A 72,089-nucleotide genomic window follows, 5' to 3' on the forward strand; every position below is an offset into this window, starting at 1 on the left:
ATATTTGACTTGACTCACAAAATCAAGGGCTCAATTATCATATTATATAATATATAAAATTAGGTAAAAATAGATAAATCATACAAGCACTGTCGGCGCATGAACAGATAAGAAATATGAACTCAAGCAACAACTTTGAAATTATAAAATTTATTATGATAATGTTAATTTTGTCATTACAATCTAATATATAAATTTAATCACTCTTATTAAAATCATACCAAACATTAAATATAATATCATACATCTTATATATCCTTAACTTATCCTTATATTATATATCACACGTTTATCCTATCATGTGTACCAAACTATGCCTAAATACGTTAAATTTAAGATTTCAAATTTATTTGTTTGTTTGAATTTACAAAATTCAAGTAAGTTTTAAATTTTAAATAGTCAAGAATTTTTTTAAAAAAAAAATCAATAGTATAACTTGTGACGTATTTCAAATACATCGATCCAAAATTAGGATCATTTGAATTACATTCTTTAAATCTATTTTTCCAAATTAAATCATATCATTCCGTCCAAATACAACCTTGAAGTCGAAAACGACAACTTATGAACTACTTTCTAATAAAAATTATTCAGTTTAATTACATGACATTAAACTGCTAGATACAGGCCACCTTTCATGTTGAAGAAGGGAATTAATTCTTCATAGCTTTAAAATAATTAAAATTCTAGCTTGATAGACCAACACATGTATAATAATTCTTGACAAATTTGTGACTGAATGCATTCACTTATTAAATACCAGTTTATTCCTCACCGCATGCTAGAATTACATATTTTAATGCCTATTGCGTCAAATTTGGTGCAGAGGTGGAAAATAACGCAGCCTCCATTGGAATAGATCATTTTGGTGCAAAGGTTGAAGATGACCTAAAGATAGCGTCTAATCAACTTGACTAGGGTTCTTTTAGTCCGAAACTTTGATCGCAGCCGGAGAGAGTGTGTCTCATCGGACGGACGTCGAAAATATATATAAGAATCTTTGTACATGGATGTTTGATTTGTATGTTCAAATTCCTAAAAAAAGATATATGGTTATATGCATGAATGGTGTTATACATATATATCTATACACACACACACACCAATTAGCAGGTAGTGACATTGTCAAAATATTTGACGTGTGTGGTCGTCCGCAATTATCAGATTCTTGATAATTTGAATATTATGTCACACAATTGTATAGATACTATGAATGTGCCATTTTATATACAATAGAAGTTGTCAAGTTGTGTAGTTTATTTTTTAGGCTATTAGGAGCTACGAGAGAATCGTCAAAGTTTTTGCCCTAGTGTTCCATAATATTTAATTTGTCGATTGTGGGATTTCCTTGAAAAAGGGTTTGGAAAACAAATGGAGGTACAAATTACTTTATTAATTTAATTGGTTTGTAATAATATAACTTAAATGATTCTTTATATACAAGGGATATGTGAAATTAACTGTTTGAATTTAATTATATATATATATATATGAGTATTATTTTTTCAATTTTTTCCAAGAAAATTAAACTAGTAAATCGAGTCCAAATGCATCAGCTTCTTTTTCTAAAATCACTTAATTATAGTCATTTTAAAGGGTTTTATTTTTTTTAAAAAAAAATCATATTGAAGGGTTTTCAACACAGACAAATTGTTTTTTTTTTTAATACGAGAATCAACAATATATGTGAGTTACTCGGAAACTCTAGGGATGATATAAAAAAAAATGGGTTTGACACGAGTTTGGCCAAACCCGAGACCCTCCCGTCACCCACTATATAATTTTTAATTTTTTAAAAATTATGATTTTTTAATTAGTCACTACATAATAAAAAAATATTTAAAATTTAATAAATTATCAAAGTCACTTTCCAATTTTATAGCAATAATATTTAGGGAAAAAATATTATTATAAATTAAAATCTATTAATTTATATCATACTCGTAAAGAAAAAAATTTGATAATTTTATATTTCCATATAAACCTATTATAACAAAATACAGTTGTTTCAATCCTAAAATATTATGAACTAAGATTAGAGATTATAATATTTGTTATTCAATATAATAAATATATATATAAATTTTAACAATCTGGGCTGGATTTACTACAAAATGAAAACATCTAAAAAATTAGATTGAAAATAGTGAAAAAATGTAATTTTGGTCTTGTACGTTGGCCTTAATTAGTACAATTTTTGTCCTTTAAGTAATCATAATTCAATTTTAGTCTGTTAATTTTTGTTAATGTTTTGCAATTTTAGTTCATTTTTTAGAAAATGGTGATGTAGTTGATGTCATGTCAGCACTCCATAAAAAGAAGACTAAAATTACAAATTGCAAGAAATTGAAAGATACGAGACTAAGCTCGGTTTTAACAATCGATATTATCTTACAAAATCGTGAGGAGCTAAATATATAAAATTATTATAGCAATTTTCGCTGAAAATAATTAGTACCTGTATTTAGGGTTTACTACTTTGTTCTAACGCATTTTGCGTCCGAGTGGGTCTCATGTGAGATCGTCTCGCGGATCCTAATCTATGAGATGGGTCAACTCTATNAAAAAAAAAAAAAAAAAAAAAAAAAAAAAAAAAAAAAGCGTAATGAATACTTAGAAAATGACGTGTATTTCCACTACTTTGTGAATTCTTATCCAAAAATATGTGTACCCATTTTATTTATATAATAAAATTAGCATTTCAAAATTATTTTTCATCACTATTTAAAATAATAGAGTTTAATACGGTATCTTATTCTAAGTAATACAACCTATTTCCAAATTTAAAATGTTATGAGTGCAATAATTGTTTTTACTTGGTAGACCAATCGAAACATGGTGTTTGAAATATATAGTTGAAAAATAAGAGTTACGCCATTATCACAAAATATAAATTTTGATAAAACTATAAGCAATCGATCTTACAATTGGTATCAAAGTAAAGATCACGTGTTCAATTCTCAATGATCGCAATGAGTACGATTATTGTGATAGACCTTTGGGGTGTAATAATTTCATTTGTTTAGTAGAACAATTGAAACAATGTGTTTGAGCTATTGTATATTTGGAAATATTAAAGTTGTATCATTATTACAAGTTATAGTTTTTGATAAAGCGATAAACGCTAGATCTTAAAAAAACACATATTATTAAAAGGAAAAATAGCTAAATTTATTATCTATGTTTTTTTTTTGGGTTTGGCCCTCTAACATGTTGATTCACACATAATGCAACTAAAATCTTGAAAATAAGAACAAATTACACATATCATTTCATTTCCAAAAGATATTATCAGAAACATTTCTTAAAAATAATTTCTCTAAACATAAGTATTTATAATAAATCATAATTAAAGACATACATGATAATTTTAACATTAAAAAAGCAAATGATCCTATAATCCAATCAATTAAATAATCTGACCATGTACTTATTGATTTGTAATAAATCACAAAATTAGGATTAATGTACATTCTAAATTTTAAATTAAAAATAAAAGTTGGCACACGTGGACAACCAGAAAAGACGGTTCTGCCGTTTTATCATAAATTATATTTTAATTAATCAACCGAGTTTTTAATAAGCTCGTCTTAAAAATAAGTTAATTAAGTAATTATTAAACTTTGACATCCTAAGTACCCATAATTTAGAAGTATTTAATAAATAAAGTTTGTATAAAATAAGCGCGACTTCAATTTTTTCTTGGGATTAGAGGAATGACAGCCGTCTTACAGAATGTAAAAAGTTGGCCACTGATGCTTTCAGAATTTTTTACCAACATTTTATTTTCATATTGGCAGAAAAATATCAAGATTCATAATGAAGATAAATAACACATTTGACTAATTATTTTTCTAAAGTATTGTTAAAAGTATTTTAATCTATCAAGATTTGTGTATGAGTTTTTAATTTATTTACAATTGCGATTTTGATCATATATAACAGTCTATTTGTTATTTTTGTCATGTATATTATTTAATTTCAATCTTAGTTCGCAATATTTTTTTTTGAAATCATTTTCTGATGTAGCGTTGGCATTCATGTGTACAGTATACTTTATATCTATATTTTAGATGAAAATTAACTAAAATTAAAAGATAAATAAATAAGACTCAAGTTTAACAATATAAATTATCAAATTTGTCTAAAAGAAAATATAAATTTTATTTTCTTATACTTATGGTAGTGCACAATGCACCTACTTGAGTGCTACTTAGTCGAGTTGTTAGGTCTATGAGTTCCAAGATATGTGTATTTATCTGCTGATATTGTCTCATATTTTTTAGAGATCAGTTTTATCATTTTCTTACTATGGACTATGTTCCTGAAAAGACAGTATTATCCGTTAAGATCGGACATCACTTTTTTACGGTTCACCTAGCCAACGAAATGAAGCGGCACAATGTCAACAGCTTGACACATGAAAACTTCCAAGAGACACTCTTCCAAGTACTACTCTCATTTATATACGCTTCACTTGACGACTATCTTGCAAACTTGCAATCAAATTTGGTTAAAATTATTGCAGTTTGATTTTCGAAATTGTATTTTAAAAAATTGATGTGAGAATTTTTTTTATTGTTATTATTTTTTAATGTGGTCATATAGGAATATGTTGGTCAGTTACGTGGTATCACATGTAATATTTTTAGATTTTAACAAGTATAGAGTATTGAGGTAGAATGTAAAATATAATTGGAAAAATTACATTTTTTGTTCTGTATGTTTGTTTTTTTCATAATTTTAATTATCGATGTTGTCAAATTTTAATCTTAATTTGTTAATTTTGTTTTTTTTTCTCCTTATAATTTCATTTAATTTAATTTTTTGACACGAAACTGATGTGGATCAGGTAGCACCAATGTAATATTAGACAAGAAAATCATCCTGATATGCATCGAAGAATCCAGGGAAAATCCTTGTCTATGTTATCCTCAACTTAGATTTGTGGCAAAATCTCATAGTATCCTTCTCAATCTTATCTCATAAAAACAATCAACTTTTCTGGATTTTTTCTTGTTCCCTTGGATTAATAAAAAATTTCTTCTGTATGTTGGGAAAATGTTTTATGAGTGATAACTCTGTCATTTTCAGAAAAGGAAAACAAGAAAATGATGGGAATTTGCGAAAATTCAATGCATGACAAAATAATATCATACACTTCCCAAGGACATTGATTCATCTATTATCGAAAAAAGTTAAAAACAAATTCAATAATTGAATGCTTTTAGTCGCACCTTTCTATCAATCCACATACCCAAATGTTTTTGGCCATTAGGCAACTCCCACGGATATTATTCAATGGTACAATCAAACACAAAAACTCAGGTCAGATGGTCTCACATGTTAATTTTGTGAAACATGTATTTTATATGGATCTTCCACGAAAAAATATTATTTTCTATGTCAAATATATTAATTTTTATTGTAAATATAGACATGAGTGATCCATCTCACGAATAAAAATATATGAAACCATCTAATGAAAAACTTATTTATAATCAAAATAACAATTTTTATTTTTATGTAATCAGTTTTCGATATCAATCATTAAGCAATGAATCTCATATATTATTGATATGGCGTTGATTTGATTACGACAAGAAATTCATGCATGCAATGAATATAAGTTTTTATAATAAAAAAATATTAAAATTATCAAAATACAATGAATATAAAACTAAAATTCAATTTCGACGATGTAAAATATCAAAATTACTTTGAGTTCCATGTACATATTTATGGATATTTTTATTTTATATCAAAATTACTTAGAGTTTCATGTACATATTTATGGATATTTTTATTTTGTAATAAACAATTCTTGATATGCACAATCTGTCTTGATATGAACAATCTCGTGAATCAGCCATTCAGCATAATCTTTTCTGATTTGTCATACTTTTGGATGGTGATCGATCATGGTTATGAGTATGTCTCTGATCCTAACACATTTTATGAATTATATTTGATACCTTTAGCTTTATTTTAACTACTAAATATTTATATAAAATATTTATTTAAAGTTTTTGTGTCTATATAAAAATACTTTTTACATTTATGCGTTTTTTTCCCTTCAAGGAATTGTATTATTTTTGAAATTTATTAGCAAGTTTTTCTCAATTTAAACTTATGTGATGAATTTTTATCCAGATTCGGAAAAGAGATTCATTAATTTCTTAACTAATTATTTTCTTGCACAAATGAAATATTTATATTTTTCGTTATATTTGATGTATAGATAATTAGTTTAGGCAGTTCAACATAGTGGTAATTATATTTGAAAAACAATTCTATTACTATTTTGATAAAAAAAATTGTAATTTTGATCTTTTATATATTCTATCTTTATAATTTTGTATTCAAATTTCATGTCAAATTTTAGTTTTATTTCACAAATTTTTTTGTCATTTTGATGTGACATTTACGTAGCACTAACATAGTGTTCCCTTAATTAAAATACAAAATATTAATATAAAATATATGAGGTATGATATGCTGGTTGCCTCTTGTTGAACCTTGCATAGTTGTCACAAGATATTCATCTTATTAATATCACATCAGTCGATTTCGAAAAATATATTGTATTGAATTCTTGTAAAATAGTCACAAAAACATATTTTGAAATATCACATCAGTCGATCTAAAAAAATTATATTACATTAAATTCTTGCAAAATATTCATATATATATAGAATATCAATCTAAAAGGCATCATATGAGATCGACCCCATGGGGGCATTTTGTACTTGTATTAAATTAAAATTTTGTCGTGTTTGTGCTAGGTTGCAACTTTATGTACTCATAAGTTGTCCCTGCCTACTATTTTCCCCTTTAAGTCTTTTCCTTTAGATATATATATACGTGTGTGTTTGACTAATATGAACACCATTTCCATGCATGAATCTAGCTAGTGAGAAAGGAGATGAATTGCTCCCGACAAACTCTTTATTTCTTACCTTTTTATTTTTGGAATGATTTGGCACTGACAAAGTATCCAGTAATTGTACTCGAGTGGCTCCATATATATATATATATATATATATTTGATATGCTGAAGCACCTACCGTGTACACCTATGTGAGCATTGATGAGGTGTCGTTCACCAATTGGATACACAATTTTTCTATATTTCATCACATCCAATGGGTGAGTGACACCTCATCGGTGCTCACATAAGTGTACACGGTAGGTGTGCAGCATATCAAAACTGTCTATATATATATTTATATATATAATATTTCAAAACAAAATGAAAATATAAATGAAGACATGACAAATACTACTTTCAAACATTGGAAATAAATACTCATGGAGACTTTGGAAATAATATATTTCATAAATAACTTGGTTCGATAATGGGCCCTGAAATGCCACACGTGTATCGTAATTAAAATGGAGGAAAGATATATATTTTGTATAAATAAAAAAATAAAATTTTATTTTGATCATGTTATCAATTAATGAAAAGCTAATCCCAAGGTTTAAGAATGAATTCCCTATCCTCCTTCCATGTTTTAAGTAAAACAATCAAAATTTTCTCGAATAATTAAGGTCGGAAATGCTTATTCGATCCATTTTCATTTTTTTCTCTCGTGGAGTATATCAATCTTGGCGTAGAATGATTTTGAGTAGTCTCTTCGATGATGCGACAGAGATATAGCTCTAATGCGAACTTACGTGTGTATCAAATATAATTAATATATCAAAATAGCAACAGTAATACATCATCATAAAAGTAATTATTTTGTAAATTTATGATGAAATGTTTCAAGAAACATATGAATATATATGTGTGTGTGTGTGTGTGTTTAATACTATATATAAAACAGATCAACAAATAATTTCAGAAAAAAATGAGCTATCATCATCAATATCATAAAAAATGTCACGCTCCGGACTCGGGCCCGCGCCTGCGTGACTGCACAATGGACCCTTATAACAACTATTTCGTATTCGTCATCGCTTTACGAAAATGATTAACCCAGATTGGTATAGAAGTCCATTGTACGTAAGCCCATTATCAACTCAATTTAAATCTTTAATTTTTAAGATGTTGGAGAAGTGTATCACAAAAAATAGTAAAAATAATCGTGAAGATAAATTCTTAACTGATGGTTGAGCACCATGTATGAGAATACATAATATGTTATCATAAAATAATCAAAATCGTCGTATGAATCAGTCTGTTTTGAGTTTTAACTATTTATATATATTAAATTTGATTTTAGTATAATAAGTTTTTTTTCTTTTTTTAGTCCGTTTATTTTTAAATACAGCGTCCGAACATTGCTAAAGTGTGAGATGTTGCATAAAAACTCTTGAAAAAATGATTGAAAGAGCAAATACAAAACAACTTCTTGTACTAAATCAAAATTCGAATACTTAAATGACAAAAATTTAAGTAAGACGATTTTTATAATAACAAATATTGTATGAATAACTAAGGATCAAAGGGTTGTATTTGAAATTAGATTTGTTTCACCACTCATAATAACGAAAACTTCGACAACAATAATCATTAACCATACAATAGGTTGCGCAACAAGTGATTAAACTATATTACATATTTATAACATGATATTGTAAACAATATAATATAAGTTGGTGATGATGACGCTCGTTAGCACTAATTCCCAATAAAAACTGTTCGATATTCTTGGCATTATTAAAGTTAAACTGCTACATACAGGCCACCTTTCATATTCGAAGAAAGGAAATTAATTAATTTTTCGTAGATTTTAATTAAACGTCTGTATATATATGGGAAAATTATAATTTTAATTATGTTATCGATTAATTTATAGTGTAGTTCACTAATTTGTTTTTATTATTTTGGTTCTTATTCATCGGAGTGCTGACATCACTTAAAAATAATTAAAATCACTGACGTTATAACATACATCACTAATGTTCCCAAAGCCATATGTAGCAGCCCTCATGTGGTAAAAAGTATAAACTTGAAAATTATTACAAGTTAATAGATTGAGACCATAAATTGACCGATAATGTGATAAAAATGAAAGACGTGCAAGTTAGAGAAGCAATATATATATATAGACACACACACACACATATATCTCTTGTGAGACATGCAAGTTAGAGAAGCAATATATATATAGCAGTTCTCTTTTATTAGTGAGATTGGTCATGAACCCTGCTCGTATTTAAAATAAAAATTAATACTTTTTCACGAGTGACTCAAATAAAATATTTGTCTCATAAAACTTACTAGTGAAACCGTCTAAGAAGAGTTTTTTGTCGTATATACATATACACATACACACGCATATTATAGTAAAGAATCTGGGAAATTTTGTGACAAAATTACTTATCTCAACAACCAGTTTAATTTATTCCTCACACCATGCCAGAATTGAAGTATTCTAATGCCTACTCCAACTGCTCAAACTGCCATATGTTCTCTGTGCTGCATCGTCACCAAATTATAAATATTCACGACATTATCATGATAAGATTAAACTGTGGAGATAATCATCTATCTTGAACTAAATGATTCTTCGAGAATCATTTTTAGTAATTCTTGCAAAAGATGAGTTGTCCAATATTAAAGAAAATTTTTGGGTTCGTTTCTATCTATTACTATCATACGGTACACTATATTAAGGTATACCATAAGTTGACTTCAGTAGGTGTTTTTAGTCGGAGACATCGACCATGGCCGGCCGGCCGGAAGTCGAATTCATGAATGAATATATGCCGACGGGAATCTTGTATATATGTATATAGGTGTGTGTATACACAAATTAGCATGCAGCTGACATTGTCAAAATATTTGACGTTTGTGGTCATTGATCATCACAATGATCAGATTCTTGATCATTTGAATATTATGCAAGATTGCAAAGTGGTATAGATACCATGAATGCTCCATTATTGAGGATAATATACAATAGAATTTGCCAAGTTGTGTTTCTTTTTTTGGCTATATTACGAGCTATATGTGAAATTTGTCAAAGTTTTTGCCCTCAAATTGTTCCATGTATACCGTCGATTTTGGACATTTATTATGATAAAAAAAAAAAAAAGGATTTGAAAAACTAGCTCGCTAGCTAGTAGACAAATTACTAAATCATAATATAATTTGGTTTCTAATAATTTAATTTGATTATTTAACATATATGAGGATTATATGAAATTAATTGTTTGGATATTAATCTATTATAATATGTAAATGAGAGTACATCTTTTTCATGGTGCATTCTCAAGAACGTTAGGAGAAATCGTTCGGACAATTAAAAGTTAATTATTTTTTAAAAAAAATTAAAAATTGAATACAAATATGTCTACGTTAAAATAATTAATAAGTTTAATTGCTTAACTTAGAGAAAACATATGGATTTCCACCCCATTGATGCAAAAACCACTTAATTGAAGTTTTTAATTAAATCTAGCTAGATCGTAGACTTTACAAGGGGTTAGTCTTTCTAAAAGCATTTTAATACTTATAGAAGGCAAAAATTTGTGTGAGACGGTCTCACGAGTTGTATTTTGTGAGACGGTCTCACGAGTTGTATTTTGTGAGACGGGTTTCTTATTTGGATCATCCATGAAAAAATATTACTTTTTATGCTAAGAGTATTATTTTTTAGAGTAGGTCTCTTATGAGACACTCTCACGAATCTTTATCTGTGAGACGGGTTAATCCTACTGATATTCACAATAAAAAGTAATACTCTTAGCAACAAAAGTAATATTTTTTCTTGGATAACCCAAATAAGAGATACTCTTAGCATAAAAAAGTAATATTTTTTCATGGATGACCCAAATAAGAGATATGTCTCACAAAATACGACCCGTGAGACCGTCTCACACAAGTTTTTGCCAACTTTTTATTGTGAATATCAGTATGATTGATCTGTATCATAGATAAAGATTCGCGAGATCGTCTCACAAGAGACCTATTCTACTTAGAAAACGACATGCATTTTCACCCGATTAATGTAAATTATTATCCGATATGCGTAGTTCCTCATTTAATATATATCATTTTTTAAAAGAATTTCAAAAATATATATTATTCTTAGTTAATATAACCTATTTTAAAATTTAAAAACACCCTCGTATTATTAAAATATTAAATGTTTTTCTCATTCAATGTGCGTGATAAAAAAAACAGATTCATCATGACTCATTCGCCGTCTAAAATATCAAAGTCATACATATTATGCTCCTTCAATTAAATTTATTATTAACTAATTTTATTTAATTTTAAAAGTAAAAGACAAGAAGCCAAAAAACGAAAGAATCGAAACAAATTATGTGTTACCGTCTAATGTTTCTTTTCAGTTATTTGGATAGAATTTAATTTCGGTTTTGTAAGTTCATCATAAACATTTTTTTTTATTTTAAACAGATATCTATTTATTATTTTTAGAAAATAAAATTTTTTTTTTTGGAAAATAGTCAAATTCGTTCTCTTTAAGTTGCCTATTTTGATTTTAATATTTTAAGTAGACAAAATTCGGGAACAAAGTAATTTTAATTTTGTAAGTTGACATTTTTTGAATTTTAGTATTGTAAATTGTCAAAGTTTGGTTTTCATATAGTAAATTAGATTATTCTTTGGTCCTTTTTCCACTCGAAGCCACTAAATTTATCAAACAATTATCTTTATTTGGCATCGACCATGCTCTCTTCGCGGCTTATATGATGATAATAAAACTTATATTACACACATTAAAATCTACATAAGGAAAAAAAAATATTAATGTTATTTTTCTTTATTTTCCTTTTTTTTTAATGGATTTTTTTAAAAAAAAAATGCTTAATGGACTTTATTGTAACATATTTTCAAAAATAGATAAATTTTTTATTTTTGTTTTCTTGTGCAATTGATCAACTCTTTCAACCTATTTCTCTTTTGATTCCTCCTTCACTTTTATATTATAATGATCTTCTAAATACTTCCCACCAAACGACGTAGATTTTATGTGGGCTACGTCGGACTCTAGGGTGTCAAAAATGAATCTGACCTTATTCGACCTGAAAATATCAAGTCATGGTTGAGGGTTATCGGGTTGGACATAGGATTTGACCCAAAAAAATAATCGAGTTCGGATTGTGTTGACATGAGTTTTTTACATTTTTTATATAGAATTAAGAAATATAGGATGCATTTTTATATATTTTTTTTGAATTTTTTATATTTTTTTACTGTCAATGTCATAGATTTTTTAATGTAATATTTATTTGTAAAATATTGATTTTTTTTAGTAAATATACTTTAAATTTTCTACGAGCCGACTTTCAAGTTTATGAATTTGTTCATAAATTAGGATGCTCAAATGTTTATTTTGTAAAATATTGATTTTTCAAACAATTTTTTGAAAAGTATTTTGTGATGTTTGAAGAATTTTTTATTGTTATTGATCTCATAAATTTTCATCACGTTATATTTATTTTATGAAATATTTGAATTTTTTAATCAATTGTTTCTTTCATGGAGTACTTAATAGTTTAAATAAATTCTATTATTAAATTTAAATATTTAAAAATATGAAACATAATTATCATATATTTAGACTGTGTTTGTTATTATGTAAATGTGTTTTTTTAATTTTTATTTAATTATTTTGTTAAATTATAAAATAATAACGTTGCATAATGAAAAATCATATATATAAAAAATTTACAAAACTTTAAAACAAATAAAAAAAAAGTTGGTGGTGTGGGTCGGGTTGGTGTTGGTTTGGGTTCATAGTTTTTTTTTTAAAGATATAATTTTAGCTCCAATTTTTAAATNAAAAAAAAAAAAAAAGTTGGTCGTGTGGGTCGGGTTGGTGTTGGTTTGGGTTCATAGCTTTTTTTTAAAAAAAAAGATATAATTTTAGCTCCAATTTTTAAATTTTAAATAATTAAAATATTATATTTTGTCTACTGACACCCTCTAATCCGAACAATTAATAATCTAACCAAGTACTTATTTTGTGTAAATCACAAATTAAAATTTAAAATAAATGGCTGGCGCACGAGGACAACTAGAAAAGACGGTTCTGTCGTTTACCAATATTATTTTAATTTATCAACCGACTTTTTAATCAGGCAATCTTAAGCATCGGTTAAGTAATAAATTAATAAAATATTGCTGTCCTAAGTAGCCGTAATTAAGAATTATTTAGTACCTAAAATAAGCGTAATTAAGATTCCCATTAATTTTTCTTGGGATTAGAGGAATGACAGCCATCTTACAGAATGTAAAAAGCCGGCCACTGATACAGAACCTTGACATGTCTGCATTTAATTCACCCAGCTTGATTTTTGGTCCTTTCCCAATTTCTTTTGTATCCCTTTTCTCCCCCTTCATGTTGATAGATAATTAGAGACATCGACTTAATAAATTTTATATAGATGTGAGACTCTTTATAATATATGTTGACTTGATTCATATTTACAATAAAAAATAATATTTTTTTCATAAAAATTAATATATTTTCATAAGTCACATCGGGTCAGAGATTTATTTTATAAATCGACATGTGAAACATTCTCATAAGATTTTTTTTTTAATTTATCAAGATTCTTCATATATCAGTTTTTTTATTTACAATGATAAAAATAAATTATCTTAAATTTACCTGTAATATATAGTAATTGTCCACTAGATTTGATGGGAAGCAATCATATCATTTGCATGGTTTTGGTGCGAACGATGATGGATTATATATATTTTTCTTTCATGTAATTTTTTCTAAAGTTTTATTAAAAAAAATTATAGTTATAGATAATTATGATATCTATTCTTATATCATTTATCATTGTCATCTGATCTGTTGGGTGCAATAAATATCCCTACTTGTTAGAGCGATCGAACCGATGTGCTTAAGTTACTGTGCGCTTTAAAAGATTTGAGTTGCACCATTACCACCAGCTATAGCTTTTGGTAAAGCTACAAGCGCTCGGTCCTACAATTGGTATCAGAGCCAAGGTCACGGGTTCGATTTGATTGCAAGGAGTGCAATTATTGGGAGGGAGATTGTTGGGTGCAATAATTGCCCATGTTTGATAGAGCGATCGAACCGTGGTGCTTGAGTTGCTGTGCAGTTTAAAAGATTTGAGTTACACCATTACCACCATCTATAGTTTTTGGTGAAACGGCAAGTGTTCGGTCCTACATGATCTTACGAATCAAGCAATATAATGTCAAAAAATAGTAACGTGGATGTCTTAAATACAAGTCTTTAATTATGTGAGATAAGTAAAATAAACACAATGTTTTTCCGGAAAAACAAAAAAGAAAATAAGTTGGTAATATATTTTATTTAATTTCAAAGATAAAAATAACATTTAGAAAAATAAGTCCAACGTGACTGACGGGTGGCCATTGTTAAATAAATGGAAACTGAGGTGGACAGGACAAGAAAATCGTCCTAATATTCTGTGTGGATATATATCGAGTAATCCAAGGAAAATCTTGTCTGTGTTATCTTCAAACTTTGAGATTTGTAGCAAAATATCAAGGCATCCTTCTCAATTTCATAAAATAATCAACATTTCCAGATTTTTTTGATTGTTTCCTTAAAAGGAAAAATGTCTTAGATTTGGTAATCCTGTAATTTCAGTTGAGTGACAAATGAAATGATAGTTGAAGTTATACTGATTAAAATGAGAAATTTTCAAAAATAATTATGAAAGTTTGTCCAGAAAGTGTTTTGGTTGTTTAATAAATCAAAATTTGTTATATATATATATATATATATATATATATATATATATTTGACGTCACATTAATATTACGAGAAAAATCCCAATAAATGTGTGGGGAAAAATAAACTTTATGTGATATTGATAGGATGAATTGAACTCCTAACTATTTGTAACACTCAGTTACTCCACCAACTCGAACACCATCTTATTGGAAAGAAATGAAAAATTTTTGGAATTTTTTTAAAACTTGAATATCATCATAATTATTATAATTTTTTTTAAGTTGATATATAACAGATATAAAATTCAGTTGAACTTAGTTTATCTAAAAAAAATTAGAATTTATCATTTTTCAATCCATTAATGTAGATGCTAACTTCAAACAAATTGGAGACATATTTGAGTTAACGTGACTCTAAGGAGTGTAGCTCCACTTGTATTTGAAACTATACACAAATGCCTATGATTATTGGTAATTCAGGACAAGTTCAATAGATAACGGAGATGAAATAGTTGTTGGATAATGGTTAAGACACCCTATCTTTCAGACAATGTACATAGTTTGAGATTCCACGCAGATGCAATTTTCGTTCTATAAATTGACCTAAATTAAACTAAATATTCAGAACCAAATCGACCCCTCCCTTGATACATCTCTTAGATAAATTCAAATATTATCACTAACTATACACACTTGAACTAGATATTCAGAACCAAATCAATCTGACTCATTTTAAAATAAAGAACAGTTTTTTTTTGACATGGTTTCACGGATTTTTTTTATGAGATGAGTCGATTCGAATTATATTTAAAGTAAAAATTATATTTTTAGTATAACTTTTTTTTAAAAAAAATCAAATAAAATTTTAAAAATTATCTTATAAAATTAATAGGTGAGATCAAATTCATTTGCAGTCATAATTTTATGATATGATTGACACGCGCCATAGGGTGGAAATAAATGGACACGTAGGTACCATGCACCTAATCATAATTGGTAAACACCCCAAAAACTAAGAATATTACCCCATTAGTCCTTTATATATTAATTTCACTTGGTCAACCAAAATCATTAAATATTACCAAACACATACGTTGCCAATATTATCACTATCAGCACTAACTATAATTCTAGCACCAACCACCTCAGCAAATGCATGAACCCAAAGTCCTATATATACCCCCACTCGTCTCCCGCTTTTCCCACCACTCTCACTCGATAACACTCAGTTTCAGCGAGCATGGTTTCGCAATCTGTGCCTGTGGTATCGAAATGCACCGTTTTCCCCGACCAGAAGTCGGCTATGGGAGAGCTGAAGCTCTCTGTTTCTGATCTCCCTATGCTTTCTTGCCACTACATCCAGAAGGGGTGCTTGTTCACGAGGCCTCCGATGCCCATGTCGGAGGTGGTTGCTCTGCTCAAGTGCGGCCTCTCGCAGACGCTTTCCCAGTTTCCGCCGCTGGCGGGGCGGCTTGTGACGGATTCGGACGGGTATGTTTATATTCGTTGTGATGATGGTGGGGTTGATTTTGTGCATGCTGATGGGTCCCATTTCCGGGTCGTGGATTTGCTGGGGTCGGTGGATGGTGATTTGCCGGAAGCGCTGAAGGGGTTCTTTGCGTTTGATGGGATGGTGAGTTATCACGGCCATTTTAGGCCCATTATGGCGGTGCAGGTGACGGAATTGGCGGATGGAGTTTTCATCGGTTGTTCTGTGAATCACGCGGTTACGGACGGGACTTCGTTCTGGAATTTTTTCAATACTTTTGCGGAGTTGAGCAAGGGGGTGAAGAGGATTTCAAGGGCGCCGGATTTCAGCCGGGACTCGGTTTTGATTTCCTCCGCGGTTCTTAAACTCCCCGCTGGCGGGCCCAAAGTTACTTTCTCGGTGGATTCTCCGGTGAGGGAGAAGATTTTCAGGTTCAGCAGAGAATCGATGCTGAAGCTGAAAGCCAAGGTTAACAACCAGAAATGGGAAATTGACGCCGGAGTCGACGCGGCTGAGCTAATGGGCAAATACAGCAACGATACACTCAAATTCCCCGACGAGAAGAAAACATCATTTCCATGGCTGAGAACCGCCGTCTCAAATCAGCTGAATCAAACCGAGATTTCATCTTTTCAGTCCTTAAGCGCGCTGCTATGGCGAGGCATCACTCGAGCTCGGAAACTGCCACCCTCCAAAAAGACGACGTTTAGAATGGCGGTGAACTGCCGGCACCGCCTGGAACCGAAGCTGGACCCTCTCTACTTCGGCAACGCAATACAGAGCACCCCAACATACGCATCTGCCGGCGATGTCCTGTCCAACGATCTCCAGTGGTGCGCGGAGCAACTGAACAAGAGCGTGGCGGCACACGGTGACGCCACCGTGAGGAAGGTGGTGAAGGATTGGGAGCGGGACCCACGGTGCTTCCCATTAGGAAATTTTGACGGCGCGATGATAACGATGGGGAGCTCTCCTAGATTCCCGATGTACGATAATGATTTCGGGTGGGGCCGACCGGTGGCGGTTCGCAGCGGCCGGGCCAACAAATTCGATGGCAAGATTTCGGCTTTCCCGGGCCGGGAAGCTGGTGGGAATGTGGACTTGGAGGTGGTTCTTGCGCCCGAAACCATGGCGGGTCTTGAGTCCGATCCGGAGTTTATGCAATATGTATCGGGTTACAATTAGGGGAAATGTGGGGAGAAGGGAGTGCATCGTGAAATATTTAAAAAAAAAGATCTATAACTCAATTTATTTAAATGTCCTTGTGTTTTAAGTATAAATACATCATTAAATTTGATTACATATATACATTTATTTTAAAAAGAAAATTTCGACCATGTTTTGGTCGACCCAAACATGAATCGACCATTGTTTGGTCGACCGGTCGACCAGACCAAAGCAATTTGGTCGACCAACAATTGTTTGGTCGACCAAAGACCAAAACTGGTCGACCAACAATTTTTGATCGACCAGCTGTGGTCAAAGACCAAAGCAAAATCCTCGGAACAAGAGACTATCTAGAACCCGAACCCGGACGGGAAAGATCTCCGGAATACAGATAGAACATTACTAGAACCTCTTGCGATTTGGGAGATGGTATGTCACTGATTCATTGAGATATGTATTTATAAATATTCTCGAATCATCATGCAGAGAATCTGAGAATATGCACTGTAAATTTAAGTGATATTCCAGATCTTTAAGCAACTTAATTGATTTTCGTTTTCTTACAAACGAGTCATCTGCCATGTATCTATCTATAAAAGATCATACTATGACAGGCCTGGAATCTAACATTTCCAGAAGCGGTAAGAATTGGTGGTAAAAACTCCCAAACTGCTTCTAAATTGGAACTTTTGTGTGGTTATAAGATATCCATAATATCGATTTTCATCGTTCAAGTGTCCCAACTTTTGCTGTCATATTTCGAGATCATCAATACTAATGCTACGATATAAATGAGACGATAATGAACAAGATAGTAAGGAGCAGTTATCTCCAGATCTTGAACGCTGAATATAATTTGGCCATGAATATAAGTCTAATACACCTCAATAATCCAATTTTTACTCGACATGATGTAAGATTTTTTTTTATGTATTTTTCTTTTTATTCTTATTCTCAAATATTCGCGATGTCGAAACGCGAAAGGCACATATATATTTTAACTGTCATAGTTGCTAGGAGGTTTGGTGATATCAAAAACCTTCTTAAATGTTCTAACATTCTCTTGCGATAAATAAAATGTTGTAGAGTGCATGACGAGACGTACTTGATTCTAGGAGAACTTGCGTAATTTTTAAGTACTCATGCAAAATAAATGGAAATAATATATTTTGTAAACTATTAAACGGAAATGGTATCAANCTTCTCCGGAGGTGAATATAGTACATGTTGTGAGATAAATATTTTATTTAGGTCATTCATAAAAAATAACAAAAAATATTATTTTTTATTTTAAATATAAGTAAGATTGACCCGTCTTACGAATAAAAAACTTTTAAGACTTCTTTTCTAATACTCACATTTTCGGAATCGATAGGCAAATGTTGCACGAGAGCTTACAAATGAAAATGAAAGCATATGTTGTTGCGAACATGCATCACATCAGATGTTGTTCGGTCGAAAAATTGCGGGCGTGCGGCCATGCGTCACTTTGACACCAAATTACGTGAAAATGAATCTGACCCTTAATCAAATAACGCAGATTTCAATTTGCTCGTTAGTTACGTTATGAGCTTTTTGATCGATTCTGAAGAATTAAAACTAAGTAAAACACTGAGATTTCCCACCAAAATCCTTCAAAACAAAATCAATAATTCAATTATGTCATCAATGATTGATTTCAACGTTTTTTTTATGTACAAAGGATCGTAGATAAAGATAAGTGATTAACTAATGACTAAAGGAAATGAATTACTTCAAAATGAAAGAAGCTGGAAATTATTTACATGCAGAAGACAAAAATGGCAGGAAAGTTCTTGAAATATTCAGGGTAGTCCGAAGTTTGTAGATTATGAGTTCTGTCTTTTTCCCTTGAATCTCTTCCACTTTGTTCGATCTCTCGAACTCATCCTTCTAACGTGTATGCTACATCTTCTCTGATCGGTTATTTCTCATTGAAAAGTTCTTGAAATATTCAGAGTATTCTTGTTGTAGATTATTATTCTTATTTAGTTAGATTTAAATGATTGTGATCAAGATAAATATGACATGATTAAGTTCAATGAGGTATTGACTCTTATGAATGATCTATTTTCTCATATGATTTATAACACTTATTTATTTTCGTAATTTGTGAAATAAAGAAAAAGTGGGACACAAATGATAAAAAAGGTAATGGCATTTGTTACTCAAATTTTTTTTTAATGACCGTCTATATAAAATCTATAGTCTTTAAAATCAGAAACATAACTTCTAAATCAATAATCTTTGAAATCAGAAACACAAGTTCTTGAAGCTGAAATACAAATAAGATAACAATCAAAAAATAACATATGAATAAACATAAATAGAAATAGGATAAAATTACTTGTAATTTATATGTTCGTTGTTTTGATTTTTCACAAGACCCGTGAACTCAATTTGCCCGGTAAAATAATGATTGATAGATACACCGATGAAAAAAGTTTCCTGGACACTCGTACAATTTTTTAAGGTTACATAAATATTGATTTCAAGTTTGTAACAACAAAACTATTTGACAAGAAGTTTAGAATAGTTATTTTTAGTAATTACCCTTATCCATAATAACAAAACCGTGTGACATCAGATATTAAATCTAATTATTTTTGAATAATTATGATAAAATTTTAATTTATCTCACATTAAAGTCATTTTAATTTTTCTCTTCAAATTCAATCAAAACCAAATCTTTCAATACAAAAGAAACCTAAGATCATATCTTGAAGAGCATGTAATAATTATTAAATAACAGCTCACTTAAACCGGTTATTCACCGTCAAAACAGAACACTAATAACACTATAACAGTGTATTTTGGAACGTAAGCAATAAAGGCACTAGTTCAGAGTGCAGTGTACCATGGAAACAAAGAACGTAAAACTAAAACTTGAAGCATTTGGCAAACAATCCCAAGACATCCCAAAACTAACAAAGAAGACACAGCAGTGTACTGTAACAACAAAAAACTCAAATTCAAACTCCGAACTATGTAATGGAAAGAGCCAAATCAGAACCAACATAAGCCTTAATCGAAAAGACTAAAACCCATATCATCATCAGACTCCTCGGCAGGCTCTTCTTTCTTCTCCTCTTCTTTGGCTGCTGCAGCTGGAGCTGGAGCTGCACCACCATCCGAAGCTGCCACTGGAGTAGCTGCAACAGTAAACTTGCTTGGATCCTGCATAGTTTACATTGAATTGAGTAATCAGGCAAAGGTTGCATCATGAACCCTAACTAAAAAACAGTAACATGACTACATACAGCAAGATACTCCTTTATTTTATCTGCTTGTGGGAAGGAGTAATCAGTTTCCAGCGCAATAGCCAAAACATTCTTGTAGGCATTAATGAACATGTGGGGTGCTGCAGCAAGGGTTGGGTATGAGATGGCAAGTGACAAGGAAGTGACCATGGACACACCAATGGCGAACTTCTCGATGAGATCATCTTCAGTCAAATCAAGCACCTCAGGGCTGAAGACCGATCCATTATCATAGACAGTCGAGACAATTAGACCATATGAGAATGGCCTAATTCCAAGTTTTGCAAGCAATGCAGCTTCAGAGGAACCGACTTTGTCACCTTTCTTGATAAGTTCCACAGGGGTGATAATTTCAACAGTACCCTTGTTGATCTTAGTTGGAATGTTGAGAACCTATAATGAAATATCTTTAGAAACCATCTAAAATTACTAAATTAGGGAAATGCAATAACGTAGAAAGTGATCATAAAAAGACCTGGAAGAAGGATGTTTGTGATGGATCAAGACCAGTGTTCCCAGGTGGGACAACGACATCAATTGGAGCCACCAGACCAACACGAGCAGGAGCTCCAACCTGTGGACAATCAAGTAGGCAAACCAGTCTATGAATCCGAGCCACCAGACCAACACGAGCCAATAAAGTTCGAAGACGCAACCATCAAGAGCCTTCAAAGGCACAATTTTCATTTTCCATTCATTTGTTTCTAAAATACACTAAAAACCTCATTTGCTTTATATCTCGGATTAAAAAACCAGTAGTGATTTTCTGAGCAAAACTAAGTTCAAAATATGAATAACATGTATACACACAAAAATTAAAGAACAATAAATTGATTAATTTTATATATTGACCAAAAAATTAATATCATTTTGCTCTTGAACAGAAGAAACTAGCACTCGGATAGGTTCAATTTAGGGCACTAACATATCACCATGACAATCACCCTAGCAGAAGAAAGTGTGCACGAACATGGACATAAAAACCTTTGAAAAACCAATTCACCTTGTACTTGGCAACTTCCTCACTGACTTCCTTCAGGTCACCCTTGGTGAAGATGAGTCCCACATTTCCCTGTCCAAAAGACAAATTAGAGCAAAATTTCACTAAAAAGTAAATCACTCGAGCGTAATGCAATAACAAACTAGGCTCCAATCCTCCATCACAATTAAAGAATCAAGATATAATTGATCTATAATTAATCTTGTTAAGTGGAAAGCATATACATTAAATCCCACGATTGTATTTTGCGAATTTTTGCGCTCCACATAAATGTACAAGGACGTCAAAAAGTAAAATATAGAATAAAGCTTTAAAACTTACAAAATGCAATAATCAGCCACTGGAAATATATATATTCGGCATGAAAGGTGTAGAAATGTATATATTTATCTTACTACGTGATTTTCAAACATAATTTTGTCACACAAAAGAATTCACATTCAATTGATCCATAAGAATCCATAACCAAGAAATAAAACTGATTAAACAGACAGAATGGAAAACAAAAATAAAAAAATGATCTTTCAACTCACGACAAGGAGCGGGATAAGGTTCAGAATGGCGTTGTTTCCAGTCTTCTCAGCATGAATCCTTATGCTCCTCTTCATCATAGTATTCTTACCCATGAGCACCACAGAATCACCCCTCAAACCCTTCCTGATGTTCTGTAACTGATTTGACCCCACATTATCCGCCGCCGCAATCAACACCTGAGAGTATTCGTCAAGAAGTTTGCAGAGTTTCTGGTCGTACGAGATCTTCTTGTCGGCCTTGGAAACCTTGGGCGCCATTGATAATAAACTCTAAGAATACAAGTTAGAAAACACCTACAAATGTTAGGAAAAAGAGAAAAATTGAGGGCCAAGACGCAGCGACGGGCTATGCCAAGGCGGACCGCGTAGGCGCTGTCACTTTAACCTCGATTCACGTTTGGGTTTCGAGATGGCAACGGCGTCAGAGGAGAGAGCTTTCGTGGAGAAAGGAGAGCAAGCGGCGGATTTATATAGTCAGGGTTTATACTTTGACCTAATTTGGACGGTGGTGATGGCTTTGATAATATTTCATCAACGGTTGAATGTTTTTGATGGACGATAGTGGGCTGGGCCGTGGGTAAAGCCCATACTTTTTATTTTTGGGTTAATATATATATGTATACAAACATGAGAAATAAATTAATTAATAATTAAAATATGACCAATTGCAGTCTGTGTTTATTAAGTTTGTTTTCATAATTTTGATTTTATATTTCATCATGTATTTTTAAATTTTTTTTATAATTTTACTATTTTCATCAGAATTTTTTGTGTGACATTTTATATGTGAACTTGACTATGTCATATTGGCGTNTTTTCTCTTTAAAATATATGATAAAATTATTTCTCAAAACTCTGAATTATTTAGTATGTGCATATTTATATAAAAATAAAGGACCAAAAATTTCACCAATATTTATTTAAAACAAAATTAGTCGTCACTTGTCAATTTATCAGAATAGATTAAAAAATGATTTGAGTTGATCATCATGATGTATGGAGAGAAAATATGTTTAAATTTTAAAATAAAATTGTTACGACTCGTCAACTGTTGATGGATGTAGCTGACTTTGATNTTATATATAAAATAATATTTTTTTTATGATTTGAGTCGGATGAAATTTGTGAGATCCGTGATAATTTTTTGAAATTTACGTTGTTCTATAATAATTATTAGTTGAGAAGTGAGAATCGGAATTTATAAAATTGGATAATTTTTTGTGTGAGTTAATTTATGATGAAATAAAGAACCTTTGCATTATAAAAATAGTTGCTGAATTAGTTTTTTTTTTATTTTATTTACAAAAATGTATTCAAAACTAAAAACATCGATGCTTTTGGAGCTTGCTTTCTACAACGTGTCCCGCACTGAAGTTGATGTTTACCGGCAAAAATCCGGTGCCGATCAATGACCATGGCGGCGGCTGGCGCCTCTTCGTACCGTGATCGGACGTCGGAGTTCGTTTCTATATCGAAGACCTTGAGAAAATTTGGACGAAATGCAGCAACTCCGCCCCAATCCCAATCAAACCAAGACTCGATTGCTGCAACTCCGGATCGGTCCGAATTCAACAAGAACGCCTCGAAAATCGGTATTCGCATCCACCAAACCTCGCAGAAAATCGACCGTTTGTCTAATTGTAAGCTTCACTCTCTCGTCGAACGAATAGTTCTAGCGGTTTTGCTTGGAATTCGGTTGATCCCTTGCAATTGTTGTTTCAAAATCAGCTGGAATTGGTTTGTTTGAGGTTGTAAAATCATCGAGTTCAATGTTATATGAGCAATTTTTATGTTAAAACCTTTTCAATTATCTTATAGACTACAAGGTTCATGGTGAATTCGAGAAAATGTTTTAGCAGGTAAAACGAATTCCATGAGTTGCTAAAGTGACATCAAAATGAATATAATTGGACATTCTTCTTCATAAATTGAACACAACATGATTCCAATTCTCAGTGTGGCTATCTTTAGATTGTTTCACGAGGAATTTTTCCTTCCAAACTTCAGCATATACCACGCTGTTCTATCCAGAGGAAGTTTGGTTGTTTATCGTTTTGAATGACAATTGACAACTGATTCCGAGCATAACCACAAAGTTTTAATATCGATGCACTAATTTTTTCTTATCATTCTTGTTTTATTTTCTTTTTATTCTCATGCTTGGATTGGTCACATTTAAACTTATAATGTCTGTGTCTGGGCATAAGTAACCAGGTCACTCGATTAGTCGTATGCCAATTTTGATCTATTTTTTTCTTTCACCACGATTCCACTTTTAGATGTCGAACAACTCTAAAAGGGTAGTTTACCGGTCTCTTATGTTGGTGCTTTATCACGAAAGTTTCATCTTTTTATCTCAATTTTTGCTGCTGTTGATGGATGTTTTTTATTGAATGCATTTTGATCTTTCAGTGTTCATTGAGAAGGAAAGCAAATTCATGCTATGCTTTTTTTTCTATATCAATCTTGCTAAGTTTTTTATTCTTGCTCTCAATCCTTGTGGAGAGAGATTACTGGTAAACTTTTCAGGCCGAAAGTAAAATATGTGTCTTTCCTTTATTATTTTTTTCCAGATTTCTCTTATTGGCACTTACTGTTGATTATCTGTTGTCTCATATCATTCTCACTATATCAGAAATCCTTTTAGCAAATAACAGATACTATACCATGATGAACCATCGAACTTGTAAAACTATATTAACACCAGATCAGCGCATCTGTTAACTACATTGACCCGACATTAACTTATTTTCATGAATGTGCAGTGGCCAGAAGTCATCAATATTTGATGATCGAAGTAAGGAAAATGAAGAACTAACAACTCTGATTAAAAATGATATTACTGCACTCAATATAGCTCTTTCCGACATGCAAACTCTTCAAAACATGGAGATAACTAAAGGAAAGTATTCAGGGGACAAAATTGTTCATTTGACTGCTGTTAGTGATGATTTGAAGAGCAGGCTCATGCATGCTACAAAGCAGTTCCAAGATGTCTTGACCACTAGAACAAAGGTACATTTGGTATGGTGGATTATATTACATGTTTTTTTGGGGCATCATCCTTCTCATCACCTCGGTTTATTACTCTACAGAGCATTAAGGCTCATGAGAACCGGAAGCAGATATTTTCCACAGTTGCCTCAAGGGAGACATTAAAGCATCCCCCTAATTCTTTGACAGAACCAGCCCCTTGGTTGAGTTCAACTGGTACATCAGAAACGAATACACAATCATCAGCGTAAATTCTTTTCAGCCGTTAAAATTTAATTGTCAATATTGTCCTCATAATTAACTTGTGATAGAAAAGATCACTTTTTTACACACATCTCTAACTATTTTATATGTGCCTATTTTCTGCTCAACAGTTTTTTAATTAATTTTGATTTAAATTATAATCTGCAACACGCCATGAAAGGCCCATTATAACACAGAAACAATCATGTTACAGTTTGATGTCTCTCAATCTTCTAATTGTGAAATTTTTTTCCAACGTACAATCTGATCATCATCATCTTCTGTTTTCTTGCATTTCAGATCAATAGGAAGCGGGGTTCAAGTTGGCAGCCAACTAAGGTATGATCTGGCACTTGATACATTACAGCTTTTTACGTAATCGTTTGTGCATACTTTATTCTGTTGGTAAAGTTATTAAATTGGATGGACCGTTGTCTTATACTCTTTATGAAATTTTTATGTTGGATGTACTTTAATCACAGAGAAATCAATTCACACCTCTCCATGTGATACCTAATACTAATCTAACGAGAGAACCGATAATTTTTTTTTGAAATCCCTAGGAAAAAGAGTCTTCATCTATCATGCAATATCACCCAGGATTTGTGAACTTAAGTGAGTGAAAGTCGCCACATCTACCAGGAACAAAGAATCAAATATATTACTTATTGAAAAACAAGAAGAAACTCAAATTTACTAGGAAAACTCTTCTTGAAAAAACAGCGGCAAAACAAGCAGATTATTTTCATGCATCTTCTCAAAATAAAACAGACAAAGAATCAAATATATTACTAATTCAAAAATAAGAAGAAACTCAAATTTACTGGGAAGACCTCTTCTCGAAAAAACAGCGGTAAAACAAGCAGATTATTTTCATGGAAAATTTTTCTCAAAATAAAACAGACACAGTGAGTGGGTATAGCTTACATATCCTTCTTTGTTTGGCTCTTCATAGTTTATAAATATTCAGAATTGATGATTCAAGTCAGTTGTCCTTTTCATGTTGGAATCCTTTTTACTCCAGTAATTGAGAGGACATGTCCTTGAAACTATTTCATCACTCGTATGGTGTACCTGCAAATCATAACAGTTCTCACCCGAAAACCATTTGTAGTTGTTCCCTTCATATCATTTTAACTATTCTTTTTTTGAGAGAGAATCATATTTACTATTCTATTATTGCTTTTCTTGGAGCATCCTTGTTTGATCAATTATCTTCAATATATTGTACCGAATCGATCTAAAATGAAGATATATTTGACCAGACAACATATAAATATATGCCTTTCTATGAATTTTCTGAACAGTCCATCTTTTCCAGAAAAGCCACTCTTTGTATTTTCTTCTTCCTTGTAGCTGCAATCCATATGATTGGAGTACTTCTTGACTCTGATATCCAGTATATAGGCGAAGAATGGCAACAGATACCAACCTGTCCCATCAAATGGAAGTGTCAATGTTGCAACAGGTGGTTCCAACTTCCAAGGCAGGATAGTGTATCTCAGAGCCGAACAGTTGCTCTACAGAATGTGGAATCTACAATTTCAGAACTGGGTGGGATTTTCACTCATCTAGCCACAATGGTTGCACATCAAGGAGAGTTGGCTATAAGGTAATATTTCACCTTTTTCCGTGTATATAACAGATGATTTGCCAGTTTTTGTCAAAAAGACTATGATAATCTTATCAAGCAGATGGAAAACCACCATGATTTAGAAAATACAGCTCATTATGCGCAACTTGGGAGCTTTGATGTTTGGATTTGCTTTCTTAAAATCAAGGACATATCTCAGTCCATGTTTTGAATGTAATTTTTTTATTATAAGTTTCGACAAACAACCCAAGTGCAATTAAATGATTGACCACGCTCAATGAAGATTCAAATTTTGGGTGGATTTAAACACGCAGGATTGACGATAACATGGATGAATCACCGGCAAATATAGAAGGTGCTAGCAATACCTTGCTGAAATACTCGAACAAGGTATCATCTAACAGGTGGCTCTTGATCAAACTTTTTCTGGTAATTATTTTGTTCATGACCATTTTCATAGTTTTCGTGCTTTAATGTTTTCCCCGACAGGCGACAGCTACATTTCTGAACACATGCAATTTTTTTTGTCTTCCCTGCTCTGCGGTTCGGGGTTTAATGTTGGTCCTGTATATAATAGTGAGAAAATTGTCCATGGTTTAGAATGAATATCTCATCGGGTATTCTTTCAAGTCCTTCACAGTATAATACAAGGAAGACAATTGAAGCCAATAAATGGTGAATGGAATCTACCGTTTTTTGTTGTATTTAGTGATCTGTCTTCTGCCATGATTGAATGGAAATACAATTTATTGTCTTTTAAATCACAAGCATATTGCTTAGTATCCAATTTATCATGAAGCATAAGTTTTAGCAAAATATTTGAAATTTGTGGTCTTAAACGGTTTTATGTGTATAATATAGCTATATCCGGCAACTCAATAAGATTTGAAATTTATTATGCCATCACATCAATTACAAAGTACTTTCCATGCATTGAGAACACCCCCCTAAATAGTTAAAGTAAATCGACCAATCTCCGTCCAAAATTAATTTTTTTCAAGGGAAAAATGTAAGAAAAATTAATATATATGACATGATAGTCTCCATTTGTGAGATTTTAAAAAAGGGCACATATTGTGGATAACAAATATGTCACCATAAAGTTTATATATTCCAAATATATATTCCCGAAATTTAGTGACACGGATACGGAAATATATCCAAAAATATTTATTTTACATGATATTCATAGTATCAATGCCCGTTTTGGAAAATTTATCCTATTTGCAGAATAATAATGAAAAAATTTATATTCTGAATCTCTATCATCTTGTTTTATCCAAATATTTAGCCACTTACCAGCTTATAAGATATAAAAACTTTAAAAAAATTTAATCAAATGTCCTCAGAAAATAATTAGTTCTTTTTTTAAAAAAAGAAAAAAGAAAAAAAAAAGAGCGAGAGTAATTAATTATAATTTTTAGTCAGTTATGACACGGTTGGGCTTTAGTTGGGTCTGTGGTCAAATGTGTTTAGCCCAACAATTATTTTAACCGAAGTAACGGCCATAAAGAAGAGAAAAAATTGGATATTCCCGGATTTAATTCGAACCAGGGGATAAGATATCCGTAAACTTCCAAGTTCCAAAGCTCCTTTTTTCGAAACACTTCAAATTTCGATCAAAATTCGAAGCCACGCCCTGAATCTCTATCCCCGTAAACTGTTCAAATTCATGCGTTCAATGTACGTAGGATTTAGATAAACGGATCATTCGCTAATTCCATTTTGCTGCGATGAGTTTGTCCACAAGTTTTGGCGGGATTTTTGGTACACCATTGGCGAAATGCAGCTCCTGTAGTAGCACTCGCGTACCATCTCCCGCATTCGGGCTCTGCTGGAGCCTTGGCTCAGTTGGGTTCTCGAGGTAATTTGCTGATTAATGTTTTCCGAGTGATGTGATCAATGTTATGGAACTGAGTTGCGGTGTGTACTTATGTGTGCTTAGGACCGCGTTAAGGGGGAATTTGAGGACTATTTGCAGACTGAGTGAGACGGGGACTGAGCCCGAGAGTAATAATGATGAGGTAATTTTATGGATTTGTATGGGTATAGCTTTAGCAACTGTGCATTTGTGGGTTGTGCTTCGTATGTTTCGTGTTCTCGGATACAGTTTGTATCTTGTCCAAGTGTGGTTTGAATTTGGAAGGATATGATTTGATGGAGAGAATGATGTTAAGTAGCAGAAGGGTTCTACACAGTGGTGAATGATCCGAGCCCTTTATGGAAACCAATGGTTCTTCTTGTAGATTTAACTTTCAGTAGCACATTACGACGTTATCACGTTTTGGGGTTGCTGAATTGCAGTGCTATTTTCTAGGATGACAACCAATCTGCCGAGTCAGACATGCTTGAGACACAAGGCATGGTAAACAATAACGAATTGGAAACGATTGATGCTCAAGACAAAGCTGAGGTACTTTAGATATGTGTTTCATTGACACTTTTCGGGTCACGTGTCATACTATCTCATTTTTATTTGCTAGGTGATTTTTTCCTTGAACAAATGTTGCTTTTGTCTTTTCTATGTGTTTCATTGACACTTTCCGAGTCACATGTCATACTATCTCATTTTTATTTGCTAGGTGATTTTTTTCCCTGAACGAATGTTGCTTTTGTCTTTGTTCTGTATTTTGGTTGAGGTGAATAATGGTCCTGGTGGTTGGAAGTGTGGGGTGCTGATCATAGGAGGCAGTACTTTTGTATTTTATTGCTGCTAGATTTATAGTGAAAGATGAGATAATTAAAATGCAGTCTTGTAGTCTACTGGTAAAATTATAAATGATTCATATTTGAAATTTTGGTTTTAGATTTAAGCCTGTGTAAACTGATATATATTGAGGTAGACTCCCTCTTTCCTTTCTCTTTCATATCACCTTTAATAAGAAGGTGTTTTACTGAATCTCACCTCCTTTATTTGTTGAGATTGTGTTGTATCAGGATGCTGATGCTGTTCAATTTGCAAGTGGATCGCCTCTGCCAGGGCTGAAGGTGATAAGAATTTAGAAGTAATGATGACATTGTATTTCAAAACTTCATAGTCAGATGACTCTCTCTATAATATTAAATCTTATTCTTCCCTCTTAACACCATGAACAGCAGCAGGAATTCGACGAATCATTGAGAATTCCAAAGGAAACTATTGATATTTTGAAGGATCAAGTATTTGGCTTTGATACATTCTTTGTGACCAGCCAAGAACCATATGAAGTGAGTTCTTTGGGTGATATCTTATTTTGATCTGTTATATATAAGGTTGCCAAATGTCTAGATTCCCTTATTGACTGTGTTTGTCTAGTGGCATTTTGCGGATGCAAAGACTCATTCCTATGGTACAATATAGTAATTATGGTATAAAATGGTGACATGTATTATTATGTGTTGATGTAGGGTGGGGTATTATTCAAAGGAAACATGCGAGGGGTAGCGGCAAAAAGTTATGAGAAAATAAAAAGGAGAATGGAGGTTGGTGAATCTATGACTTTATTTTTGCTTGGTCATGTCAGTATTTTATATGTTTCGTAAGTTCTATTTGTAGGACAAATTTGGAGATCTATTTAAATTATTCCTTCTAATTAATCCTGAGGATGATAAACCCGTAGCAGTTGTGGTGCCAAGGAGGACCTTGCAACCAGATACTACTGGTAGTTCATAAGCTCTAAGCATTTCTATAAGAGCTTATATTTCAATGATGGCTTTCAATCATAGATAACTAATGTGTTTAATATTTGATTTGAGCGATGTAGCTGTTCCTGAATGGTTTGCTGCTGGTGCTTTCGGATTGGTCACTGTATTCACCCTAGTTCTACGCAATGTTCCTGCATTACAAGAAAATCTAGTGTAGGTTTTTGTTTATGTTTTTTTTATCTTATAATTATATTAAATCAATTGTTTTACAAAGCATCTGAAACATTACGTGGAAGTGTTTTAGTAGAAAACTATAGCATGCCAAAACTTTGGTTTGAAAGTGCTAAAAAATGCCACTAAGTTCTTTAATCATTTGCTTACCTCAATTTGTTGTTGGTCCCTACCATCACTCGGGGATTTCTTTTGCCTTGTTTTTCTCTTGTCATTGTGAGAGAAAGTCTCTTTCTTTCTAAATATATAAATATTATTGAATTTTAGATTTTTATTTGGCTTGCCCATTATTTTCCGAGGTTGAAGGCAGCATGATTTGCTCATCGACATTAATTTTTGCCTTATCCTCCAGATCAGCTTTTGACAATTTTGACTTGTTGGTAAATGGCCTTCCTGGAGCTCTTGTTACCGCACTTGTTCTGGGTGTGCACGAAATCAGCCATTTTCTAGTTGCGAAAGAGATCGGTATTAAGCTGGGTGTGCCATATTTTGTTCCTAGTTGGCAGGTAACGTATAAATGTATAATGTTATTGCGCACGATTTCAGACTGCCTATGCTTCTCATTTCATTTGTCTTGTTTCTCTTATAGTTGGATCTCGTTTGTGAACGTTCTAAAATATGTGAAATATTTATTTCATCTTATTCCACTTCTTTTGAATTTGGTCGCCTTCTGTTCTGCTACTTGTTAAAATGATATTTCATCTATCAATACTGAGAATTATATTCAACCAGACACAAGTGTGCTCGTGAACTTTATCTTGAGTATGTCTTATTTCAAAGAAGGATCATCAAGCTTTAATATAATACATGAGTCCATGGCATAATCATGAATTTCTGTTTTCGGTATTTATCCGTTTTCGGTATTTATCCAAACTCCATGTAAAAAAGAGTACAAAAATCTACCAAGTTTAGAATCATGTATTTCAAAAACAATAAAAGGTGATTTCTACATTATGAAGTCGTTGTACATAGGTTATCCAAACCATAAATTTAAGTTTTTGTGAATGTATAAACCAGGGGAATTACTCAACTCAAGAAATAGTTACACCATTAGCCTACGTCTGCATGTGGACAGATGAATTTGGAATGGGTAGTTTTTAATTTGACATCTAAAATCAATTTTATATATTTGTACAAAATATATTTATTTATGTAATTAGAATGAGAAATTTTGTCGGACAATTTTTGTATGCGTTTTGAAACCATTTCAAAGTATGTCAAACTACACGTAACTTCAGTTTAATGGATTCTCAAATGCCTTGCTTTCATCATATTTGTGAAAATGACCCAATAATTCTGCAAGCGATGTGAAATGTGCTTTGGAAGATAATCCTGGGCAGTTTCTCGGTTGCATGCTTGTGGGCTTATTCTCTGTTAATGCATTACTCTCTTCAATTTCTCACTGGCAGGAGTAATTAACTCCACTTAGGATTCTTGCCCATATCCCTTATTCTCGTATTCTTTTGCTGTCATCTGTGCATACTCATGCTTAAAAAATCTAACAAGTTTCTATTGACAGATAGGATCTTTTGGTTCTATAACAAGGATTCTAAATATAGTACCAAAGCGTGAGGATCTCTTGAAATTTTCAGTTGCTGGTCCTTTGGCTGGGTTTTCCTTGGGCATTGTTCTTTTGCTTTCGGGATTTCTCTTGCCGCCACCTGATGATCAACTAGGTCTTCTTGTTGACGCTTCAGTATTCCACGAATCCCTTCTAGTTGGGGCATTAGGTAACTTATTCCCTTTTTTCCCCGAGGGTGGTTGTCATCATGAAAATTCAGTCAGAATACTATTGTTATTCTCATGTTGAAATATGTTCTTCTTTTGCAAATGGGAGAGAATGACTCCAGAATGATGCTTACAATCCTTTGCAGATTATAAATTGAAATACAATTTCTTTCTGCTTATTTTTCTCTCCTTTTGGACATAGCTAAGCTATTTCTTGGAGACGTCCTCAAGGAAGGCACCCCGGTGTCAATAAATCCACTCGTACTATGGGCATGGGCCGGACTTCTGATTAATGCCATCAATAGCATCCCTGCTGGAGAACTTGATGGTGGTCGTATTTCTTTCGCCATATGGGGAAGAAAGGTACCTATCAAATAACATACATGTTGCAAAACCTTACCATCTCCAACGTCATGAACAAGAAAATTTCATTATCTATCAAAAGCTAAGATTGACTTTAACTGATCTTACCAATTTTTCGCAGGTTTCATCTCGATTTACCACTGCCTCCCTTGTACTTCTTGGACTGGGATCTCTGTCAAATGATGTCGCATTCTATTGGTTAGTTCTAATATTTTTCTTGCAACGAGGGCCTATCGCACCATTGTCCGAAGAAATCACTGATCCTGACCAATTGTATGTATCTTTTGGGATTGTAGTGTTGCTGTTAGGAGTATTGGTATGCTTGCCATATCCATTCCCTTTCTTTAGTGATGTTGTTAACAATGTTTAGCAATGCCACCAGAAATTTTTGAGCTATTTATGAGGAATTTGCTTCTGAAATTATCCGAGTGGAACTATATTTATGAATCATCATGAGAGTAGGTCTCTTGTGAGCCGGTCTCACGAATCTTTATCTGTGAGACGGGTCAACTCTACCGATATTCACAATAAAAAGTAATATTATTAGCATAAAAAGTAATTTTTTTTTCATGGATGACCCAAATAAGATATTCGACCCACGAAATTGATCCGTGATACCATCTCACAAGAGTTTTTGTGTTACCGAATGATTTCATTTCAATTAAAATCCTTTGATTTGGAATTTGTGAATTTTTCAAAAATGGAAAAAAGAATGTAGCATTTGGGATTTGGGAAGAATAAAAAAAATTCAAAACGTTTTTATTTTTGCCTATTGTTTCTTTATTCATCGTGGTTAGAAACTTTATATTTTGCACTAAAATTTAATATTTACAGACATATCCTGTGCCTAGAGAGACACCTCTTAATCATGCTTTAAATGATAAAACCGAAATTATTACAATAAATTGAGACGCTTGGTTAAGATCCACGCGTGTGATTTGAGTTATTAAACTAATTTTATTGAATATTTCACACTTTTAAATTTATTAAAATATTTTATTAGCCCATCATTGTTGTTCTTGCCCAACCTATTATTTTCCAAGAGTCAGAATTACTGCAACGACAATAATTACACTAAGCTAAGCTAAGCTAAAGATCATGTGTATAATAATATAATAGAGCATATCCAATCTGTTCGGATTTCTGCTAATATCAATCTCAAATTTTTCTTTAGGAAGGATATCTTGTCTATTATTATTATTATTATTATTATTATTATTATTATTATTGAAGTAATTGGCTTATTTTATTTTGGACAAACATTTTCTGAGGTATTTACGAAGCTCAAATACTCTGAAAAATTGTGTAAATATTACTTAATTTCTGCATATATTAATGGCCACGTTGAAATTTTAGACAATATCAATAAATTTAGTTAGTTGTGCGTGTGATATATACACGTGTATGTTTAATTATTATTATTTTTTATGTTCCTTTCAGTTTATAAGATTTGCTGGCAATGTATCCTATTTCTAGTAATTTTTTAATTAAAATTTATTGAATTTGTCAACTTTTAATCATGTTTAATTGATTTGAGGCTGATATTGTTTACTTGTAGGGGCACAAAATATCGTGACAATTCCCTAATTCGGAACGAAAGATCCAGTTCAAATGGTAGTCAATTTAAGTGTACATGTAGTGTTCTTTTTCTTGATTGTAAAAGAGTGTTTTAATCAAATTATTTTTGGCAAAAACTTGTATGAAACGGTCTCATGAGTCGTATTTTGTGAGACAAATCTCTTATTTGGGTCGTCCATGAAAAAATATTACTTTTTATACTAAAAGTATTACTTTTTATTGTGAATATCGGTAAGGTTGACCGGTCTCACAGATTAGGATCCGTGAGACGGTCTCACATGAGACTCATTCATTATTTTAATCTTATGGTGAAATTTATTATAACTATTTAAATTGTTTTTATAATATTTTTATTTGATTGACAAAAAAAAATTTTCAGATTTTTGTTCCTCTCGTAGTTATTTATTTTCTCTGAAATTTTTTTTAATTACATTCTAAATTTAATGATTAAAATATACATTTTTATTAAATATTAGCAACTGAGAACATAGGTTGTGCGTAATGTTTTAGGTAATTTATAAAAAAAAATAAACAAAACATAAATTTAGTTATTATAATTTATAACATAGGTACTTTACGAATAATTAAAAATAAAATATGACACTTATTAAAAAAAAACATAAATTTTTGGATTTTTTTTGGGTTAAGGGTGCATGAGTGAGTAATACTGAGATTGATGATCTCCTAAAAGTTCTCATACGTCAAGTTGCTGATGTTACGCTGCTTGATCTGCTTGGTTAGGTGGGTCGTAAAATAATGAGTAAAGTTAGATATTAAGGGGTAATAAAGTCTCTGCTAGAAATATGATCAATGATAGGGAAATAGTAAAATTGATAACTAAGAAATAGGAGATAACATCACCATATAGACACACATCTTTCCAAATTCATGAGCTTAATAGCTCGATTAATCACACTCAAATAGATACACTCTACGTTGTTACAAATATAAAAAAAATAAAATTACATCTTAGATCATAATTATAATTTTTAGCTTAATGATAATGTTTGATGCTAACAACTTTGGTTACTTAAATACAGAAATTTTGGTCCTTATCCAATCAAGTTAGTCTCTTTCTTACACATTCAGGGCATGCATTAATTTTATTATTTATTTTTAAATATAATATTATTTAAATAATAATAAAATTTTTATTTTATTATTTTAATAATGAGATACTAAACATAAAAATTAAAAATAATAATTATTCCTTTTTTAAATATTTATTTATAGTGTGATTCACTAAATACAACATCCATCTCTAACACATTTACTTCAAATCTTACACAAAAAAGAATATTATCGAAATATTCCTTTTATTTATATTATTTATAAATCATTAAATCAAATTATCCGGATCTCCAACCACAAAATATATTTTGGTGTAAATTTTTACTCTAAAATAGTGTGATTCTTTACCAAATACAACATTAATCTTCAATNAACAAAAAAAATTTTAAAAAAATAATAATTAGTAATTGGCGCAGAGGTGGAGAAAATAGGGCAGCCTCCATTGAGCCAATCTTTGCACCAAAATAGTGTTAAAAACATCATTTTGGTGTAAAAGTTGGGTATGTCCTAATGCGTCGGGGGTGATGCTATTTTATATATTTTTCTTTTAATCATTTTTTCGTCACGACCCACTAACCCGACACGATTCAACCCGAAAAAAGTCATGTTTGGGTTTGGGGTTTTCGGGTTCGTGTTCGGGTTCGGGTTCGGGTTCGAGTCAGATCGGGTTGGACCCGATAGCTGATCCGAAAAAAATGATCGGGTTGATTTGGGGTTGACTCGAGTTGACCCGAAAATTTTAAAAATTTTTTTAAAAAAATATAATTAATAAATATTGCCTACATTTTTATATGTTGTATGTCTGAAAAAATATTTATTGTATATTTATATCATAAATTTTCATAATTTAATATTTATTTTGAATTTTTTTTATTTTCTAAACAATTGTTTATTTGATTTAGTAAATAAATTTTATTTTTCTATAATTAGACTTTCAAATTTAAATCATATGCACGAGAGAGATTTTGTTATTATGTGTTTAAATTAATTTTTTTAATTTTATTTAATTTTCTTTAAAAAAAATAAAAAAAATTCGAAATCGGGTTAATCGGGTTGAGAGGGTTGATCTGGTTGATTCGGGTTCAGGTTCGGGTTGAGTGTTTTCGGGTTGGCTCGGGTTCGGTTGGGTTCAAGTTGGGCAATTTTTGAATAGTACTATTGCTCAATCCGACCCAACCCATCCAAATTGACACCCTTAACCAAATGTATGTTTTCTATTCTGTCCATTATTAAATAAACTCATTGTTTTATCAACTAAAAAATATAATATAATAAACTCAAGGCATAAAAATAATATTTAGAAAAATCCTACTAAGATATATATACTTACATTTAATACGTAAATTTATATTAAAATTTGATATGCATTTGGGCAATGAATGCATAGATACAAGTAATTATCTATATTTTTTAAGTTTTAAATTTTCACGTCACTAAAAAAAAAAAGGAATATTTTTATATAATTGTAAACGATTTTACACAAATATTATTTAACATAAAAATTTAATTTATATACATGCATTACGTGTAAAAAGGGAAATTTTTGTATAGTCATTTGAATGGTGATTAACATATTTAACCTAATTTGCCACCTTCAAGCAGGATTTATTTTTCTAATAAGAAAAAAATCGTAAAATATCTGGAAATTCAGATTTAAATTGTATGATGACAATTTTATTAAAAATGGTGATTAACATATTTAACTTAATTTGCCACCTTTTAGCAGGATTTATTTTTCTAATAAGAAAAATAATTGTAAAATATCTGGAAAATTAGATTTAAATTATATGATGACAATTTTATTAAATATGATGATAATATATTAATATTAATAATAGTCATTATTTAAGAATGGGACAGTTAGTTAGTTGTGCGTTGGCGAAATTTAAAAGAACCATCCACTATAATCGCTACTATAAATACGAGCCCATGGACCATCCCAACGCGCGTTTCTTTCATTAATTGTGCTGCGTTGCGTTCGTTCCAAAGCACGCTTCTAGTTTTAATTCTGCTCCGGTGCATTAACTTCAGTCGCAATTACGCAAACTTCGGAGCAAGAAAATGCAAGCTTCTGCGTTTTCACTCCGTCCGTCGACGGGATGCCGGAGAGTTTCTTCATCGCTGATGATCAGAACCTCCGGTAGACGCTCGAGTTCATGTGGTGTGTTGGGGCTTCAAGCGCTGCAATGCTGTGCTATGCAATCTTCGACGTCTATAGGTCTGTGTTTCTCCTTTTTTAACATGTTTAAGTTTAGAATGGATTTACTAATAAATAGATGCAAGAGACTGGGACATTATATATAACTTGATGGAGGAAGCTGAAGTGGATTAATCCTGATTTAGTTGAGTTCTATTCATGCATTTTTGTTGAATTATTGTTTATCGAGATATTACTTTTAGTATAAATATGAAGTATATGATGTTGATCCTTATCATAAGCTTCATGTTTTTTTTGTTGTTTATGAAAATTAAGTATCGGTTTAAATCGTTTGATTGTTCGTTGTCTTCTCTATCTCTGTATTGGCTTGGGAAAAAAAATTTATTTTTAGCTGTTTTCAGGTATGGATCGGCAGAGATTTCTTGAAGCATCTGAAAAAGGGAACTTGATTCCTTTGTACAAGTGTATATTATCCGATCACTTGACTCCGGTTCTTGCTTACCGATGCTTGGTTAAGGAAGATGATCGGGAAACTCCAAGCTTTATTTTTGAATCCGTAGATCCTGGTTTTCGTGCATCAAGTGTGGTAAGAAAGAATAAGTTTCATGGCTATTATCGATTTATATTGCACCGGTAAGGCTCATATTGCTAAACAAATCAAGCCAACAAATTTGAATTCAAAGGTACATCAGTTTTTACAAATAATTAACACATATTTTGTATTACTAAAAAATAGTCGGTTTAATTATGTAACTTATAATGATGTTTTATTTTTGTTTTATTCCCTAAACTTCACTTATACATATCCATTCATTCTTCATTTTAAAATCACACCAAAACACAAAATCCTCTCATCTACAATCACAATCATAAAGTGTAGAAGTGAGATAAATAATTTAGTGTGAGATTTCTTAAGTAATGTTTATCTTTGGAAGGAATAAGATTAGTACTGGAGAGAAAGTGAGTGTTAAAGTAAAAATGTTGTGAGTGAAATATTTTGTATTCTCAATTTTTTTGTCTTATTTGTTATTAATAAAAAAGTGATTTCTTTGAGAGGTTTAGAATGGACGTATCCCAATCTTGGGGTGAACTAATATAAATATTAATGTCCATCTTATTCATTGTTGATATTATTTATAATGTTCTGCTGCAATGTTACCTCGTTTATTTCCCTGATATCCCAACAACCGGTATCAGAGCGATGTTTTCAAATCCTATAGGAAGTCCTCGTATACTATGTGTTTGGAGTTTAGTCTGAACTTCTACATCAGAAAGACTTTCTAGACAGTATTGGAGAAGTGAACTTTGCAAACGTAAGATGAAAGATCTTCTATTCGTCATCAAGATGTACCTACTGGTGTTTAGCGAGTCTAAACCAGACGATAAATTAGATGCCGAATGGAACTTTGAGCACGAGCAAGTCTGTGGATATATCCGACAATTTGTCGATGATAACGTGTATAATCACATCTATAATGAGACACATGCTCATACGTTTTGGACGAAGTTGGAGGCACTATATGCATTCAAAAGTGGCAACAACAAATTGTTCTATTTGAGCAAGCTTGTCTAGGCTCGATACAAAGAAGGAACTCTGATCGTAGATCATTTGAACGAGATTCAAGGATTCGTGGAGCATTTATCAAGTATGGGCATAAATCTTGATGACGAGATGATAGTTCTGATTGTGCTAGCTTCATTACTGGAGTCTTGGGAGATTCTGAAGGTATCACTCACGAACAAAGCACCTGGAGGAATTGCGAGTATAGACTTTATCAAGAGCAACATCTTGAATGAAGAGATGAGGCGGAGATCTCAAGGAGCCTTGACCTCACATTCAGATGTTTTGGTTGCTGAGTCAGGGGGAGAAGCAAGATCAAGAAAAATACAAATCAGAAGCCAAGAAGAAGCAAATCCTCGGGGAGATATGCCAACATAAAGTGTTATCACTCTGAAGAAAACGAACATATTAAAAAATATTACCGGCAACCGAAAAACAAACATGAAGCCGACGATGAGCAAACAACGTCATTGACTAATGTTCACGAGCTAGAGTAGGAGTACGCAAATTTGGCAATTCAAATAACTAGTTGGGTGATCGATAGAGGAGCAACAGTCTATGTCACATCTCGAAGAGAATGCTTTACATCCTACACACAAGAGGACTTTGGTCTGATCAGGATGAGGAATAAGGACTTAAGGCGTGGGAAAGGGAGATGTGAGTTTGACTACTGTGGATCGCTTTACACTGATCTTGAAAAACGTCAGGCATGTGCTAGATATGTGCATGAGTCTGATATCAGTCGAAATACTCGATGTAGAAGGTTTCTGCACAAGCTTCCGAAATGGGGTATGTAAGATTTCAAGAGGATCACTTGTCGTGGGAAATGGATTAAAGGTGCCAAAGTTGTATGTAGTTCAGGAAAATCATTAAGAATGTGTGAACTACGCAGGAGAAGAAAACTCAGCAGAGTTGTGGCACCGACGTCTTGGCCACATAAGTGAAAAGAATCTTACGTGCCTTGTGAGCAAGCAAGTTCTACCCGGTATAAAGCAGGTTAATATAAAACAATGCACAAACTGCTTAGCCGAAAACAGAACAGAATATCATCCAAACGTACACCTCCTAGCAGAGCCGATAAAATTCTAGATCTGGTGCACTCAAATCTATATGGTCCGATGCCATTGTCACTCGGAGAAGCGAGGTACTGAGTAACTTTTATCGATTATCATTCTCAGAAAATTTGTGTGTGAACACTCAAAACCAAGGACCAAGTAGCGGAAACATTCAACAATTTTCCAAACTTGGTTGAACGGAAAACCAACATAAAACTCAAATGTATTCGAACAGATAATGGAGGAGAATGCGTTGGATTTTTTGATGAGATATGCAAAAGGAACGGAATCAAACATCAAACGACACACCAAAGACACCACAACTCAACGGATTAGCTGAGAGAATGAATAGAACTTTGGCAGAAAGAGTCAGAAGCATGCTATCACGTGCAAAACTGACTAAGGAATTTTGGGGTGAGGTCGTGGTTGCTGCTATAAATATATTGAATCGGTCACCTTGTGTTCCTCTGAATTACGATGTCCCGGAGCAGGTGTGGCAAGGTAAAGAAGTTTCCTATAATTATTTGGGAGTATTTTGGTGTGTTACTTATATTCATATACCAAAATATGAAAGACAGAAGTTATTTGTCAAAACAAGAAAGTGTATATTTATTGGCTATGGCGAGGATCAACTCGGTTACAAGTTTTATAACAAATCTCAAAAAGCCTATAAGAAGTCGTGATGCCATATTTCAGGAGAATGAATTCTTGGAAACTGCGGGAAAGGAAAATTCTGGATCTGAACAAAATCTAGAATGGTGGGCTTCAACGATAAATCCACAACCCGTTGAAGGTGAAGAATTACAGAATGATAATGAGGATGATGATGAGATCTGTGTTCACAGTGAACCACCGGGAGAAAGTTCTCGTGGTACCATGACTACACGTTTTGGAAGAAAAGTGTGACTCTCAACCAGATATTTTGCTCAAATGAATATATCCTGCTAACTGACGAGGGAGAACCAGAGAGCTTCGAGGAAGCTCAGTGAACACAAGGATAAGTGGATGAAGGCTATGCAAGATGAAATGCAATCATTACATGAGAATGAGACATTTGAGCTGGTGAAGTTGACGAAAGGCAAGAAAGCTTTGAAGAATAAGTCAGTGTTAAGGTAAAAGCACTAAAAACATAGTAGTCAACCAAGATTCAAAACTAGAATTGTCGTCAAATTTTTTGAGCAGAAACATGGGGTCGACTTTGATGAAATATTTTCATATGTGGTGAAGATGACATCCATCCGGATAGTGCTAGGGTTAGTAGCTGAGCTTGATCTGGAGGTCAAACAAATGGATGTCAAGACCGCATTCTTTCATGTGGATTTGGAGGAATCTACATGAAGCAACCAGAGGGGTTTGCAGAGAAGGGGAAAGAGGACCTCATATGCATATTAAAGAAGAGTTTGTACGGTCTCAAGCAAGAACCAAAACAGTTGTTTAAGAAGTTTAAATTAGTGATAACTCAATAATGATTCAAGAAAAACCACTGTAGACCATTGTGTGTTTGTAAAAAATACATCTGATGATGATTTGATGGTGCTTCTGCTCTATGTAGATGACATGTTGATTGACAAAGATGCTTTTGAAATCAAAGGCCTAAAGAATCAACTAAGCAAGACATTTTCTATGAAAGACTTAGGGTCAGCAAAAGAGTAATTGGCATGGAAATCCATCGAGACAGGTATGCCAAGAAGACCTGATTGTCACATGAAAAGTATATTGAGAAGGTATTTCAGAGGTTCAACGAGAACCAGGCCAAAGCGGTTGGATGTCCTCTTTCCAACCACTTCAAGTTGAACTCAAAGCAGAGTCCTTTCAAAATTGGGAAATGAATATTGGGTTGCAGTAAAATGGATATTCAGATATCTGCGGGGAACATCTAAACATAGATTGAGTTTTGCAGGATCTAGACTTTAGCTTGTAGGCTACACAGACACAGATATGGTAGGAGATGTTGACTCCTGAAAATCCAAATTAGAATACATGATTACATTTGCAGGGGGAGCTGTGTCATGGCAATCAGAGTGTAAAAATGTGTAGAATTGTCAACCATTGAAGCGGTGTCCATTGCAGCAACTGAGGCATGCAAGGAGTTGTTATGGATGAAATTTGGAGGAATTACGTTTTGTGCAAGATCAATACAAGTTGTTATGTGACAGTCAGAATGCAATTCATGTTGGAAAAAATCCTTCAATGCATTCAAGATCTAAGCATATTGATGTTCGCTATCATTCGATACAAAATGTATAGGAGAAGAAGTTGTTAAAGCTTGATAAGATTCACACGGATGAAAACAGATATGATATGATGACCAAGACATTGCTGAAATTGAAGTTGAAATGTTGTAAATCTGCTGCAGGTCTGATTGAATTCACAAAATGTGCTTGAGGGGAGAATTGTTAAACAAATCAAGCAAAAAAATTTGAATTCAAAGCACATCATTTTTTAAAAATAATTAACACATTTTTTGTGCAAGTAAAAAATGGTTGGCTTAATTATGTAAGCAATGTTGTTTTATTTTTGTTTTCTTCCTTAAACTTCAACTATAAACACTCATCTATTATTCATTTCAAAATCACACCAAAACACAAAATCCTGTCATCTACAATCGTAAGTGTAGAAATGAGATAAATGATTTAGTGTGAGACTCGGAATGAATATGATTAGTAGAGAGAAAGTAAGTCTTAAAATCAGAGTATTATGAGTGAAATATTTTATATTCTCAATTCTCATGTCTTTGAGAATTTTAAAACGGATGTAGCCCAATCTTGGGGTGAACTACTATAAATATTGATGTTCATCTTATTCATTGTTAATATTACTTAGGATGTTCCGTTGCCATGTTACCTTGTTAACCCAACACATATTGCACTTATGTTGGAATGTCCATGCATTTACTCAAATAATTTTATGTAGTGCCTTTTGTTTTAGGGCCGATACAGTGTCGTCGGGGCACAGCCAGTAATGGAAGTTGTAGCCAAAGAAAATAAGGTAACCATTTTGGATCATGATGCTGGAAGAGTAATTGAGAAAATTGTGGAGGATCCTATGGTGATTCCAAGAAACATTTCAGAGTGTTGGAGACCACAGCTGATTCAAGACCTTCCAGCTGCATTTTGCGGTGAGATTGATGTTGATTTCGAATTTTTTCCTGACCATATTTTTTAGTCGGGATGCTATTTGAATATGAGGCATTTAAACTTCTGAGATTTTGAAAAATTAATTCACAATCTTGGATAAAGTTTGATTTTGGAGCTTTCCTCAAAGATTTAATATCTAAACTTGGACTATGCTTTTATTTCTTTTTAATCAAATTGTTTAGTTGAAAAGGAATGTGCATAATTGAACTCCTGCCCTGCTGATTCTAACTGGTTTGTTGCACTATCTGAATTTGCTAATCTAGAAGTCAGATTTTCCTTCCTTTGGTTTTGTATTTTCTTTTTATTAATGTATATGTAGATAATTAATGCCCTTAGCACAATTTTCTCTCTGTCTGAAACAGGTGGCTGGGTAGGTTTTTTCTCATATGATACGGTTCGTTATGTGGAGAAGAAGAAGCTGCCATTCTCTCAGGCACCACCAGATGATAGAAACTTACCCGACATGCATCTTGGATTATATGATGATGTAATTGTTTTTGATCATGTAGAAAAGGTACAAATTGACCTGCTGAAAATGGGTAGTCCTTAAGCCTGAACTTGTAGAATTTTGTACGATAATGATGACCAGAAATTCTTCATCTCTTAGAAAGCATATGTGATTCATTGGGTGAGGATAGATCAATACTCTTCTGCTAAAGGGGCTTATGACGATGGAATCAAACATTTGGACATGTTAGTTTCCAGAATAAAAGACACCGATATGTGAGTTTGTTCTTGTAACCCCTTTGCTTCTAGAAAATTTCAGCAATGTCACTTAGATCTCTAATGTGTATCTTTTTTTCGTTTGTTAGTCCGAGGCTAACTTCAGGCTGTGTTGAATACTGCACTCATGATCTTGGAGTATCCTTAGACAGGAGAAACATGTCAAATGAGGATTACATGAAGGCCGTGTTACAGGCAAAGGAACATATTTTGGCAGGGGATATTTTCCAGATTGTCTTGAGTCAACGTTTCGAAAGAAGAACATTTGCTGACCCATTTGAAGTGTACAGAGCTCTAAGAGTAGTGAATCCAAGTCCATACATGACTTACTTGCAGGTTTTAATCCTCTATTTTACTGGAAAAACTATATATCATACATTTGTTAGTTGGTGTGGATGGTCAAACAAATTCTTCTTCCCCTGTTATGACAGGCTAGAGGTTGCATTTTAGTTGCTTCAAGTCCTGAAATCCTTGCCCGTGTAACGAAGGTAAAGACAGTTTCTATTTTTCTAGTCGATCCGTGTGAGATTTTTCACATTCCCTCATTTGCACGCTTGTGTGAGAAAATCTTCTGCCTCTTGTGGACTAGAACCAAAGAGATTTACGTACGGCTTGATTGACAGGGAAAGATTGTCAACCGACCCCTAGCAGGGACAGCTAGGAGAGGGAAGACAGTTCACCAGGATGAGATATTGGAGATGAAGCTGCTCGCAGATGAGAAGCAATGTGCAGAACATGTTATGTTGGTCGATTTGGGCAGAAACGATGTTGGAAAGGTTATTTCAAAATTCCTTTTACACTCTTGCAGCAAAATATATATAGCTTGCAAAAGACCTGATGCTAAAAGTTATGAGTGTACACTTACACACACACAGATAGAATCAGATTTACGGGAATCAGATTTATGGGATTTTTTTGGTGCTGATGTATGTCTTAGTATCTGGTTAAATCAATTTAATCATCTATATTTTCATGAATTCTTGGTATAGGTCTCAAAACCTGGTTCTGTGAAAGTGGAAAAGCTTATGACAATCGAGCGGTATTCCCACGTGATGCACATTAGCTCTACGGTGAGAACATACATGCAGTCGGCACCTGATAAAGATCGACTAGGAAAGATCATTTTTTTTCTCATAGTTATTGATGTGGACAAGATTAAATTCTCTTCAAAATTTATGAAGTTTCCTGGATGAACAATATGGCACTGTGATTTCATTTGCAGGTGACTGGGGAGTTGCTTCATGATCTAACAGGATGGGATGCATTGCGTGCCGCGTTGCCTGTTGGAACAGTTAGTGGAGCCCCAAAGGTTACTACTCCATATTTTATCTTCTTTGTTCTAGTATGGCAAATTTCAAAATTTGCATCAATTTCATATATGAAAGGATATTCTGATTTTTCTGTCTACTTGTCCACTAGGAAGTGCAAACGAGTCGAGCACAGTTTACCTAGACTAGCAATACTTACTCGTGCTACACTTGAATTTGATCAATGAGACGGTTAAACTTGGACGAAATTCATATATCCGTTTACTGAGATTCTCTAGTTCAGAAAGCTGATATTATTCTTAAAAAGTTGGAAATAGCTAAACTGCTACTGTTGTTTCTATAATATCAATAGCAAGTTCAGTAAAAGCAATGGATAACTATATAAAAAAAGGTAAAAATTGAACAAGCATAACTCAAAATCAAGCACCTCAAAGAGATCTCGAGCTCGAGTTTGAGTATGAGCAGCTAGCTCAGCTCCCATGCACTTCTAGTCTAGCGTTTCCCGTCTCCTAAGAGTCTTCTATAAAATTTCTACTGACAACAATACACCAATACATTTATGTTGCTTGCTGCATCATCAGGTAAAGGCTATGGAGTTGATAGATCAACTAGAAACAACAAGACGCGGACCATACAGTGGCGGTTTCGGAGGGGTTTCATTTATAGGCGATATGGACATCGCATTGACTCTGAGAACAATCGTGTTTCCAACTGGTTTACGCTACGACACAATGTATTCCTACGTGGATGGCAAAAAACGTCAAGACTGGATCGCTCATCTCCAAGCAGGAGCAGGAATCGTGGCCGACAGTCTTCCTGATGATGAGCAAATGGAGTGCGAAAACAAAGCCGCTGGTCTTGCTCGAGCCATCGATTTAGCCGAGTCCGCGTTTGTACACAAAGGCAAGGCACAACCAGCCAAAATGAATGGTTCTTCGCAAATTCAATCTTCCAAAGATGTGTTGTTGCAACAGAATGGATTCTGGGGTGCTTGAAAGATGGTGGGATGGAATTAAATTATTTTAACCTGGACTTGGAGTTTGGATTTAGGAAATATGTGAACTTTCTTTAACTATTTTTTAAAATTCTTTTGCTAGTAGTAGTAAAGTTATTCGTCAAACCCTGTTGGATCTTTCAAACAATTCTCCATAATTTTTTGTATATTTAAATTTTTAACTTGTACATTGTACCAAAAATTCAAATAAAATTCACATTGTATGATTCATGTTTGTATATTCCTGAATAGTCCGATTTTGTAACATTAATTAGTTTTTTACGAAAACAAATTATTCATTTAGAAAAATAATGTTTTTCATATACTTTATTCAACATAAGCACAATATCAAATCCATTTTAAAAATTCACATATTATCCTTACAAATCACATATTCAACATAATTATTAGGGATGGTAATGGGCCGGGACGGGGGTGGGTTTGTCATCCCCATCCCTGAATTCCATTCTCACCCCCATACCTGCCACAATCTCCGCTTTTTCGGGTTCGAGAAATCCCCAAACCCGAAAATTCGGGGATCAACTTCCTATCCCCGTCGCCATCCCTGTTTCAAAAATATTAATATGGCAAGACGATGACGTATTCAGATATTTTCTCAAACTAAAACTTATTATTATCTATTATTATTAGAAATAATATTAATATTAATATTAATATCAATATCAATATCAATATCAATATTAATAATAATAATATTATTAATATTTTAAAAAATAATAATATTATTATATTATTAATACTAATAATAATATTATTTTATTATTGATATTAATTTCGGGACGGGTTCGAGGATTTCGGGGATGGGGATAGTAATCCCATACCCGTCCCGAACTACATCGGGGATTTAAAAAAATCTCCGAACTCGAACCCAAACCCGAAAAAATCGGAGATCCCAATCCCAGTTTCGGGTTTTCCCCGTGGGGCCTCAAACCCGTGAGAAAAGTTGTCATCCCAAATAATTACATTATATTTATCCAAATAATAATTAAAAACTATAACAAATTTTTGCGAATCAACTTAATCTATTAATGATAATGACCATTATTCATATACGTAATAATAATTATTTTATACAACACTGGTATAATAATAATAACAATTAAAGTAGATATCTTATGAGTCTGTTTCATGGGTTTTTTCTGTAAGTCGGGTCAACTGATTCATATATAAAGTAAAAGGTAATATTTTTCATGAATCAGATTGGTTAAAGATTTGTCTCACAAAATTAACTCAGGAGGAACATCAATTTTTTTTTTCAAAATTACCCTTATATGATTCTATAGATATATAAATTTTATTTTTTTATATATTAATAATTATAAGCGTTTCTCAACTAACTATTATAGATAAGAGAAATAACTTTTCAATTTATTTTATATTATTTTAGATATAAAAAATCATAGTTGAAATATATAAAAATTACAACGAAACTAATTATTCAAAAAAATGAAAAATACCATTTGTATGTATATATAAAATATAAATCTTGACTTATGGATATATGATAATAAAAGCTAATAAAGAATATCATCTAACCATTAATTATTTTTTCAAAATAAATTAATAACCATGATTATACTTTTTTGCATGAAAACTCAATTCTCTGTTATTGTGTTGTGATTGACAGAGAGAGGTAATATTTTATTAATTTCAAATCAATGTTGGCATTTGATTTGTGTGTATATATTTAGTTTTGTTGTATGTATATGTTGTGAATACCCTTAAAATTAAGGTAAAAATTTGTGTGAGACGGTCTCACGGGTCGTATTTTGTGAGACAGATCTCTTATTTAGGTCATCCATGAAAAAGTATTATTTTTTATCCTAAGAGTAATACTTTTTATTGTGAATATCGGTAGGGTTAACCCGTCTCACAGATAAAGATTCGTGAAACCGTCTCACAAGAGAACTTACTCTAAAATTAAACCACTCAAGCATGCTTTCGGATTTCAGCAGCCAATGAAACTAGAACTGAAATCCGAGATTTGTAACAGCCAAAAACATTCAAATTTAGCAGCCATAAATTCGAAATTCAAGCTCTTTTGACCAACCATTCGAAATTGAACAACCTTATAACATCCATGTAAAGGCTGTTTAAGACCATTAAAATGATGTTAATGGCAAGTTGAAATACCCCCAGACTTGAAGAAAATTACATAAAAAAAAAAAAAAAACAAAGCACAAATATCTCAAATTTCGAGCCCCTTAGCAGCAGAATTTTCGAGCCTTGTTCTGCCCAACTTCAAGCAGAAACTCTGCCCAAAGTTGATCAAGAAGTTGTCCAAGACTCGGGCCAAGTAGCATTTTTTCCGAGCATAAGCAGCACCTTATTCGACCCCATGTTTCGGCAGCAAGAAGCAGCCATGTGTTCCAGCATTCCAACAAGCATTCTTTCACCTTTATTTGTTGCTTCAAGAATTTGGTAAGTGGTCTTTTCGTTTCAAAAGAATATTATGCTTCGTTTGTTATTCGATTATTCGTTCTATTTCATCTGGACATGTTATGTTGAATCATAACGATCAACATGCATGAATCAATCCACACATAACAATAATCAGGTAATCCTTCGTATAGTAAAACTCCTGCTACCGACATTCAAGCATCTCCCAAGGTCACATGAGACAGCTTTTGGTTTTGTAATATGAATCTATTAAGAGACGAATACGCATATTTGGTTTGATTCTATGACGCGTGCCGTCAATATTTTCCTCGTCTTTGAAAATAAAAAGAAACTGATTATCTTTGATACTGAATACTTCTTTATTTATTCATATTTTTTCGGAAGAATGAACTTAGGACTATGTATTTCGATGAATTTGTTGGTGCATACATAATAGAATGTTGAAAATATGAAAATTCATCTACTTGTACCTACTTAGAGATTTAAGATTGATTATCTTTATTTTAATAAACCAGCTTGATTGGCTTCAATTTAAACTTTTTCTTTAGTAAATTTGTTATTTTTGTTCCACGAGAAGGTATAGTCCGTCTAAGTAGGATGAACACATAATCAAGCATTTGACTTTACTGCGAATAAGCATTTGAAGCCTTATAAATCACACAATATATTTAAATATGTAAATATATTAACTTGGACTAGGAGTTTTCTAGTGAGCAATGCGCCAACATAGATATTTCTGTAAGTAAGTATGTAAACGAATCAAGTTGATCATAAGCTATTCTGATCAGATCGGTTTGATAAAGCTTGTTTGATATAATTCTTTAAGCTTGTCAAGCCAAGTTCGAGCTCGAAAATCTTATTGAGCCAACCTCGAACCTAAATATATACTGTGTTTTGGCTGAGAATGCTCGAAGAGCTCGAACCAGACTTGTTAAATATGATAAACATGTTATTAATGAACCGAGCTCGAACAATTCGCAAGCTTAGTAATTTTTTAAACGAGCTGAGCTTGAGACTCATGATAATTTCTCGAATCGAGCTTGAGTTGAACTCAAGCCTATATATACGTTAAACTAGTTGAGTTTGAGCTTGATACTGCTCCGTTCGACTCGTTTTCATCTCTATCTATGAATAGAGAAGATGATTTCGTTCCAAATTTAAACTAATTAATCACTTGAAAGGAAAAACAAACTTAGGAGATAAACCCAAATTGATTTTGTTGCACTCCTAATATGCTACATTATGTTTCTTAGAAACCAAGCAATTTCACAAGATCAAGATACATACACATCTCCTTACTTTATGGGGTTGCAAATAAAAGTAAAAACACAAATTAAGTGAGTCAGTCCAAATTTCCCCAAAGGTTGAAAAGGCAATTCATCCACCTCAACGAAACGACGCCGTTCCGATCCCAAACTTATCCGCAGCAAAATCCCCTGTAACCCACAAATTTCATTCTTGAAAATGGCTTCTCTTCTCCTCGGAGCTACTCCCATGGCTTCCCAATCCTTCAAGCTCACCCACAATCTATCGTCATCCAAATCCGAAACCCTAATCCGCACCCCTTTGTTCCCAGCTCCCGCAACTTCATGCCCCATCTCCGCATCCGCATCCGCATCCGCATCCTTCCCTTGCAGTGAGTTCAACCATTTTCCACACACATACCCGCTTGTGTTTCTGTGTGTAATTTGTGATTGATTTTTTGATTTTACAGTCTACTGCGGTAGAGGGGACAAGAAGACTGCCAGAGGGAAGAGGTTCAATCACTCCTTTGGGAATGTGAGTTTCTTTTCCCCCCTGACTGATATTCTTTGTTTTATTTGATTTGATATTTTTGAGTGTTGTGGTATTCTGCGAGAAGGCGAGGCCGAAGGATAAAAGTAAAGGTAGAGGGCCGCCGAGGGTGGCGGCGCCGCCGTTGCCGCCGAGGAAGGATAAGTACGATGACGGTGAGGTGATCAAGATTGAAATCGATGAGTCTCTTTTTACTAATTGACAGTAAACTATTGAAGTCTTGTCTTTGTTTAATTTGGTGATATTTTTGTTGTGAAAGAAAGTTAATTCATGTTTTTTTGAATGAAAATTCAGCATATATTTGTTGTAATGCATTAAAAATCTAATTTTTTTCGTGTTTTTATAGCCAAGTTCATTTAGAAACAAAAGCAACCTTACTATACAAATGTTACAAATGCAAACACAAATAAACGAAGCGGAGGCTGATCGAGGAGAAGGGTATGATAGATTAGCTTTTCCTCGACCATGAACGCAAGCTTTACAGTCGATCTCCGACGACCGACCGATGAGATCACTCGTGGTTTGATTAAAGCTCAATTGGAGCCCAAGATTGATCAAGTTTGAGTTGAATCAAGTTCAAACTTGAAAATTTACTCCACCAAGCTCGAGCTTGATTATTGAATTTGTTTCCCGAGTTGAGCTCAAGTATAAGTGTTACTTGGACTCGACTCGACTCGATATGAAGGCCATTGGATCATACTCCTCAAACGATCGTCTCCATAATCGCACTAGATTGGAGTTTCGCCTCCTTTGGACAAACTCGTTCTTGAAGGCATGGTTGACCGATCTACAAATATTCCATACGATTCCCTATAAATAAGATTTTATATAGTTCGAATGTGTTTCATAATCGATCAAGTGTGATCCTTTCTACCTGCCTATGAACAATCCAACCTTCCTTAGAGTCTCATCATGCTCGTTATTAGAACATGATAACGATTGCCTATTTTAGTGAACCGATTTCNTATATGATGTCATCATGTCATCAATTTCCGTTGTCACATCATCGATTTCCGGTTCCCGTGTCATACTAGTTGTAACGACCATGAGCTATCCCGATCTTAGGCTCACTCGAGGGCCTTTTTCTTCACGAGTTTTCCCATGCGTCATTACTCATCGGACTCTCCACACCAGGTCGAGTAGCTCAATTGGTACCAAGTCTCTTTAAACTATGTGCTTAAGTCAGGAGGTCATGAGTTCGAGACTTGGGGAGGTACCACTCCACCGACCTGGTGTGGAGAGTCCCATGAGTAATGGCGCATGTGGAAAGCCCGTGAGGGAAAAGGTCCTAATGGGAACCCAAGATAGGACAAGGCCTCCGAGGGAGCCCAAGATCAGGATAGCACATGGTCGTTACACTAATACTCAAGTGGAAAAGAAGTAAAAGTGAACAATAATTAACTTATTAGACAAAGCACAAAAAACGGAAAATATTCAAGTTACAACAATTAATTGTAATTTTTATTATAAAAGTGTTGATTTTGAGATGAATTTATGGGTGTCTCTTTTAAGGGATAAGTCGATTACCCTTCTGCCAATATAAAGATGGTAACTTAGATTTTGGTATTTCAAGTAGTCAAATTTGGTGTTGGTTGTGTAACTTAGGTTATTTTATTGCATTTAATTTTTTTTGACCGGAGCACTAAAGAGGCGCTGGAAAATCCTATCGTAACACTAGAAATTGGTGACATGAACAAAGATTCAATTTTGTCTACTCCAAATTTTTTAAAATGAACAAACAAATAATTTGTGGAAGCGATCAATATGTACCTCTAATTTTTTTCCACCTTTATCTCAACAAACTCCTACGCATGGGATAAATCACTTTTTTATTTATTTATCCATAATTTTAAATGTAGAAAAAAAAAAACTAAATCAAATATTTTAAAGGGTTAAGAGGACTCGGGTCTAAAATTAAAAAACTAGCAGAAAACAATCCATTGTGGTCTGTACTTTTTAAGGGTATCTATCCCAATAACACAACCAAAATCATGCATCCTCAAAGGTAGGTTCTACATTGATGTGATCTTGATGAAATGGATGAGCAGGGTTGAGTGCTCTATCGGATCGGATCAATAATAATGTTTAGGAAAATGAGCAAGGTAAATGGCTGCAACTTGTGACCTGCAAACAATGAAATGAACTCGTGAATGGACGCCGGAAGGGTGTCCGACGTGACTACTCCGATGCTAAAGTCAGCAGGTTGAAGATGAAGAACACACGTAATAAATGTAAGAATATATGTGTGCTTGAGAGTTAAAAGTTTCAGAATCTGTAAATGAGAAGTATACCTGCTATTTATAATAGTAAATCTCATCATTACCTAGTTTTCAGTGCCACCTGCTAAGTATGGTAAGTCGGCTGTCCATACTTTCTGATGACTTCTCTATCACTCCATATCCCTGTAGTTCTGATAGATTAGACAGCCCATATCAATCATACTCGAGTGCGGTGCAATTCTCGAGGTGGCCCGGGTGATAAGGTACCCGAATGCTTGTGTAAGGGCCCGGGCTATCGATTACCAGGGAGGTGAAGAAATGCCCGGCTAGTTAGGAGAGTGCCCGGCATATTAGCTCTGATCTAGACTATCCAATTAATATCTCGGGTCATCCATGACCCGGATCTTCATGGGGTATCATACATGGTTTGCAAACAATTAGAATTTTAAAACAAATTACTGAAAATAATTTACATTATTATCTATATTTAATTTTTTTCATTGCCCAAACCAAAATTCAACTCAAAATTGTCAATGGGATGACATCAATTTCTTGATTCATTAATGAAGTCTCCACCCATTTTTGAATATTGAAGAAGACTTGGAGCATAGCTAAGAAAGACCGTCATCTATTTATTACTTCTCCGAGAAAACAGAAAAAAAAACCAGGAAAAAAAAAGAAGCAAAAATATGATATGAAAGTTTATTCTGTATTTTTGGAAGATAATATTACTTCTGAATTTTTTTAACAAATTTATTTGAGTTATTTTTTTTTTACTTGTAACAACATTACTTTTGACAATTTTAAAGTTGATAATATATATATTTTTAGTTAGAACTCAATATTACACTAAAAGTTCCTATGTACCAAAATGTCAACCCTTTCTTCTCAATGGCTGGATATCTTTTTCTACACGCACCAAGTGTGTGCAAAATTGCTGATTTATAAATGTGTATAGGTAGACATTATGACAATGCACCTCTTCAATAAATTGGAAATTCGGCTCAAACTCCATTCATCAATGAAAGGAGTCTACTTTTTCTTTCTTGGTTTCTGTTTAATCCTTATGTTCAGTTCTCAATTGAAAAATGGACCATCGTTCGCCATGGCGAGGAAGTTAGCATTACAAGAAGACGATATTTATGAATCAGATCATATTTCTTCTGTCGAATGGAACAAGATGCAGTTGGCAACAAGGCTTAGAGGTGTGGTGCCGTTGCCACCCTCACCAAGGATCAATCCCGCACCCAATATGCCTTGATGTTTTAATAATGTATCCTTTGCGTGTACTTCAACTTGTGTGCCCTCATAGTTGGTTTGTTTCTTGGCATTGATGAGATTTGGTCGGGATACTTAGGGCAAAGAGAGGTTTTGCACAAACGAAAAAATGTCAGAGGGGCACAAAGTTGTATCAAACGTGACTATTCCGATGCTTAAATCAAAAAGTGGTCAAGGTACGTGGAAAACGAGTATCAACTGAAAAGAGAATTGTGTTGTGAATGTGTAACTGAGATTGTTTCAATGCTCATGGCTTTGTTTTATATCAAAATCAAGGAGTTTAGGCTTATTTAAAAACGCAGAAAATTATAAAATCGAGTGTCAAAATTAAAAAATGCATACAAATACTGGGACTCACATTTATACTTCAATTTAATGATATATACTCAATGTTTCAATAAATATATTAATGATATATGGTGTTTTAGTAAATGAAAGAAAGATTAGTTTAGTATTATACTTTTGCACGTTAAGTTCCATATGTTTGTCAGAATTTAATTATCATATAAGTTTCCTACATTAAAATTATTACACTAAATACCATATTAGAATTAGTTTGAAAACAATAATTCATCCTGCTGGAAAACAATCAAAACGTGAGATTTGTACAGTAATTTTTCGTAAAACAGCAAGCGATTGATCTTACGATAACTAACATAGCCAATATCTTATGTTTGATTCCTGTAAATTGCAAAAACAATTATTGAGAGGACGATTGTTCGAAATAAATAATCATCCCTACAAAGATAATAAATCAAAACATGACACTTGAACTGTCATACGATTTAAAAAAATTGAGTTGTAATGTTACCACCAGCTGTAGTTTTTAATAAGCCGCAAACGATTGATCCTACAAAAATAAATCGTTGATAACAATTAAAATTTTTAGTTGAAAATAAATTATATTACCGTATTCAATTAAATTTTGTCAATGCCCAACCCCAGCTCCATTCGAAATGGTCAATGAGCCGCCATATCTTGTTTACAGCTTATCTTCCTATGTTCATATATGAACCCTCCATCCATTTTGAAATTTTGAAAGAGATTTCTAAGAAATGGTCAAGAATAGTTGTTATTTATATTCATAATTATACCTTTTTTTAGCTAATATTGCCAATGCTCCCCTTTTAACAGATATGAAATTTGATATAAACTCAATTGATCAATGAAAGTGGTCCATTTTTTCTTGCTTGCTTTCTTTTTAATTGTTATGCACAATACTCTATTGGAAAGGGGCTCATCCTTTGCCATGGCAAGAAGGCTAGAGTTGGATGGAATAGAGAAATATTTGATTTATGAACTAGATCATGGTTCTTCCAAGAATCCCTCGATCGAGCCAAACAAGATGCCGTCGGGGACGAGGCTTAGAGATACGCTGTCGTCGCCACCCCCACCAAAGGCCGACAAAGGATCCAAGCCGGGGCAACCCCCATTATAGATCGATGAAGAATCCATAATAAACACATTGATCGATGTTTTACTTCATATCGACTCCTATTTCTTGAAAGTTGGCTTTTTTCAGATTTCTATTTTAAATTCTATTATTTTTATTGGCATGGAGAATTCGTTTTTAGATGAAAGTAAATGTTTTCCATTAATATATAAAAATTAAATGCACACGTGTTATAGGTTTTGAACTAAATAAACATGTACAGCCTACATATAGAAATGGAAATTAAAATATTTTCTAATTTATATTTTAATGTAAACATTATAGATACGATGTTGTAGTAAATGAAAGAAGTATATCAGCATTTTGTTTGTGCACTTTAAGTTCTTATCATTCATTTGAATTAATCTTTGATTTTAGAGGTAAATTTTTACAGATAAAAAAAATTATAAGTAAATCTACATATTTTATGCTATTATCGTATTGTGGAAAGAAGATACACATTGATATATATCCCCTTTTATTAGTGAACTAAGAACTACATTTTCACGAAAGATTAACACAAATCTTCTGACATGTTAGAAATTTGGATGATATATAATTAATATCTTTATATGTTTAAAAAAAAACCAGTTGATTTAGCTAGGTCAAACTAATTTGAATTGAAAATATATTATATTATTGTTTGTAATTAAATATTGCAACCCCGTCTATTTGTTGACATTTTTCTTCTTATGTTTTTGGAATTTTTCAAGAGATTAGGAGCATACCGAAGAAAAACCCCGATCTATTTCTTGTCTGAATTGAAAATAAAAAATAATCTAATGTTTTGTTTTGTCGGAGCTACACGGTGCTATGTTTCCGGAATTAGAGTTCCTCTACAGAACTTTCATATTTTATACAGGCTAAGAGTAATTTTTTTTTTCTTCAAGAAAAAAGAATTACCTTTTCATCATCCAAAATTACATTAGACTTCAAAAAAAAAAAATTCATTTTCAAGTTACAAGAAAGTAGTTTAGAAGATATTTCTCTCTATAGACCTCAAGAGTAGATCTCTTGTGAGACGTCTTACGAATCTTTATTTGTGAGACGAGTCAACCCTACCGATATTCACAATAAAAAATAATACTCTTAACATAAAAAATAATATTTTTTTCATAAATGCTCCAAATAAGAGATCGGTCTCACGGGTCACGAGTCAACCCTACCGATATTCACAATAAAAAATAATACTCTTAACATAAAAAATAATATTTTTCATAGATGACCCAAATAAGATATCTGTTTCACAAAATACGACCCGTGAGACCGTCTCACACAAGTTTTTGCCAAACTTCAAACATATACATTCAAAAAAAATCTTAACTTGAATTTAAATAAAGGATGTCAAGTATAATTTAGAAAATAATTGCTAAGGAAATTTCATCCATCAACAAATCATATTCACCACAAAATTTTCAATTTCAGTAATACGCAGTCATTTTGGCTATTTATCATGAGTCAATGTTCCCTCTTTAAATTATTTAAAATAAACAATATAAGATCATTATTCAACAATCTCTTTATTTGACCCCTTCAACGCGTTCGCAAAATGGGTCGTTTATAAATATGTGCTTGTAGGCACTATGACAATGCACCCCTTTAATATATCTGAAAATTGGCACAAACTCAATTCATTAATGAAAGGAGCCTATATTTGCTTGCTCGGGCTCTGGTTGATTATTTTGCACAATTCTCCATTGGAAAAAGGCCCGACCACTTTTGCCATAGCAAGGAGGCTAGAATTAGAACAAAACAAAGAACATTCGAGTTCCGAATCAGATCTTATTTATTCAAAGAATCCCTCTATCGAACCGAACAAGATGCCATTGGTAACGAAACTCAGAAGTGTGCAGCCATCGCCACCCTCACCAACTTATAATAAAGGATCCCACGTTCATCATTGAGGTTTTAACGTCAACTTCTGTTTCCTCAAAGTTTCGTCTGTTTTCTGGATTTCTAATTTGAATTGGTGTAGCGTTTTTCATGGGACTGAGGATTCGTTTGTTTTAAATCAAAGTAAACGTTTTGGATTAAATATCTAAAGATTAAATGCAAGTGTTATTGTTTCTGAATTAAAGCTTTCATGCACGGCCTATATGTATGTTTCTATTAGTTAAACTGAGTTGCTGATTCTGACTTGAAAAAGGATGACAATGCTCCCCAATCTTACAGTTTAGTCCTGCAAGCATGCACTTCTGGATTGAGTGGGTGTACTCAAACAGGAAAGCGATACAAACACAAACCGAGTTGAACTTGACTTGATTGCTCTTTTAATTCGCTCCTATAGTTTCCTCGAACTTGATTCGTATAACCAAGTAGATCGAGCTAAAAAATCTAGAAGTCACTAGTCTAAAGCTAGGTTTTGGATTCGCTTCTTGGAAACATTTCTTGTATCAAAAAATAAAGTCAAATGATACATGTTATATTCAACACATATTTAACACAGAACAAGTACTTCGTATTCAACTCTCCAGCAACCTCTTAACATATTATATTATTATTATTATGTATTGTATTCTAACTCGATAAAATTAAAATTTCAAACTTGTTTTATACTTTTACAAAGCTTCTCCGAGCTTTGAAAAGTAAATAGATATGATATAACATCACAATCATATTATGCATGATATGAAAAAAATTCTAAATAAGAACATAGAATAAGTTAAAACATATATCACATTCTTCAATACAATTCCTAAGCTATCACAATTTTAAATCCAAGTTCACAAATTACACAATGTAAATATTACAGTCATATTGACATATAACTCACTTGTTATAAGATATATGTAGAAGCAATAAATGAATCACGATTACCTACATGTACTAAAAGACTTCAGAAATTTAAGCTAAGCAATGGAAAATAACATACATGTTCAAGTTATCCCGCATGCCAAATGAATCTTTGTCATCAAATTAACAACGCATTTTGAATCAAAAAAACGGGTGAGCATGCAGAATCAAATGCTGAACAACACTAACAGCAGCATATTATGATATTCCCTTGTGCATTTCAGATACTAAAACTGTATTATGGTTAAAGAATCCCGACTCTATCAAATTTTTCATAGCATCCATTTGTACTTCCCATTCCTTGCTCATTCACATTATTGTATGAATCACATATTATCACGTAAATCTCATCTATATACAGCAGGCATGATATGTAACAAGTCAGATATATTTCAAGGTGTGCTATGACTACCACTCTTCGTCCACCAAGAAAATGCAAGAAAGATCTTTTCCACAAAGCATATGACCCTAATCTGGTCAAAATCTCAAGAGTTATATCATGTGTGGCATAAAATATATTTCTTCAAGTTGTGACAGCTGTTTCTCAGGGACTACAAAATGAATTAGCTCAAATGAAGAAAGGAAACATAAAAACACGTATAAACATGGAAAGGCTGCATATTTAATCACCATATGAGTACAATACATTCCATGGATCACACTTATAATATATAAATTATGCAAAATACCTATTATGTGAGTAATTTCCAAGCCCATAGATTATCAATCACTGGAAGTACAAACTGAAAGATTTCAGTAGTAGTAAATGACCTGGTGCATAAAAGGGGCAATAACGCTCTATAGAGCATTTATAAATGCAAACTCCAAGCTCACCACCAAGGTAGAGTTTCAGAAGAAGGAATATTACTTGTTTTTCAAATTTCTATCATCGATTCCTTTTAGGGCTCTCAATAGCAAGAAAAAATTATCCTTAGTATACAAGCCAAGATTCCTAGAAATTCTACAAAAGGTTGAACTACCTCCTATGGTAAGCCCAATCCTTGGGTACGAAGTACAAAGATAACGATCCTTTTTCCCATACTAAATTATATATTAAATAGTAGTTATAGCATCCATACGAGATCATTCATGCAACTCAAAGACCAAAATCTGAGTTAATATAAAGATCCTATTTTCACACCGTCCCTCATCTATACAATATCTCACACTAATGTTCTTGATTAGCATCACATTTTATGCGCACACAGAATTCAAGAAAGAGCTACCATTGGATTTAAACCAAGCCTCAACCGAAGCTTAACACCATCATTTCTTGATAATCAGTTCTATACGCATCCAATTTAAGCTATAGGTTCATTTTAGGCAATCAAGTATATTTTTCAATTCTTAAACCTAACAACACAATTGAGCACCATCAGAACATAGATTTACTTCAGCAATCTTTCAGTTAACACCAAATTACACTTACAAACGGCCAATCATACAAACAGAAACAGATAAAACTCCAAAGAAAACTAAAAATTAAAAACAGAAAAAAGGAAAGGAAAATGAAGAAACACAAATGCTCACAAGTAAATTACGCAAAATTAACCCAATTATTTCCGGCTATCATAATCTAGAACTTCATTATCAGTAACAGACCTCGAATGTTGAACAATCGATCGACCAATCGAATTGATCCAGTCCTCCTTCTCCTTCTCCGCATCTGCGATGAAATACATCGTCTCGCTCCTCGTCGACAGCTCAAACGCAAACTGCCGATTGAGGACATCCTCTGCGCCCTTAACGGTGAGGCAGGCGGCGACCGGGATGACGCCGCGTGGCCTGGATGCGCGGGTGACGGTAGATTCCTTGAACCAGAAGAGTTTTCCTTGTTTCAAGACGAACCAGCGGCGGCGCCACGTCTTGATGTACTCACCTTGCTTGGTGAGCCAGCCTGCACGTTCGGGATTGGACCAGTACTCTACGCCGCCGTAGTCTTCCTCCGCCTGAGCGTATCCCATCGCAGCTCGCCATAGGCTCGCCATGGACGATTTGTACGGTGTGATTGGATCGATGTGAGAGACGAATGTTTGGGAAACGAAGCTAATATCTTGCTTTTAATATGGAATCATATGCTTCATTAAATTATTTATTTATAAAAAAAACATATATTATTTAATATTTTATTTATAGATATTATCACTCATAAATTCAACCTTATTGAATATTATTAAAGCCAAAATTAAAATAAAATTGTTCAAAACATATTTTTACATGACATTTTCCGAATCGAAAAGTATAATTTAAATACTCGCAACACATAGTCCATGTCTTTGTTTTCTCCTCTCAATCTTTATCCTTTGGTTTGAATTACATATGGGTTGTGCTTTAATTTAATTCGATAATTATATATTATCCATGCTAATTTTAGATTAGAAAAAATAATTTCCATATCCAAAAATTTTATTTATTTATTTGCAAAAATATAAGAACCACTTTTGATGAATCGGAATTAACATGAGACCAATTTGATAGCAAATTTTGGAGTTTAAGAAACACAGAACATTTTTTTCAATGAAAAAGCGAAGAATCAATTTTATTTAGAGGTCGCAGATATTTTTTAAAATTTATAAAATCACATATACATATGCACAAAAACTCATGTGAGACGGTCTCACGGGTCAATTTTGTGAAACGGATATTCTATATAGGTCATACACAAAAAATTATTACTTTTTATGTCAAATATATTAATTTTCATTGTAAATATGGACATGAGTCATCTCACGGATAAAGATCTGTGAGACCATATCCGTGAGACCGTATTAATACATATGTGTATTATAAAAAATTGAAGAAACTTGATATGAAATTTTGACCCAAAAACATTTGCATCCCAATATAAGGATGAAATCTAGTTTCAATACTTCAAATTGTAGCCTCCTCCATAAAATATTTCAGAAAAAAATTGAAAAAGAAAAATCGTTCTCAAGTTGCATATATACAAATTCAGGGTCGAACCTAATAATTTATAGGCCTAGTCGAGTTTAAAATATTAGGCCTCTCTAATAAGGAAGTACATTTAATTTTTTTTTTTTATAAAACGATATTTTTTAAAACAANAAAAAAAAAAAAAAAAAAAAAAAAAAAAAACCCCAAAAAATTATCAAAGTGCAAAAATAGACTCATCATATTAAAATCAAATAATTTTAAAAAAAAATACTTTTAAAATAAATATCATATGATATACACACAATGCATAATATTTGTATATTATGTTACATATATACACGCAATGTTTGTGCGTTTCTGCTAATATATAGAAATACTGATCGGAATATTGTTGGATAAATGAAAAAGAGAAGAAGAGGAAGAGTAAGAAGTTGTAAATGGAAGTGAGATGTCTTAAATGTGGATTGTCCCACATTGAGTTAATAACCAAATAAAGTATCCCTAATAAGCTCCAAGTTGAGACAAGGGTTTGGGCCCCAAGGGGTAACAGATGCTTTTAGACGGGGGAAGACGCTAATAGGTTGTGTTTCGGTGAACTAAACACGCGCCCGACCGGCTCGGCTTGGTGTGGTGTGGTCTTTTGAACGTATTATTCTTTTTGAAAAATTTATTTGAAAATAAATTTGTTGGCAGCACCTACACACGAAACCGAAACAGAAACCAGCGTACATTCACAGAAGATGCCGCGCCCAGAATCCGCGCACATGCGCGTGACTTGTTGTTTTCTTCGCACATGGGCAGAACAAGTCGCGCATATGCGTGGATGAGGACGCGCATATGCGCGAACCTCTCTGGAAATATGCATTGCGGCCAAGAACAAGGCGCGCATATGTGCGAGCCTTTCTGGAATTCTGCGCATAAAGGTTTTGGAAAACATGCGTGTCCCTTGGCTATCTTGGCACCTGTTCTTGGCTGCTTTTGCACCAAACATTGTGTTCCTTGACTAGAAATGTGTCTCTTCTACGCATCCGGTCTGGAGAAACATGTCTCCTCAACGCAACCGATGATCAATTATAAATAATTTCCATCACTCATTTTCGAAAATTGCTGGAGAATTCACTACACTTGTTCTTGCAATTTCTGCTCATAATCATATCATATTGTTGCATCTTTTCATTTGGCACTTGAAAGCTTCTGCATATATTTTGTTCACTGCGCTCGAGACTTTGTAGTGCTGCAAAGTTTTGACTTGAAGTCGTTGTATCTTGGGGAAGATTGCTTGCGACGTATAGCACTTTGATACGGGCAATTTCGTCTTGCAGAAAAAGGTTTTTTTTCCTTGCCTCGACTTAACCTTGTTGCTGCTCCTTTTCAGAAACGAGTATCATATAGATAACAAATATCTCACTAGTCATACCTTCCTAAACAGATGAACCAAAATTTCAATTTATATTTGTGTCTATCGAACTTCAATATCACCATTATATATCTATTTTTCTTTGAAATATTTGTTTTCTACAAGATAAATTCAGCCAAAATGGAATGTAAAAAAGATAGGAATGATGAAATTCAATTAATTTTCATCATAATTGAAATTTCTACCATAACTTGCCAATAATGAGCTGCACCAATCAACACAATAACATTAATAAATTTTTACTTTTATTTTATTTTCTTGTAACAAATTGATTATACAATTGAAGTTACAATGTTGTTAATAATGAGCACCAAATTAACAATTGGCAAAACTATACTTGTGCCACCTCAATCACAAGGGCTGAAGAAAAAGAAAATTAAACTCGAAACAAGAAGCCCTCAACAAAATACAAAGTAGAAAATTAATTTTCTATATATAAACAAAAAGAAAAAAACATTCTCAGGTGAAATATTTAGTACACCTCATCATGTATCTAAGTAGTCACGGCGAAAAACCAAGTAATTCCGGGCTAAGTTGGTCGCGACAATATTCGTGCATATAGGAACTCGTTCCATGTGTCGGGCAGGCCGGGCAGGCACCAATGGATGCAATCTGCATATGTGGCCGGATCGCCCTGCTGCTCGGGGGTCAACATCTTGCCCTGGCGGATGGTGTGGACCGAAGTGTGCGCGTCCTTTCGGTATTCAGAGAGTGTGGTTATGTTGAGGAAATGGACCTGAGTTTTCATGGATTTTGTGATATTGGCAGCAATTGCAAAGAGCCTGCGGTCTGTGCCCACACTTAGTGGCATTGAAGTGTTGAGAATAGGGTGTGTTTCCTTGGCGCATTTTATGCCATCCGGGTTGTTCCAATCCAAGCTCCTGCCATCTTATAGTTAATAATCTCTATTTTATCCAAAATGGGCTCTAATATATCTTTTTATCTAACTAAATTTGAAAACGGAAAAGTGTTGGTTCGGAAAAGTTTTATTTTTAATCATGTTTTTGTCGAAGTTCTGACATGATACCAGATACTGCTAATAAGAACCGAACATACATAGGATTTTTTCCCTTTTTTTAATATATATAAAGCTTTGAGAAATGGGAAAATAGATCGATATTTACTTGATGTGAAGAGGGGACATGCTCATGAAGAAAACTTGGGTCCGATTGGCATCCACTTTTTTGTCGACCCATTTAGCCCAAGTTCTCAACACTCTTCCATAAGCCACAGGCCTCTCGATTTCATCGTACTCTGTCGAATCCCCGTCGAATGATCCTCGCCTATTTATTGGCCACCAAATTATTATATTTACACAAAAAATACATTTAATTAATTAATAAAAATAGATCAGAAAGTTGACCTCCAAACGTATTAATTCATCTCTCTTCTGGAATTTCTATATCCATTTTAATAAGATTTTACTAGTAAAATATATATAAGATGGATCAAATGGTATATAATAAATATTTTATTGAGAAGGGGATTTTAAGTATCAGAGAAATAACTTAATTTCTTTTGTGTTTTAATTAGTTTTTTAGTGCTAATAACATGACAACAAACATATCATCAATATCCAATGTTACGTATTCTGACGAAAATAACTTACAAAACTTTCATGGAGATAGTGTTCATCCACCAAATGTAAGTGTTGAAGATGAGAAAGTCCACATTCCTCCAATTCTTGGCATGCTTTTTTATGGATTCGGGCATTATTATTCGGTTCAGTATGCTATGCATTGTCGGGTCATCCGAATTCGATTCCACTAAAAATGGAGCCCAATAAAACTCCACAGTCGCATTATAATCCTGTCCAGTTCAAAACCAATAAACTCAAAGTCAACGAAATCACTCTTTAATGATCATTGAGAAAATAATAATATGATGCCCAAATTCCTAACTACTTAAATAAAATATCCATGAAATATTTTTATATAATCCAAGTGAGGTTTAGGGTTTAAAAAATTGTTGGGTGGGGTTAGATAACAAAATATGTTAGTTGTCTCAATGGATTGGATAAAATCTCTGGGAGTTACATATATGGACTTTGACAATCCTTCTCTCTTGAGCTAATTTTTAGGATTGAGTTAGATCCAAGTCTCATTCTTAACATGGTATCAGAGCTCAGGTTCCACCATTATGTGTTGAATTGCACATAGTTGGGCCCACACATTCTGTCTATAGTGAGGTCATTTGTAAACTTCATGTTCCAGTGGCTCATTCTTGGGTGTGAAGAGATACGTTAGTTGTCTCATATCGGTTGGATAAAATCTATGAGAGTTGCAGATATAGACTTAGACAATCCTCCTCATTTGAGCTAGTTTTTGAGGTTAAGTTAAGTCCAAGTCTCGATCTTAACAAAATACCCTTAGATTTTTATCATCTAATTGGTCAAAGTTTGGTTAAATTTTTTTTTTTTTTAAAAAAGCCAATCCATTTGATCAGGACAAATGTTTAGTTAATTAGATCATCAAAATCCTATCTAACCAATTCACATAACAAAATTTGAAAATTTTTTTGGTCGCTTTTCTATCACTAAAATTCAACTAAAGTAGTTGAAAGGTGGTTGATGGGAAATATATTAGGTACTTGTGTAATTTAAGCAACACGACTTGCTCACTTTCTGTATCAAAACTTTACTTAAAAAGTCGAGTAAAACAAGTAGTGGCGTAATCGTGGGGCAAACTTCCAACTTATTACACACTTTCTTCGTATTATTATATTATATTTATTAATTAAATCGAGAGTGGTACGATTATTTAGTAGACTTTTATGATTTTCTATAATTACATCACTTAATTCCATTACATAACTAATTAATTTCCTAATTCTTGTCAACTACACTTCATTAATTCTTTTACTAAAAAATCAAGATGAAAACAAATTAAGTAGTTATATGATTTATTTTTATTTTCTTGATTCATAAGTTTTCCAACTTGTTCCTCCTCTGTCTCAATGACTTCGAATTATTGACGGCCAAGCACAACTAAAGTAATTAACACGCAATCGTCCATGTTTTTATTTATATATATATTGTCATTATTTTTTTAAATAAGCAGCGATTTTGCGTATAGATTTTAAAAAATGGATTATCTTTAGTTTGAATTTTATTAGAAATTTGATTAAACTTCTCTATATTTCACTTAATATCTGTTAGAATGAGCGGAAATTAATTAAAATTATGAAGTTCTTTTAGATCCGAAATATTACTATATATATACTTGTAAATGTTAATAAATATGTAAAAATAATACCTCCATTCTGAAAACCGATAAAGATCCATTCTTGATCAAGCTCTTCCTTCCGGGAGCCGCTGCGGTTTGAACAAAGCAAATCATGGATTCCCACTGGTTCCGATTCAAAGAATCTCCTACGAACATCAGCCTCTTGTTCCTCAGTTTCTCAAGCAATAATCTTGGTTTAAACCTTGATTAAACAGATAAAAATAACGTTTAAATGAACATGTAATCACGGAAATTTACAAGAAATCAAGAAAATTAGCTTACTTAGGCAGATTACAGTCTCGGGGCTGCCATCTCCAGTTCTGGTACAGAGAACTCTTCCTTCCATTTCTCATGCAAGTTACTTGTGCTGTTAGAAACTCGCATTCTTCCTCTTTGTATAGTGGGTGAGAAACGTTGTCAAAAACCCAGTTTCCTGTGAATAAATCGCATTCTTGAGGTGGGATTTCGAGTTCTTCGTCGTCGTTTTCGTCTTCTTGGACCGGCATTTCGATCTTCGCTGGCTTTTCTTCTGTTTCTTCCTCAGATTTTAGGGTGTCTATTTTATCATCAACATCATCGGAAGAAGAATGGGCGGTCTCCACTTCGGTTTCCACAACAGTTCTTGCATTCATCACAACCGAAACAGTCGTAGTCTGACCAGAAATCTGGACAGTTCTCCCATTTTCTTGCATTTCTTGATCCGGTTTGGGGCTCGAGAATGGAAACTCAGCAATAGACTTCACATCCTCATTGTACATGAAGCAACCGAAAAGAAAGATGGAGAACACTACCACGAATATAGGCAGATTGCCGCCTTTACGGGTGCCGACTCCTACACCGGCGACCGGTTGTTTCATACCGAATGAGGCGGTGGAGAAGAGTACCGGACTGAATTTACGGCGGAGTAGAGGCTGCATGAGAATGCAAGTAAATGGGTCGACACTAGAAAAGAGAAGTTTGGGAATTTAAGAGAGGAGATGAGCTAAGAAAGAAGTGCGGATGAATGTGACAGTAACACGATTTTTGATATTTTGATGTGGAATTTGAGTTTACAGTTGGTTGATTGGTTTATTTTTTGGGGATCAGATTCGGTGAAATGGGATTTTCTTGAAGAAACGTCTTAAGTTATTGGTGGTGGGAGTGTTGTCTCTCGCGTTTGCTTATATATTTGGATTCAGTTTGTAAACTACTTTCTTGCTATTTTATACACATTAGGCTTCTCGATGGTTAAATGGAGATGCATGCGTGGAAGACAGACAAGTGAAGCAAAGTCCCAAAAAATATTATATTAGATTTATGTGTAATCATTATAACACGATAAATTAGTAAAATCTCTCCGTTAGTTGGGATTTTTTGACTTTTCAACTTATAATAGCTCAAGTGGTACGCGAATAAATGACTGTGGAAGCAAGGAGTGAGAGTCGGTGTTCTGAAAAATAAGGTTAAATTATTAAAACACAAGGATCTAGTCAAAAATAGGGAAAAGAGCTGGAAAAAGCCATGCTCGAGCGAAAAAGCGTGAGCTTCTTAGTTTCAGCACTTAAATTTTTTAATAAAATAAAGTATCAAAAACTTGTAGATTGTTTTCTAAGAAAAATCTAATATTCTTCTCCTAAAGATATTCTAGGCTTAATTGTTACTTGGTTTCTCTCAAAATAAAACTAAGAAAATAATTTTAATTCTTTTCATCGAAGAGTAGATTTGGCACTGTGTAAAAATGAGTGTCACATTGGTGTTAGGGCAGCTCTATGTCACATATGCATCAGGTAAGAAAATAATAAAATAAAAACAAAAATAACATATTAAAACCGATATTCGATAATATATGAGATCGAAATTATAAAAAGGCAAATATACAATACCGAAATTGTAATTGTTAGGATTAAAGTGTTTATCACTAGTCCAAAAGCTATAACGGTTAGTCAAGGTGCAACTTTATTTCCTTACACATGTGGCAGCTCAGAGTGCACCTACTTGGATGTTAATGGATCGGACTGTTAGGCCTATGAGCTCGGTGATATACATGTCTATCTGTCGGTGCTGTCTCATATCTCTTAGAAATCAGTCTTACACTTTCCCAACCGTCATCCATGTCTCCAATAGAGACAATATTACCTATTAAGTTTGACAACCCTATTTTACGATCCAAGTAGTCAATCAGATCAAGCGGTGCAAAGATAGCAGCTTGATGTACGCGAACTTCCCAAGATGTCACTCATTTTAGTACTACTCTCAATCATGAATGTTTAACCCAACATTAATTTTGTTTGAAATTTATGCATTTAGTCAACTTATTGTATCTATTATTAGGTTTGATATAATTAAAATAATAATAAAATTAATTATATTTTACACCTAAACTTCAACTAATCATACCTAAATTTATACTACTTAATGCTTTTCCTTAGCCCTTTTTAGAACTTTAGTTAGTGTGCATGATACAAGGCTCATAATGTTTGTTTTTTAAAATCAACGTTATGGTGTTACGTGACATAATTTAATATATTACACATATTATTAAATCATTTTTATATTTAGAAGATGGAATTATTAGAAGCCTCTATATTTGGTTTAGTCTTTGACTGTTAAATTATCAATTAGTTCATGCAGCTGTCCGAGCGCAACAACTACAATTATTTGGATAGACTAATTAATTAACATGGAGCTTAATATTTGCATTACAACAAACTTTCACGTGATTAATTTCCTATCGAGAAAAATAACAATTTTCATTTTATACAACTTGGCCTATATTTAATTGGCAAAAACTTGTGTGAGACGGTCGCACAGGTCGTATTTTATGAGACGAATCTCTTATTTGGATCATTCATGAAAAAATATTACTTTTTATGCTAAGAGTATTACTTTTTATTGTGAATATCGGTAGGGTTGACCCTTCTCACAGATAAAGATTCGTGAGACCGTCTCACAAGAGACCTACTCTATTTAATTTTGTTCATCTAGTTAGTCAACTTTAAGTTTTAGTACAATAGCTTCTTTTTTTTTGGTGTTCTGATGATTTTTTTTGTCGGAATGTCGAAATCACACAGAACAAATAAGTTATTTCTGGATTTATATTACCAACTATCGATTCTCATTTCACGTTAGTAAAATTCAATGTTATATCAGCATCCTGATGGAAAAAAAAGAAGAAAAACGAATAAAGAAACAAGTTATTGAATTAAAACGTAACTTTTTCTAATTAAATGACATGCATAGATTTAAGCCAATTAACACGACCGAATTTGCTATTTTCCCAAATTTATTTACAGATCAATTGAAAAAAGTTGTTTAATAATTAGTTATATGTTAAGATCCTCGATATATGTTTACCTAATCATAATTTGTTGTAAAAATTAATTTATGGTCTTATCACCAACAACCAAACTTCAGCGGATGAATGATTATGATTATTAATTAAGGTCAAAATAAATCTTAATTATTGATAGCTTTATGTTTGAGAAAAGTAAAGACTACGGAAACGCTACTTGCATGTAAATTTTCATAGACATTCCCTCTTTTCCAAGTCAAGGAAACTACATTAAAAGCTTGAAAAGGAAATTGATGTGCTTCCACTTTTTCACACTNTTTTTTTTTTTTTTTTTTTTTTTTTTTTTTTTAGTGGTTGGTTATAATTGAAATTCGATCATGAGATCTCGTCTCAAATTAAGACTCAGATAAGCTACAAGTCATTGATATTTTTTTACACTACTTTATATATACTTAATGGACGACAACAAAATTTATAGAAAAAAATTATTAAAAAAAATCTATCTTACAAATTTTCATATCCAAAAAAATCATTAAACAAAAACTTGTTCCAAAATAAAATTCACTAAATTTTCATATAAAAACCTCTTGGTCCCTTGATATATTTGAAAAAGTTACAATCCTTTTATTAAATTATTCTATTTAATTGAAAAATACTGTCAATTATTGATCACTATAAAAAATTTAAATGTTTTATACAATGGGGTGGGTGAAATCTCTCTCAACTTAAACAACGTATTATTTTATGTTACACTTGAAATATTTTTCACTCTATAATATAGTCAAATATTAGCCCTTAGCTTATCAACATATATTTCAATTTCCATAAAAATATGAGAAACTTACATGATCTAATGATATTGAAATAGGGTGAGAAAAACTCTTGGTATAGCACATACTTACGACTAAACCACACAAGTGTGACTCTAACCCTCATAGACTTCTTATTTAAATCAAATATTATTTAATATATAAACAATTTTCAAATTTTATCTAGCATATTTATGTAAATATTAGTATTTTTAGAGCAAATGACTAACAATTATATAATACATATTTGCATACCCGTAGACCATAGTTGACTTAATATTTGGGCCAAACTATTTTTAAAAATCGTTAAATCACTTGGGCCAAATATTAATAAATTAAATAGGATCCACTATTGTTTGTATGTATCAAGTCCAACTACATTTTTATACTATATATACACACATAAGCCACAGCATGATCATTAAAAAATGGCAACATAGATATAAATTCACCTCCATTATCGGATTGAAGAGCTTTAATCTCAAGGTTGAATTGTGTCTTGACCCAAGGTAAGTTTGCTAATTGATAACAAATTGACTAGAAAAACAGGAACATGCAACCAAGTTCTAATTTCTGGCTCCGCCACTGCATGCAACACCCGTCGAGAATAAAAAAATTCCATTTCCCAAAGCAGTGAGAGATCAATCTACTTGGGTTACTTGAGAGGATTTCATAGCAGCTACGTCAGACTTGTCATTCTTGTTGGAGCCACTAATAAAATTTTTTTAACTTTTCACTTCATCAAAACTATCGTGTCGAAATAGAAGATTATAAAAAAATTAGAAGTGAAGCCCGTGTTTTTTAAATTGTGAAGTAAAAAATAATGTTTTACTTCCCTGGTGTTATTACCGAAGTTGATTGATATATACTACTTCATAATTCATAATCGCCGAAGTAACGAGTGATGAAGTAAAAGCCAAAAATCTACTAGTGAGCACAAGAGCATGTGTTTTACGAATGTTACAAGTCATTCCAAGCCATAAGGAATTGCATAAGTTGCCAGGGTCGGACCTGAGGCGAGGCGCAAGAGGCTGTCGCCTGCCCAGCTTGCTTATCGGTATTATCGATCGGCTACCCCTGCAATTTAGTAAAGGTACGTTTCTCCAAAGGAGAACTACAGATTGAGGCTTTCCATTTCTTGTAAATTTTCTAAGTGCCATTTTAGGTTAATAATTTCAACAAATTAAATAAATGCTATTGATTTCGCTTCTGTTTGGGATGTCGTCTTGCAAAAAATTTATAGTAATTTTTCCATCAAATTTTAATATTGGGAATTTGGTATTTGTTTCTTAATCAAATTGCTTTAAGTTAGTTCTCTAAAATTTCTACAACTTTCGATCTTATCAGCTATATACAAGAAATCTTTTCTTTTGATTTCATTTTTTAACTATTATGTGTGATAAGTTTGAGATATTTTCATGATCAAGAGTATTGATTCTTGAAAAATAAAAATTTAATATATATATTAAAATCAACAATGGGTTGTTGGATTAATGTAGGACGAGTTTGGATATAGAAACCGCAGTAAAAAAAAAAAAACACTTATATAAGTTCACTTTATTTAAAATGTTTTATTTAAAAAAAAGTGGATTTGGCGTTTGAGTAAATGCGAAAAATACTTATATTTTTATTTTTAAATAGAAGTAGAAGCAGAATTCCAAAAATTGTAACTTTTTTTAAAAAATAATTTTTTAAGTGTTTTTTTTTTTTACTTTTTTTAATCAAACGCACTCTTAAGCTAAATGAATTGAAAAAGTGAAATTTCAAGTCGTAATTATTAATGTAATTGCTCAAAATTTCGTGAAATTTTTAGTTGGATTTGTTTTGCTTTTGGTTTATGCTTTTGTATATCTGTTGCTCGAGAACAAATTTGTTAATCTTTTGAGAAAACCTTTGAAATCTTTCGCAAAAATAAAATACCAACTTAAAATATGATTTTCTGAAAATAAATACCCACTTAAAAGATTATTTTCTTGAAATGTATGTGTTCAATAGGAAATTGTTTGAGCTATTTTGAGTTGAAATTCCACATCTTTAATTTAAAAAACTCTAGGAAGTGAGGGGCCCAAATTTTAATGT

The 72,089-nt window shown here is 32.8% G+C and overlaps 7 protein-coding genes and 1 pseudogene across 11 annotated transcripts; 5 read left to right on the plus strand and 3 right to left on the minus strand.

Annotated features, from left to right (window-relative positions):
- The first annotated feature begins 15,854 nt into the window (after positions 1–15,854).
- On the plus strand, positions 15,855–17,410 carry LOC140982427 (uncharacterized acetyltransferase At3g50280). The gene has a single exon (XM_073448925.1). It carries the CDS (start codon positions 15,909–15,911, stop codon positions 17,340–17,342), a length of 1,434 nt encoding a protein of 477 aa, XP_073305026.1. The 5' UTR covers positions 15,855–15,908; the 3' UTR covers positions 17,343–17,410.
- Positions 17,411–20,099: 2,689 nt separating this feature from the next.
- Positions 20,100–22,589, minus strand: LOC140983037 (large ribosomal subunit protein uL10). Its single transcript, XM_073449908.1, has 5 exons — positions 22,136–22,589; positions 21,606–21,674; positions 21,078–21,176; positions 20,603–20,995; positions 20,100–20,519 (listed from the first exon to the last, which is right to left on the minus strand). Exons 1-5 carry the CDS (start codon positions 22,391–22,393, stop codon positions 20,367–20,369), a joined length of 972 nt encoding a protein of 323 aa, XP_073306009.1. The 5' UTR covers positions 22,394–22,589; the 3' UTR covers positions 20,100–20,366.
- Positions 22,590–23,444: 855 nt separating this feature from the next.
- LOC140982375 (syntaxin-31-like) lies at positions 23,445–27,771 on the plus strand (annotated as a pseudogene).
- A 717-nt stretch (positions 27,772–28,488) lies between these two features.
- LOC140983323 (probable zinc metalloprotease EGY2, chloroplastic) lies at positions 28,489–33,348 on the plus strand. 4 transcript variants are annotated; one of them, XM_073450316.1, is made up of 12 exons: positions 28,489–28,830; positions 28,912–28,990; positions 29,284–29,379; positions 29,889–29,954; positions 30,063–30,173; positions 30,354–30,428; positions 30,502–30,607; positions 30,710–30,803; positions 31,174–31,327; positions 32,341–32,551; positions 32,752–32,912; positions 33,034–33,348. In XM_073450316.1, the coding sequence occupies exons 1-12, from the start codon at positions 28,700–28,702 to the stop codon at positions 33,280–33,282; spliced, it is 1,533 nt and encodes a 510-aa protein (XP_073306417.1). In that variant the 5' UTR covers positions 28,489–28,699; the 3' UTR covers positions 33,283–33,348. The 4 variants fall into 4 exon arrangements, with proteins under 4 accessions (XP_073306417.1, XP_073306418.1, XP_073306420.1 ...); XM_073450317.1 differs by having other exon boundaries at positions 30,066–30,173; XM_073450319.1 differs by having other exon boundaries at positions 29,904–29,954; positions 30,066–30,173.
- A 4,161-nt stretch (positions 33,349–37,509) lies between these two features.
- LOC140983162 (anthranilate synthase alpha subunit 1, chloroplastic-like) lies at positions 37,510–46,667 on the plus strand. Its single transcript, XM_073450088.1, has 11 exons — positions 37,510–37,779; positions 38,121–38,305; positions 43,264–43,453; positions 43,835–43,986; positions 44,080–44,195; positions 44,285–44,531; positions 44,627–44,683; positions 44,819–44,971; positions 45,185–45,265; positions 45,418–45,504; positions 46,045–46,667. The coding sequence occupies exons 1-11, from the start codon at positions 37,623–37,625 to the stop codon at positions 46,456–46,458; spliced, it is 1,839 nt and encodes a 612-aa protein (XP_073306189.1). The 5' UTR covers positions 37,510–37,622; the 3' UTR covers positions 46,459–46,667.
- A 3,598-nt stretch (positions 46,668–50,265) lies between these two features.
- On the plus strand, positions 50,266–51,002 carry LOC140983199 (small ribosomal subunit protein bTHXc). The gene is made up of 3 exons (XM_073450138.1): positions 50,266–50,514; positions 50,593–50,657; positions 50,740–51,002. The coding sequence occupies exons 1-3, from the start codon at positions 50,343–50,345 to the stop codon at positions 50,872–50,874; spliced, it is 372 nt and encodes a 123-aa protein (XP_073306239.1). The 5' UTR covers positions 50,266–50,342; the 3' UTR covers positions 50,875–51,002.
- Positions 51,003–59,759: 8,757 nt separating this feature from the next.
- On the minus strand, positions 59,760–60,456 carry LOC140982261 (pleckstrin homology domain-containing protein 1). Its single transcript, XM_073448716.1, has one exon. It carries the CDS (start codon positions 60,380–60,382, stop codon positions 59,951–59,953), a length of 432 nt encoding a protein of 143 aa, XP_073304817.1. The 5' UTR covers positions 60,383–60,456; the 3' UTR covers positions 59,760–59,950.
- Positions 60,457–62,951: 2,495 nt separating this feature from the next.
- LOC140982938 (xylan O-acetyltransferase 1) lies at positions 62,952–67,098 on the minus strand. Of its 2 annotated transcripts, XM_073449730.1 has the most exons (6): positions 66,545–67,098; positions 66,213–66,442; positions 65,961–66,132; positions 64,316–64,515; positions 63,831–63,989; positions 62,952–63,587 (listed from the first exon to the last, which is right to left on the minus strand). In XM_073449730.1, exons 1-6 carry the CDS (start codon positions 66,845–66,847, stop codon positions 63,236–63,238), a joined length of 1,416 nt encoding a protein of 471 aa, XP_073305831.1. In that variant the 5' UTR covers positions 66,848–67,098; the 3' UTR covers positions 62,952–63,235. The 2 variants fall into 2 exon arrangements, with proteins under 2 accessions (XP_073305831.1, XP_073305829.1); XM_073449728.1 differs by having other exon boundaries at positions 62,953–63,587; positions 66,213–67,097.
- Between the last annotated feature and the right edge of the window lie 4,991 nt (positions 67,099–72,089).

The sequence above is a fragment of the Primulina huaijiensis genome, chromosome 8 (assembly GCF_012295235.1).
Source record: "Primulina huaijiensis isolate GDHJ02 chromosome 8, ASM1229523v2, whole genome shotgun sequence".
Lineage (NCBI taxonomy): Eukaryota > Viridiplantae > Streptophyta > Magnoliopsida > Lamiales > Gesneriaceae > Primulina > Primulina huaijiensis.

Coding starts and splice junctions, on each gene's coding strand:
- LOC140982938 (XM_073449728.1), bottom strand. CDS start 66,847: ATGCAGCCTCTACTCCGCCGTAAATTCAGTCCGGTACTCTTCTCCACC. Junction 63,990..64,315: donor ACTATCTCCATGAAAGTTTT/GTAAGTTATTTT, acceptor GCCAATAAATAG/GCGAGGATCATTCGACGGGG. Junction 63,588..63,830: donor ATGTCCCCTCTTCACATCAA/GTAAATATCGAT, acceptor ATAAGATGGCAG/GAGCTTGGATTGGAACAACC.
- LOC140982261 (XM_073448716.1), bottom strand. CDS start 60,382: ATGGCGAGCCTATGGCGAGCTGCGATGGGATACGCTCAGGCGGAGGAA.
- LOC140983199 (XM_073450138.1), top strand. CDS start 50,343: ATGGCTTCTCTTCTCCTCGGAGCTACTCCCATGGCTTCCCAATCCTTC. Junction 50,515..50,592: donor ATCCGCATCCTTCCCTTGCA/GTGAGTTCAACC, acceptor TTGATTTTACAG/TCTACTGCGGTAGAGGGGAC. Junction 50,658..50,739: donor TCAATCACTCCTTTGGGAAT/GTGAGTTTCTTT, acceptor TTCTGCGAGAAG/GCGAGGCCGAAGGATAAAAG.
- LOC140982427 (XM_073448925.1), top strand. CDS start 15,909: ATGGTTTCGCAATCTGTGCCTGTGGTATCGAAATGCACCGTTTTCCCC.
- LOC140983162 (XM_073450088.1), top strand. CDS start 37,623: ATGCAAGCTTCTGCGTTTTCACTCCGTCCGTCGACGGGATGCCGGAGA. Junction 44,532..44,626: donor CATACATGACTTACTTGCAG/GTTTTAATCCTC, acceptor CTGTTATGACAG/GCTAGAGGTTGCATTTTAGT. Junction 44,684..44,818: donor TCCTTGCCCGTGTAACGAAG/GTAAAGACAGTT, acceptor CTTGATTGACAG/GGAAAGATTGTCAACCGACC.
- LOC140983037 (XM_073449908.1), bottom strand. CDS start 22,393: ATGGCGCCCAAGGTTTCCAAGGCCGACAAGAAGATCTCGTACGACCAG. Junction 21,177..21,605: donor AGGAAGTTGCCAAGTACAAG/GTGAATTGGTTT, acceptor GATTGTCCACAG/GTTGGAGCTCCTGCTCGTGT. Junction 20,996..21,077: donor CACAAACATCCTTCTTCCAG/GTCTTTTTATGA, acceptor ATTTCATTATAG/GTTCTCAACATTCCAACTAA.
- LOC140983323 (XM_073450316.1), top strand. CDS start 28,700: ATGAGTTTGTCCACAAGTTTTGGCGGGATTTTTGGTACACCATTGGCG. Junction 29,380..29,888: donor ATGCTCAAGACAAAGCTGAG/GTACTTTAGATA, acceptor TTATTTGTTGAG/ATTGTGTTGTATCAGGATGC. Junction 30,804..31,173: donor GCATTACAAGAAAATCTAGT/GTAGGTTTTTGT, acceptor CTTATCCTCCAG/ATCAGCTTTTGACAATTTTG.